Source organism: Podarcis bocagei (genome assembly GCF_964188305.1).
Source record: "Podarcis bocagei genome assembly, chromosome: 6".
Classification (NCBI taxonomy): Eukaryota; Metazoa; Chordata; class Lepidosauria; order Squamata; family Lacertidae; genus Podarcis; species Podarcis bocagei.
The window spans coordinates 4,902,122-4,974,210 of NC_138130.1; the positions used below are offsets into that span (position 1 = coordinate 4,902,122).

At 41.5% G+C, this 72,089-nt stretch overlaps 1 protein-coding gene across 1 annotated transcript; it reads left to right on the plus strand.

Moving 5' to 3' along the window:
- Positions 1–4,505: 4,505 nt before the first annotated feature.
- LOC308588515 (uncharacterized protein) lies at positions 4,506–54,473 on the plus strand (the record flags this gene model as incomplete). The annotated part of the gene is made up of 5 exons (XM_081196924.1): positions 4,506–4,574; positions 14,833–14,948; positions 37,236–37,348; positions 48,056–48,143; positions 54,395–54,473. Exons 2-5 carry the CDS (start codon positions 14,893–14,895, stop codon positions 54,471–54,473), a joined length of 336 nt encoding a protein of 111 aa, XP_081053050.1. The 5' UTR covers positions 4,506–4,574; positions 14,833–14,892.
- Positions 54,474–72,089: the final 17,616 nt, after the last annotated feature.

Here is a 72,089-nt window from a genome sequence, read left to right on the forward strand (position 1 = left end):
GAGCTTCCGTCGTGCTCCGGAGGCTTCAGGCAGCTATCTGGAGAGTGAGAGGGGTCGGTGCGCACCGACCCGTCTCACTCTCCAGATAGCCCCAGGTTCCCTTCGCTTGTGGGGCTGGCGGTGGGGAAATCTGAGCTTCCCTCACTGCCAGCCCTGGGGAGCAGTGGGAAGGCTGTACGCTGCTCCCTGACCTGCTGCCTTCGAAGTGCAGTGCGAGTTCCTTTTTTTTAAATTTCTTTTTATTGAATTTCACTTAAATAACCAAAAGAAAAAACAAATCAACAATTTCAAAAGAAATATCCATACATAACACAAAAATAACATCAGTTTCCATTACAATTCTTTGTCTTCTTCCTTAAATCTTTATATCTTTAAATCTTTCCTCTACATACCTATTGACCTCCTTCCCTCCCGATTTCGGGCTTCTTAATAAAACTTATTTCTTTTTTCTGCAGCTTTAATTGTTAATGGTTTGCGCATCGTAAGATTTATATCAAACCTGCTGTAGTTTTTAGGTTTCTATAGTTTCCTTCAATGTATACCATAAATTTATGCCAGTCAATAATAAACTTAGTATTTTTTTGGCTTCTAATTTTTTGCGTCATTTTTGCTAGTTCAACATATTCAAATAATTTTGTTTGCCAATCTCTGATAGTTGGGGTGTTTGGGTTTTTCCAATTTTGTGCTATTAATATTCTAGCCGCTACTGTTGCATATTGGAATAGTGTCTTATCTTTTTTTTTAATTTAATCCCCAATTATTCCTAGTAAGAAGGCTTCTGGTCTTTTAGGGAAAGTGTATTTAAGTATTTTTTTAAACTTATTATAAATAAGTTCCCAGAACTTCTTCATTTCTTCGCAAGTCCACCACATATGGTAGAAATTGCCTTCTTTGATTTTACACTTCCAGCAAGCCTTATTTCCTGTTTTGTACATTTTCCCTAGTTTTGCCGGTGTGATGTACCACCTATGCATCATTTTTTCCAAATTTTCTCTGAGCGTAACGCATGCTGTGAATTTCATTCCACTGCTCCATAATTTCAACCACTTATCATATTCTATATTGTATCCCAAGTCCGCTGCCCATTTTGTCATTACCTCCTTTATTTCTTCATCTTTAGTGTCCCATTCTAGTAAGACTCTCCTGGCTTCAGTGAAAGGAACCCGAAGCCTGCGGAGCACAGTGGGAACTCGCACTGCACTCTGAAGGCTTCAGGCAGCTATCCCTGAAGCCTGGAGAGTGAGAGGGGTCGGTGTGCACTGACCCCTCTCGCTCTCCAGGCTTCAGCGAAAGCAATGCGAAGCCTCCGGAGCGTGGAGGGAGCGCTCCCTCTGCGCTTTGGAGGCTTCGCATTGCTATCGCTGAAGCCAAGGAGCCTGCATTCGCTCCATAGGATGCACACACATTTCCCCTTAATTTTTGGAGGGGGAAAAGTGCATCCTATAGAGCGAAAAATACGGTAAATGTCAGGCTGCCAGAAAAGCCCCTCCGTCTGTTGGCCAATGCTGTAAGCAGAAGCAGGCACAGCGCTTGCAGTAATTAGGTAAATGCTAAGGACCCCTGGACGGTTAAGTCCAGTCAAAGGTGACTATGGGGTTGCGGTGCTCATCAGGCTGAGGGAGCCGGCATTTGTCCACAGACAGCTTTCTGGGTCATGTGGCCAGCATGAGTAAACCGCTTCTGGCGCAACGGGACACCGTGACGGAAAGCAGAGTGCACAGAAACGCTGTTTATCTTCCCTCCGTAGTGCTAGCTATTTATTTACTTGCACTGGCGTACTTTGAACTGCTAGGTTGGCAGGAGCTGGGACAGAGCAATGTCAGTTACAGCACGTCAGTTACAGAAGCTAAAGTTTTCTTCTCTCTCACCCTTATTTATACCTCCCTCCTTGCATTTTTCTGCTGTGACTCAGCTTTTCTTAATTTTGTTCTAGCCTTTTCTCGACCCTTCGTTCCTCCGCTGAGAGTGGGAGAGGGGAAGGAGCTGGGTCAGGCCTGTATTGCAGAGCAGGAGACACAGTCCCTGCTCCTTGTCTGTCAGTGTCTGTGGAAGCCTCAAGCCTCTCTCCCTCCCCCTCACTCTCTGATGATGATTCCTTCCTGTCCCCCAGCCTGAACCTGGTTCAAAGTCCTCCTTCAGGTGCCTCCTGGACTCCTGGCTGCCACTACCCTTCTTCGTCCAGCCAGGCCCTGACATTAAAACAGCAAAAAAATAAAATCAGGAAATTCTCAAGAAGTCAATACTTGACTTCTCAAGTCTCATGCATGTTTTGATGGTTTTTTTTGGGGGGGGCAATAATTTGATAAAGTACATAGCTTTTCCATACTAAGCTTGGCAGTGGCCTATGCCTGGAAGCCTATGCTAATGGAAGAAAACGGGGGCTATTTTGAGACCTCTATTCTTCTTTACACTTCCTCTGAGTCTGATCTCTGTGAAGTATGTCGTGTCAATGACAGTTCTGAAACATCAGATAATGTGACAGTGAATATGAGCGCTCTCTCATGCTTTGAGACCATCTAGCTTGATAAAAGTCTAGCAGTCTAGCTAGCATATGATCAGATTTTGCTACCACAGATGTAGGCAGTGAAACATTCTGACTATGCTGAAGGCAGTTTTTTTAGTGTATGGTCAGATTCTTCCCTTCTAATTAAGCAGGACTTGAATTTAGCTTTAAAAGCTCCTAAAATTTATGGGTTGCACACATGCACATTTCTGCTTGCGCAATGAGACTTCCCTTTGTTCTCCTCCCTTCTACAGTCCCCATACACCCTCAAAATCACCCTCCAGAAGGTTGAGGGGCTCACTGGATCAGAATTTGGGGGCATGGAAGGGCTGCGAGGGGAAAGAGAGGAAGGGGGAAGGAGAAAAACTCTCCCATGCTGCCTTGAATGCAACCAATGCATAAATACATAAATCAGTCAGCATGAATGACTGCTTCAGTATGCAGTTCAGTCTTGCAATATAACATGATGTGGTATGCAATATAACATGTAATGAGTATGGTGTTGCACTGGCTTCCATTTTTGCAGTACAAAAAAGTATTGATCTAATGTGTAGAAATCTATTTGCTTCAAGATGGTTCTGGAAACTTCTCTGTGTGATACAAGATAGAAGCTTGTATCTAGCACTTTCTAGCTGGTGCAAGCTGCCTTTTTTCCTTCTTCTAACAAATAAGTTTCCTTTGTGCTGAGAGCAGGTGTTGTTTGGGTTTAAGCTGGTTCAAACTGGTCCTGTATCCCTTTCTCCCAAGGTCATGCTGCCAGAATGATCCTGGCTTTCACTTTCTCTTTCCTTCTTGGTTCTGTCTACAGTACAGTGGTGCCTCGCAAGACGAAATTAATCCATTCCACGAGTCTCTTCGTCTTGCGGTTTTTTTCCGTCTTGCGAAGCATGGCTATTAGCGGCTTAGCGGCTATTAACGGCTTAGCGGCTTAAAGAAAAAGGAAACAAACTCGCAAGAACTCGCAAGACGTTTTGTCTTGCAAAGCAAGCCCATAGGGAAATTCGTCTTGTGGAACGACTCAAAAAACGGAAAACTCTTTCGTCTTGCGCGTTTTTCGTCTTGCAAGGCATTTGTCTTGCGAGGTACCACTGTACTTATTTCCAGTGTGGTGATCTGTACGTTGTATGCTTAAGTGTTAAAGGTTTAGTCTTATTGTTAAGTTTTTTTGCTGCAACTGGATTCTTAAGCACTATGCCAATCCTGAAGAGTTTTGCAAACTGTCATGCTTATTTGCCTCCAGCAAATAATACTGGATGAAGTTGGTTGCCTTTGAGTTGCCTCTTGAGTTGTTTTTTGGAACCCTGCATCATGTTTACTTTGATAACTATTCGTTGTGACTTGCTCTGGATTGTAATGGAGCAAAACCACAATAGGTGTAACATATTACTGTATTGGCCTGAATATAAGCCTCACTTTCCCCCCAAATTCCGACCATGAAAAGTTAAAGTGGTGACTATATACGACCTTATGGTATGCAGCCAGGAGCGTGGGGTGAGGGCGGTGAAGCGGCACCTGCCCCTCGTGTAATCCCTCATCCTCTTCCCCAAGGCCAGGAAGGGAGAAGGCAAGGAAGGGGAAATGCGGCAACGTGGCTCCCCACCCCCAGTATGAAGCCAGGAGCAGCGAGGAATGGAGTGGCTTATATTTGAGTATTTTTTCTTTTCCCCGCCTCCAATTTTAAAGGTGCGACTTATATTTGGGTGCGGCTTATATTCAGACCAATACAATATCTGCTTGATTTTGTTTAGACTGAACCATAAACATGAAGAAGAGATATGTGCAGAGAGGCCTATAGGTACTCTATCTATATTTAAGTGTGTGTGTTTGTGTGTCCGCGAATGTCCACCTCGTCTAGCATCCATTCCGGCGAACGTCCACAGCAAACTCGGAAGTACCAGAACAGGTTACTTCCGGGTTTGTCGCTTGTGCATGCGCAGAAGCACTAAACCACGTTTCACGCATGCGCAGAAGCGCAAACCGCTCTGCACGCCTGCGCAGACATGACGCTTTGCCCTGTGTCCTTTTTGGCTAGTGGCCGGGGCTCCAGAACGGATCCTAGCCTCAAAACAAGGTATGACTGTGTATGCAAGGAGTTCTATAGGTACCCTTTCTTTATATTTTGGATTCAGTATAAGCAAATTAGACAAAATCAAGCAAATAAAAGTAGACGATTACAGACCCAGCAAGTGCAGTGTGGCTTGGAACTTCCCTCTAATTGTACAAAGCAGCTAGTGCCGACATGGCTGTAAAACTCAAGGCCTGGAAGGTTTCCAAAATGGAATGTCCAGCTCCCTGCCGTGAGAATCAACCTTCAGTAACCAAATAACCAGAAACTATTTGCTCATGCCATCAAGATCATAGTGTGCCAAAAGTAGTTTGCAGGGCTGGGGAAATTAAAGAATGCCTTAAGAGACGAAGTAAATTAAACTCCAGATACTTAAGCAAGCAAGCGAGCAAACAAACAAAACCCCAAATTCCTGGCAGTCTGATTACAGGGGGGAAATTCCTCCAAATGTAGAAGTGTCCTGCCTTCTGAGCCTTCCCCAGGGGAATGTATTCATAACCTTTCTCTTGGTCATCTTGTTCAGTTTTTTTGGATCAGGTGTTGTTATTGTATGCATGGTTAATAATGCATGCCTTAATAATGGAAAATACTATGGTACTTCTCATTTCCATGTAAGGCTTCTCTGGACGGACCTGTTCCTCCTTTGTTTACTTAAAAGAGTAGTGCTTGCTAGGAGCAAAGACTTTTTCAGCTCTAGAACAAATTCTCTGAGGAGATATAATGCAGGCCAGCAAGCCAGGGCTGAAATTATCTGGGAATGCTCAGGCTGTAAACAACTCATCTTTACTGTTCCAGCTCTTAAATTCTGTTTTAAATAGATTAATTTCAGAATTACATTTAGAATGAAGGATGCGCTTCAGCTATCAAGTCTGCTGAAGTTGTTAATAAGAGTAAGAAGTTGTGCTGCACCATTCACAACCACATAAGCTATTATTATCTGCATAAGTGAGTCCACAAGTGGAGAATTTGAGCAGCAGGGCTCACTCCAGCTTTTAATAGAGGAGGTGAGGACACACTTGCTTGACTATCTTGCCCCCACTCCATGGCAGCCATTTGGTGGTGGACCTTATGAATTTTGAAATGTGACTGCAGGCCAACAGCTAACATAAAGTCATTAGGCCAACCTACGTTGGTGAAGAGAAACTGTTAAATGGACACGTCAGATTTTATGCTGGATCTATAACTAGATAAACAGGGGGGGAATAAGCAGAGGAATATATTGGGGGGGGGGCAATGTGCCGTAGTCACTAGTATTGGAGCCTCACACCGGAACCCTGGGCTGTTGATTGCTGCCATATCTACCTGAATGCCCTGTGCTTTTCAATTAAGCCTCACGTTTAAGAAAAGCAGTAAGCTTATTAATGTTGTAGCACCCTGCTTGTGGTTAACGCTTAGCTGGAATGAAATATTCAACGCAGCAACAGAGAAATTAAAATAATAATTTATTTGTCAGACAAATAAATAAGAGGCACAGTGGTATATGGTTACCAAGCTCTGGCCTGCCTCCTGCCATTATGGCCAGCCCTTATATTTCCTTAATCCACCCCCCTTTGCTCCTCCTGTGGCTGCCTCTGTTCAATCAGCCTGCTTGAATTTCCTATTGGCTGATTGCTATAACCAATTTTAAGATACACTCATATCCTCCTGTCCTTATATGGAACACAAAGAGCTATATATTGTTACATCTATAAATGACAAATAAGTAGTAATATATCTTACATGTGTCTCAACAAAGAATCTTAATTACCAGCTCACCTCTTGCCCTCCTTGCCCTCCAAAACAGATGGTTAATAATTTTAAAATTTTATCTTGAACAGATGTCAGAGACCTTGGGTTCACATAAACATTGAAAGATCTCCTTCATTTGAAGGTTTCTAAACAAATGTCTGACAACTAATATATCAGAACTGCTTAGATGGCGTCTTCTTGTCTAGGAGGAAAACACTGTCAAGGTTCTCTAAAAACAGCTGGCCTGCCTGGCATGAAACATTTGAAAATCTAAGCCCATTTAATTTAGGAACCTGATCAAGATATAAGCCAATATATGCCTTGATTAAAATGCAGTCTATATTCAGATGCCATATTCCCCCCTTTCAAGCTCAAGGACCTTGCTACCAAGCGTCCTTGATAGCTTGATCTGCATTATATTCCTGAGTTAAAGCTCTGTATAGGGCCATGATATGAGGTAGAGTTTCATTCGAAATCATCTTGCTAATTGTACTTCTAAAACATGAAATGATACATGGCATCATACATAAAACCATTACCACTACTGTCAAGAAAAACAAGCAAGACAATAGTATCCCTTTGAGTCCTGTGACATTAGGTAACCATCCCATATCCCATCCTTCCCTTGTTTGTACTGGGACATGTGCTATACTCTCCATCTTTGTGGCCAACACACGGATTGCCTCACCATTATCTGAAATGTTAAAGCAACAGGCATTCCCTGTCAAGTTCAAGACTCCACACAGGCCTCCCTGCCTGGCAAGTACATAATCCATTCCCATTTTCAGCTGCAAAATGGGGCTCTACTTTCATCCAACTGTTGTGCAATAAGTCTCAAACTCTGGGCCGTTACATTGGTTACAAGTTCCACTACTGCTTGCAATCGAATTATTCTGTTTAGATTATAAATAGGATCCCGTGCCCCTTGTATGAGCTCACCAGGATTCCAGGAGGCAGGATCATAATAGGCTATAATGCGCTCTGGTGGCCAATCATCAGTACCGCTCCAACTTTGGGTACTTCCTCCTGCTATATGAGAAATATCAGCGTTTCTTCGTGTTCGCTTAGCTGAACTAGTGGGCATAATCCACATTGGTGGTAATACCCATCCCAGGAAACAAGTCCCACTCCATTTGGAAGGGAGTTTCTTGTATGCCCATTCTCCACATATCCACCACAACCATCGGGTCTGAGGGTTTTGGTATGTGGAGTGCATAAGGCGAAATATCAAAAGAGGTAGAGAGTTCACAGTGCAGTATGTTAGATTGCCTTTCTCTGTCACAGTTATGTTCCATACCACTTTCCATGCATGAATAAAAGGAGGTGCACAGGGCAAGGTATTCCGAGTTCGATAGGTAGTACCGTTTGCCCAGGTATGACTATTCTTAATATAATCCCAAGTATAGTGACAATGAGAAGAGCCTATCATGGTAGAATCAGCTGCATCCGATGATTTATGTACACAGAATTCCCCTTGTACAGGTATAACTCATAATGGTTTAGTTAAGTTCCATCCGAGGAAATTCTGTACTTCTGCTTGGTGTGGCATTTCGCTTACCATACCAATGGCATCTAATGGTATCGGTAATAAGGGCATACCTCCCTCTGAATCATCTGGCCCAAGAGAGCAAACAAGGCAATTGGTCCTATTTGCAACATTGCCTACCATTTCAGCTAAACCTACCCACATATTGTGGTCATAGCGGAATCCATATTTAGCAAATTTGGTCAGATTCAAGGACCCTTCCTCTTCCCAAGGGATCAGAATTAATAATAATATCATGTTGATGTCTAGCATATGCTTTCCTTCCACAAAAGATTACCTTATTGTGATAGCATAAAAATATTAGCCTCAATATAATTCCCCCAGTGACAGAAATGGGGAACCACCAAGACCAAAACATATATCCCAAGGATCCCCAATGTGTAATATCCCTGATAATTGTTCCACAAGGGGGCAGTCAATCAATTGTATAAGAGAATCTTCCCGCTCACAGTCTCTGGTTCAGACGCTCCTCAAGCTTCAGGCGTGCGCAGGTCAGCCAGCTTCCAAGTTGTGGCTGCAGCAGGCCGGTCGTCTAATGTTGCCCGTGACCTAGCCCGTTCCCCGTAGGGCTAGATACAGGGGTTTTTGGAGAGAGTCAGTTTAAGAGGATTAGAGGGGTCACCTTTGCACGTCCAACTGCCTTCGGACTTCTTCAAACGGGAGTGATGAATCCAGGGGGTCACCTCAGCTACCTTCACCGCTGTTGGAGTAGAGAGCAAGACGGTGTAAGGTCCACGCCACTTAGGTGCAAGTGGATCACGTTTCCACTCTTTCACCCATATGCTATGCCAGCCTGGAGCTGATGAATCGGCTTGGCAATGCTGCACGGCGTGCGCTCGAGGGCCCACCTGTTAAGATAAAAACAAACAAACAAACAAACACGGGAGAGAGACAAAAACACGGGAGAGAGACTGCACTTGTCCCTGTGTCGCATGGTCTCCTATTTGTTTGAGGTCAGTTGGAATATCCTGAACAAAGGAGGGCGGCCTCCCATACAGGAGCTCAAAAGGTGACAACTTAAGTCTTTTTGTGGGTGTGCACCGAACACGAAACAGTGTTATGGGTAACACGTCTACCCTCCTGAGACTTTAGACATATTAGTGGGCTTCTGGCATGCCCTGCAGATACCTTGCACAAGCGTCTGGCGGTAGGTAGTAAGCCTGGCCAGGTGAATTGCATTGTTTGGATCCCAATTAGGATCTTCCAAGGGAAAGTTGTCCTGGAGATGACGATCAATATTATAAATATTTCCCACTCTGGCCTGCTCACGCAAATATATCTGTGCCTTTTCAATTATGTCTCTCCTTTCCTCAGTGGTGAAGAGAGTATTCAGGAGCTGGCGACAATCTGTCCAAGTAGGACTATGAGTATTTACTATTGAAGTCACCAAGTCCATCATAGCCTGAGGTTTTTCTGCGAAAGATGGGGTGTTTTCCAATTCATCAGATCCGTAGTTGTGAATGGAATGTACTGGAGGATCGAAGTTCGAGGTGGCCGTGGTCTGGGTTGCCCATTAACCAGCACAGGCTCCTCAAGTGCATCAAATACTCTTCTGAGAGGGGCTACTACGTGATCTTTCTCTTCGCTTTGCTCTAGGGGCCTCAAATCATAGGGGATGGTATTTGTCCCAAGGCGTTCTTTTAGCAGCTTTATACGCCTGGCTGTATTGCTTGCTGACCGATAAAGGTCTCCCTGTAACTTCTGTAATAATTCTCTAGGACTTGGATGTACAGGGGTTTGGGGTGGGCAATTAGTTGTTCCACTAAAGGAGACTGTAGATGGAGTTCTACTGGGACTCACAGGTGGAATAACCACTTCTGCTTGGGCTTCATTATAGGACTCCAATGCCTCCTGAAGATATTTTTCTTAAAATTATTTAACATACATTCAAAAGGTGTACTTCCCCCCTTTGAACCCCCAACTCCCATTGTATGGCCCTGTGAAGTATCCACTCAGTCACTCACACACACACCTTACTGGTAAACGAAGTAGTACTCACTCCACACTTAGGTCAGCTACACATTGTACTTTCTCACACATGCAATGCGCCAGATACTTCACCACACACTACCTCCCATTCTTCCCTTTTCCCCCACCAGACCACCATCTGATATACCCAGCCACCTAGCGTACTCAGTTCCCCTTTACTGAGACGCAGAAGTTTGATCAGGACTTCTCTTCCTCCCAATTAATTGGAGGGCCAAAACCCCTTAGTGCACTTACCCTTAGCTGGTTCCCTGTTTATTTCTCTGGTCCCCCCCGGTCCGTCGCCGTCGGTGGGCAGGGTATCAGACAGACGAGACTGCTGCGTTCCCCTGGAAAAATTTTTCCAGTGCGCGCTTGGGTAGGCAATCAGTTGTCTTCTCTCTTGTACCCCGTCCAGTAAGGCGAAGGCGCTGCGTTCCAGCAGACCACTTATCCGAGTCGCAGGCACCATAAAATGTAGCACCCTGCTTGTGGTTAACGCTTAGCTGGAATGAAATATTCAACGCAGCAACAGAGAAATTAAAATAATAATTTATTTGTCAGACAAATAAATAAGAGGCACAGTGGTATATGGTTACCAAGCTCTGGCCTGCCTCCTGCCATTATGGCCAGCCCTTATATTTCCTTAATCCACCCCCCTTTGCTCCTCCTGTGGCTGCCTCTGTTCAATCAGCCTGCTTGAATTTCCTATTGGCTGATTGCTATAACCAATTTTAAGATACACTCATATCCTCCTGTCCTTATATGGAACACAAAGAGCTATATATTGTTACATCTATAAATGACAAATAAGTAGTAATATATCTTACATGTGTCTCAACAAAGAATCTTAATTACCAGCTCACCTCTTGCCCTCCTTGCCCTCCAAAACAGATGGTTAATAATTTTAAAATTTTATCTTGAACAGATGTCAGAGACCTTGGGTTCACATAAACATTGAAAGATCTCCTTCATTTGAAGGTTTCTAAACAAATGTCTGACAACTAATATATCAGAACTGCTTAGATGGCGTCTTCTTGTCTAGGAGGAAAACACTGTCAAGGTTCTCTAAAAACAGCTGGCCTGCCTGGCATGAAACATTTGAAAATCTAAGCCCATTTAATTTAGGAACCTGATCAAGATATAAGCCAATATATGCCTTGATTAAAATGCAGTCTATATTCAGATGCCATAATGTCTTTCTTGCAATTGGGGCTTGAGGTCAGTACCTGTCAGTTGCCTGATTACTTCAAGCCCACCTGGGATTGCCTACTCTCCAGAGTTTCAGATCAGGAACTCTGGAGTGTAGCTGATCTACGTTGGGTTGGAAGTCACCAGCAATTGACGGAATAGTGGTGACTTCAAGTCCTGTGGGAACATTCCTTTGTGGCATGGCTTGTCTCCCAGTTAATGTTGCAATGGAAAAAAATGGATCATCTGATGTCATGGTGATGTCAGTTGATGTGTACACAACCCCACCTGTCAAATTGGCCTACTGGGGTGGCGGAGCTAAGGATCTGGCCTGCCAGGCTGAAACGTTTCCCCACCCTTGCTCAATAGTCCAGACATAGTGTACTGCACTAAGCTGCAGCTTCCAAACCAGGCTTAAGGTCAGTCCCCCACACAGCACACAACAGTAGTCCAGTCTTGAGGTTACCAACACATAGGTCACTGTAGGCAAGCTATCCCTGCCCAGGAACAGGTATACATGTTTGCAAAGGGGCTGTGGGGCTATACTGTTAGTCCCTACCTCATCACCACTCAATTCATTTAGGCTTCCCACAGTATTAAGCATTATCTTGCAGTGATACTGAAACCCCATGATACCAGGCCAGAAGTTAGCAATCTCCCTCGGCCTACACAAAAGGACCCATTGACCTAAATTCAGCCATGTTTGTACTCTGCTTCTTCAACCCTGCACAAATATTAAGACCCCTTTTGCTTGACACACCTAGCTCCCCGCAAGCTGACACATTTAACCAGCTGCAGTAGACGTTAGAGGAACTTACATTGCTGAGCTTTGTGATTAGCTAGCGTCCCAGAACTGCAGAAGGTACAAAGATGGTAAGGGGGAGAGGGGCACAACACAAGGAGTTGCCTCTAAATCAGAATACTTGCCTGAACTAGATTGACACCCACCTCTAGCCAGGAAGTTGACCACAGAAGTTCTTGTTCTTGTAGTTTTGTCCGCTTGTATTAGACAATTGTTAGAGAAGGCAAATGCTTGCTTGAGAGAAAGCAACACAAGAAGAACATGTCCACACAAGGACAAAGATCCCTTTCTACCAATGGGGCACAGCCGGGATCACAGGGGAGGCGGGAGGGTACATGTAGAGAAAGTACATAACGTGTGTTCCGTATATAACGTGTGTGCTTCGCTGGTTCAGCTTTGGAAAGGAACCCCTGAACCCAAATTCCAGTGCTGAAATAAAACTTGTGAACTTCCACTCAATTGTTTGTCCTTATTGGCTGGGAGCTTCAACGAAAGATTGGACCAGCTGGGGCCCTAAATCGTGCAGCGAGATTTACAACTACAATGGAAGTTGCCTGATGTGCGTAATGATGAGGCACTGGCTAAATGGATGGTCCCACACCCCCTTTGCACCCACACTGCCCTTTAAAGTGAGCAGCATCTGAATAGAGCTAGTGCATTTGGGAGAGCACACCAGAATGCACTAATGTGAATGCACTAGTTTCTCCTCTCAGTGATATGTGCAGGTCCCCTACTTTACCTCCTGTCCCATGTCCAGTCTGGCTCCTAATAAAATCTTGCTGTGTAATCCTGTTAATCCTATTAATTTTGGTGCAAATTGCTCCCAGGTATGTGGGTGTAGAATTGCAATTGTTGCAATCAGTCAGTCACAACCCAGTAATAAGGGTGATGATGAAGACAAAGATCCCTGGTAAGAGGCCAAGGATTTTACAGGTACACAAGATTTCCCCCATTTTTACAATTGAACTATTGCACAATAATCAAAGATGCAAGCAATGTTAACAAATTATTGAAATCCTGCAGCAAAACGGGGGGGGGGAGAGAGAGAGAGAGACGGCTCTTGGACAAGAGAAACAAGAGCAACTGGTTGGAGAAAAGTAAGTAACACAAAGTAGGTCAATTAATAAATTAAGATGCAATGAAATTAAATGCTTTTTTAAGTCTTAAGAGACAGTGCCTTTCTTTCTATTTGCCTTCCATAAGAAAACTAAAGAAAGGTTGTAGCTAACTAATCAGCAAGCTTTTCCTAAAAATGGTCATTGAAAGCAAACTGGGAAATAATTTGAAAATTTGAATCTGTTCTGGTGTAGTAGATAAAACTGTAAAAGATATGAAATAAATTAACAAGCTTCCCTTAGCAAACCACTGACAATTATTTTTGAAAAGCCATGGTAAAATTGACAAAGCTAAGTTTTAGAGCAAAGGCTCTTTCTCATTTTCAAAATGGCAACATTCACTCCCAGCACTAACTTTTATTTCTAGAAACCTCCCCAGTGAACCTTGGGAACCAAACAAGAACGGATGCTGAAAGTGTAATTGCCAGGGGAAACAGCAGGTGTGCATTTCACCCTTGCTGTGTAATGCCTAGAAGAACTTACCTGTATTTTGACACTGCAACATTCTGTGTATCCATGGTGGAATTGTTGCCACATTCCTAGTTGGAGGCTCCCACATGAAATTGCTGGTGCAAAACAAGGCATCTGGGAGGAAAAGCGAAGAGCAGTTGCACTGAGCGGAGTTGACAGGAGCAAACTTGCTCTTCTGCTGTGTGGGTTGCAAAAAGCAGCTGCTGCTAGCAGAGAAACAGCAAGCCCATTCAACACACTTTTAAAGCGCATGGCTCTCCTGAAATAATATTGGGAAGTACACTTGGCCCCTCACATGCATCTAAAATTCCCAGCATCCTTAACAAACTAGTTCCCAGGATTCGGGGGGCAGGGCAGGGGAGCAGTGCGTTTGACAAGTGTCTCCAGTGCTTTGGCCTCCCCATGTAAGCTTGACTCATTTTAAAACAGCACTCTTTAAAGAGCCAGTTTCATCCGTACTGTTGATTCAGTCAATCTTTAAAGCTGTTGTTCATCAAATATGCCAACTTGCTGACAAATATGGACTCCTACTTATTACTGATTTTGCTTCAGAAACTCTGTGCTGCACATCAGGGGTTGGGTGAGGGGAAGCTTGTTGGATCTACTTTGCAGTGAAAACAACAACAGCCTAACAGCTGCCAGCAGGAGCCAAGTGCAAAAATGCACACACAGCCCAGCTGCAGTATCAATTAAAGGGATTATAATACAATGGGATTATAATAATTCAAGTAGAGAGGATTTTAATTTCAAATTAACTTTGTTTGATGCGTTTGCAAAGTTGCTTGATTAAAGGGATGCCGAGTAATGGTGGGAGGCACCAGCTAAGAAACCCCCCCAAGGGAACCCCCAGGGGAAGAAGGCTCAGAGTCAAGGGATTGGTGGGGGTAGGACAATGAGTGGTCAGAGGGAGAAGGAGCAAAGCGGGGGGAGGAGGTGTCAGAAGAGGTGACAGGGTTTAGTGAACAGGAAGAGGCTGTGGCAGAGCATTGTTCAGACTCTGAGGCATAAGCAGAGGTTGGAGGGGAGGGGAGACAGGAGGGGTGCTGAAGAGTTCAGGGAGTCTCCCCCTCCTGCTGCAACCAGCTCCCCTCCCTCCTGGTATCTGAGAACCTATCAAAAATGGAATGAGCAAAGCAGAGGGTGGTTGTGTACAAACGCAGCCTGAGACTGTGAGGGAAAAACCCTGGAGAGGAGGAATCCTAGTGGGCACTGGGAAGGCAGGTACCTTAAGTCCTCACAACTGCTTCATCAGGGCAAGACCTCCTAGAAAGTATTGCTGAGAGCTGTGTTTCCTTGACTAAAAAGTTAACTTCACTAGTCTTGGATGACTTATAGTTTTGTTGCAGACCAACGCCTGACTCCAGCCCTGACAGGCAGATACTCAGATCATAGAAATACAATTGGTAGATAGGGCTCTGTGTGATGTCATTTCCTATCCATTCCTAGAGTGGAAGGAGCACATACTAGTTCCTGTTCCTCTTCCTTTGACCAGCATTGGATGTAGACATGTCCCCGCTTGCTCCAGCTTTGGGCACATGCTTGAAGCCAGTTATACTGCAAATGTAAGTATTTTGCCTGCATAGTTTGTACTGCTGCCTTTGCTGTGAATCAGTGACATTCAACTGCGTGTATGGAAGGCTTCCTATATATACACTGCTGCTGTATGTGCATGGGGTGTTCCATGCAATTAGAAATCTTACTCAAATATAGACTTCTATTACGAGTTTTCTAGTACCCTCCCCCAAGTACTTATTCATGCAGCTCATATTTAAAGGATGGAACTCACTTCCATAGGAGGCGGGGTAACCACAAACCTAGATGGTTTTAAAACAGGATTTGACAAATTCATGGAGGGGCAGAGGGCTCTCAATTATCATAGCTATTAGCTATTAGCTATTAGCTATTAGCTATTAGCTATTAGCTATAGCTATTAGCTACGGAGGTTGTGCTTTGCCTTCTCGGTGGGAGGCTGCAAGGCTTCTGAATGCCAGTTGCTGAAAACCACAGGAGGGGAGACCTTGCCCTCAGGCCTTGCTTATAGGGGCATCTGGCTCGCCACTGTGGAAGGACTTTCTGACAGCAAGAGCTGTTTGACAGTGGAGTGGACTCCCTCAGGAGCTTTTGCTATCCTTCCTTGGAGGCTTTTGAGCATAGATTGGATGGCCATCTGTCCTGGAGGCTTGAGTTTAGATTTCAGCACTGCAGGGGCTGGACTAGTGAGCCTCAAGATACCTCCCAACTCCATGGTCCTATGATCCCATGACTAGATATGCCAATGTCCTGATCCAGGAGGCTCTTCTTATGCCCTTATTTCTATTTCCCCATTGTTAACTGTATTTTGCTTTGTCATTGTTATTCTAAAACAAAAGATGGACTTACACTGCAGCTTGTCTACTGCTTAACAAATATCTGAAAACGGGTCAATTTTCACTGACAGTCGAGCAAAACAGAGTATGTGTGTTGCCTCTCGGCAAAAAAATACTTGCCATTGTTGTAATCTGCTAATGGCTTCCTTACCTTAGTGTAAATTCTCGGGGTCGGCCCTGCAATGCAAAGAATATAAGACCATAAGAAGAGCTCTGCTGGATCAGGCCAGTGGCCCATTTAATCCAGCGTCCTGTTCTGGCAGTGGCTGGGCTGATGCCCAAGGCAGGTCTGCAAGCCAGACCTTAGCGCAACCTCACACTCTCCTGCTGCGGTTTCCAGCAACTGGGATTCAGAATCACACAGCCTCCAATAGTGGAGGCAGAACATAGGTATCATGATTAGCACTGGCAGAGGAAGAGGAGTGTGGGCGATGCACCACGCCCCCGGGACACGCGCCAGCTCCACCCCCCCTACTCTTCGCCCCCCGGTGCCATTCCGGAGCATGAAGCTCCACCACTGATGGTTAGTAGCCACTGATAGCCTTTAAAGCTAATATGGAATGATTAGTGCAGCAGCAGCCCCAGGATACTGAGTGGTTTGGATATTGAGTGGTTCTAGTCATTGCCAACATGCCCTTGCATTCAGCAAGCAGATCTTCATCCTGCCTAGGATATAAAAGACAAATAGGCTAACACTGCTCTTTCTGAATTCTGTTAACTGTCAGATAGTTTGAAGAATATGTTTTTGTCTATATCCTGACAAATAAATCAATCTTGCCTTTTAGTTTGAATGATTGTAGTACTTGGAGATATGAAGACTAGCTTCTTCCTTGCACAAAGACTGTTGGTAGTCAAAGTTAATTGTTCCCTAAATAGTAATAATAATAATAATAATAATAATAATAATAATAATAATAATAATAATACAGACAGACTCTCAAGCCCTTCCATAACATTTTATTTTCAGGATTATATGACATTAAACTTTTAAAACCATGGTTTAGCAAACAGTTACTGGTATGAATACATTTGGGGAGGAAACTAAGGACAATTAATAAGTTTTTTAGTTCCATCTAGTGGGAAAGATGTGTATGTTGTTTTGTAATGAAATTGGCAACAATCATGACAGAAATGCTGAAAAAAGAGAAATGGCAAATGTTCTGTTAAATATAAAACTTCTACAAATGGGGAGATTTAATAATAATCAAGAGGGAGTGCTTATGTTAGTGTTTTTTGTTTACTCGGTTACGTTGGAGAGAAAAATGGGTTTGAATTTTCAAGCTCTGAGAAGTGTATACATTAATGCAGGTTATAGCTTAGATCAGAAGAAACCAAACATGGCTGGGATTTTCCTCAGATACCCAAGTAATTGAGAAGTGAAGGGAACAAAACTTTGCCACAAACCACCATTGTAGGCTCTGGGTTGGCTGAGTAGGTTAGAACTAAGGCCCCATTGAAATCAGTGGGGAAAGATATTCACAGCTTTCAACAATTCTATAAATGAATGGATTTTATCTTAAATAAAGGGACTACAAAGGTCCTCTATTCCAACCCCCTGCAATGTAGGAATATTTTTGCCCAGCGTGGGGCTCAAACCCAGGACTCTGAGATTAAGAGTGCCACGCTCTACCAACTGAATGTTTCTTTATTTCTTTGTTTTTGCACTAATTATACCTACCTTTATATAAATTGCAGTTTTTATATCTTGACATGCCACATCATGATGATATCTCTCCTTTCCTTAACTTTGAGAATAAACAAATAAATAGTAATTGAAAACTTGGATATACAGTACACCAATTCTATCACTCCTCTTTTGATTCTTCTTCCTTTATACCCAAGAGCATAATTACAATCTACAATAATGAATTTATAAAAGCAGATCGTTATGTGTAATGCCAAAGTCCTTCAGTAATTTATTTTTACCGTTGTAACACTGAGCTGCATTATTGTCGACAGAAAATCATGTAAATTCTCTGAAGCCTCTTAAACAGGCCCTCAAGGTAGAGAGTTATAGCATTTTTCTGCTACAGGCTAGTTATACTTTCACTGCCACGGTATAATGTTAGAACATAGGGCATGAAGAGCCAACTCTTCAAAACTGAAGCAGAAAAATAGGTGGAGAATTATTTTCATATAAAAGGTGCATTACTGAGTAGCTCAGTTGATCTGGAAGTCTGCACGTGAGTCAGACCTACCACTAGTACTATTATTATTTAGTGACATTAATGTATTAATGACCTTCTATACATTAAGGCAAGGGGTGTGGGTGGCGCTGTGGGTTAAAACACAGAGCTTAGGACTTGCCGATCAGAAGGTCGGCGGTTCAAATCCCCACGACGGGGTGAGCTCCCGTTGCTCAGTCCCTGCTCCTGCCCACCTAGCAGTTCGAAAGCACATCAAAGTGCAAGTAGAGAAATAGGTACCAGTCCAGCAGGAAGGTAAACGCCGTTTCCGTGCGCTGCTCTGGTTGGCCAGAAGCGGCTTAGTCATACTGGCCACATGACCTGGAAGCTGTATGCTGGCTCCCTCGGCCAGTAAAGCGAGATGAGTGCCGCAAACCCAGAGTCATCCATGACTCGACCTAATGGTCAGGGGTCCCTTTACCTTTACCTTTATACATTAAGGCGATGTACAACAAAAACAGCAGAAGAAAAATTAAAAAATACAAAAAAGGTATTGATACATTTAAAACAGAACTAAAATCATACAAATAGACACATGTGATGACAAAGATCCATATATCCAGTTTGGAAAGCCTGAGACAAAAAATGCCTTTAATTTAATGTCCAATAAATTTCATTATGGTTGGTTTGTGGTTCTGAGCCTCCCTTCTTCCCTTCTTGTGTCACATGAATGCAGGACAGAATGTGGACAACACAAAACAAATGAGGTCAGCTACTAGAGAGAGGACATTCTCAGTGTTGGCACCCACAGAAAGGTCTGCCTAGTATTGATATGATAACCTTTTTAGGTGCCAGGTCAATACTTTTTTCCTTTTTTTTTACTCCTTTTTATATTAGCTGTACTAATATCATTATCTGTTGCTGGTTTTAATTATGTGTTAGATTTTAGTATCATGTTGCATTTTATGTTTTTAATTTTCATTTTTCCCCCAAGGGGCCTTTTGTAATTAGGTGGTATATCATTATTGGGGATAATAAATAAATTCATAAATTTAATTGTTGTATCTTGGCCAGAATGCTGTTCCACGGAACAGGGGTAGCCACACTGAAAGCCCTGCTCTGAGTTATTGTGGAGTGGACTTTTGCAATCTTTGGAACTTGCAGGCTTTTGAAGACTTTGGAAGTGCTGTGCATATAACGGATCTACAGCATATGTGATAAGGTGGTTTCTCTAATGGCTCTGTGTACAACGGGTTGCCAATATAACAGAGCAAGCAAACGTTGGCTCAGGTTGACTACTCTTCTTATGCATGGGACTTGGACATCAGCACCAACTTCAGATGTTAAATACTGCTAAAAATAACGAAGACATATCACTGCTAATACCTAAATAGTCATTGACACGATTTGCCACGTCTAAGGCAATCATATTTATTTATTTATTTATTTATTTATTTACGGCTATTAGCCCATAAAGGCAATCATATGCCTCTATACTAGCATTGGTTAGTTCTGCTAGGATCAAAGATGTAATTCTGACCAACAAGTTCTACTGATAATTGAATCAATGTACTATTAGCATTCCCTGGGAAGCAAACACCACTTGTTTCCTCAAGGGAAACCCTCGATATCTGACTGTTTTCATCGGTTCAGAAAATTGTTGTGACCACCCAATCAATCCTTGACAGGATACCTTCTTTGTTGTACCTGCTGATGACTCAGTATCAGTGCCAGTAGTCATTGAACGTCCCTTTTGTCTAGCTTTGTACTTGATTTAATCATATTTTTTGTCTAGGAAGCTCTGCTCTCTAATTGGTGTCTCTCAAATGACATGTCCTCTAAATGGTTTCCCTGTTTAATTTTAGTTTTTTTATCCCAGACTCTCCACAGTTCAATCTTTGAAATTCCTCTAGGAGAATGGTATATGCTTCTCTCACGCAAGCCTGCTCAACTTCATGAAAGTCCATGGAAATAAATCTTGTAAGCCTTAACTATATCTTATCCCTTTGTCTCCTCTCTGTGTTTCTTTTCTTCAAGTTAGCCAGGACTTCTCAAGGGAACATGTTTTATGTTCTTCCCTTAAGGGGGCTTCCCCCCCTCCCATGTTTAAACCATATTATAAGAGTTCTAAGCAATCCAAGCTTGTGAATCACTAACCACTGAAATATATGTATGCCCCTAGGGTGATTTACAAAAGCTTTCCTACCTTCATCCATCCCATCATCATCTGAGCCTCTTTCCTGAAGTTTTTTTGCCCTTCAGAATCTTACTATCAACCATATTCAGGTGGACAAGCTAAGGCAGACTAAAGAATTTGTGCCTAGTCTTCATCTGGTCCATGGAACCCCACATTCTTCAAATCAAGATGAAATCTGGAGAGTCACCCCCTTTCCTCCTCCATTCCACAGAACAGGCAACTGAGGGTATTTCATTTCACCTTTTGTTCTCTACCTTTACTGTTTCCCACATTGTGCTGCCTTTCTACTATCATGTGACCCAGGGGTAGGCAACCTAAGGACCGGGGGCCAGATGTGTGCTTTTATTTAAAATGCATCTCTGGGTTATTTGTGGGGCATAGGAATCCGTTCATATTTCCCCCCCAAAAAATATAGCCTGGCCCACCACATGATCTGAGGGATGGTGGACCGGCCCACAGCTGAAAAAGGTTGCTGACCCCTGATGTGATCCAAAACAAGGTAATTTGCATTCAATCATTCCCTTGTGTGACTAAGTTTCCACTGCAGCTCTGTCAGATCCCTCTTCCTGCTCCTTCTCTGGCAATCACTGAACTGAGTGCGTCCATCGATCTCTATCATAATAATGCACTTATTCTAAGTCACTGGTTAACTTTGCATACATGCAAACCCAACATTCATCACCTCTTCCCAACTCTTCCTCTCTTCACAAATCACTGCAACCACCAACCACACACTGCACACAAAATCTGGGATTTTAAAATAAGAAAAAAAACTTAGAGTAGTAGGGATAAGTAAGCTGATGAAGTGCTTTGTGAATCAGACTAAAAGCACATCAAATAGAGCACCAATTTTCATATGCTGTCAAACAGTTTTAAAAGAAAGGGGTGTTGCCCTTACCCCGTGTTTTGTGTGCTCATCTCTGAGCTCTGCACTTTCTCTGTGCTCAATAGATCAGTTATACTTTGTTCAAAGTGCTGAAGGGTGATTTGATAGGGTGATGGATGATTATCTTCCAGGTCACTTTCATCCCATGATGCTTGGGGAAAGAGACAGAAAGGTAAATAGATCAATGGAAAGTCTTAAAGAATCCTTGATGTGTTCTTCCTTCTCAAAGCAGCTCAGCTATCTACAGGAGCTGCGGAAAGGGAAGCCATGGGGAATGGCAAATGAAGAATATATTTGCTTTGGAGTGAAGCCCATTTCAGTAGAAGAAGGAAACTGTTCCTGAATCTTCTATTTTCTCTGTTAATTTTTTCACTGAAATATTTTAACTAAATCTAATTGGAACATGATAATAACTTAAACCATAGCTGTCAACTTTTCCCTTTTCTTGCGAGGAATCCTATTCGGAATAAGGGAATTTCTCTTTTAAAAAGGGAAACATTAAGAGCTATGACTTAAACATGCTAGCATTTCACTACAGAAGAAGAACCTTCCTTATTATCCCCCAGATATTAATTGCACATTGGGTTGGATTCAAAGGGTAAATGTAAAGCAAACATATTCTATTTGAGTAACTAACTTCTATTTTATACTTCCATCCAATCTCAATATGTGTTTTTTCTGGAATGCATTGCTTCCACCCTTAACATCCACACCACTCCTTCTTTCAAAGGCCTTTTTCAAATGTGCAATCTAGGTAGAATAAGTAAGCATAAGAGAAGAAGCAGGTTCTGTCCAGAAACATCATGCATTCAATTTCAGCATCTTAAGTGAGCCAACACACGTAACAAGGCAGGGTTCTCATTGCAACAACAGGACCCATAAATGAATGCACAATAGTTGAGGATGGATCCTTCCACCATGATATCCATGAATGTTGATTCAGACTAAAAGACTGAAAAAGGGAGTAGGGCTACATCAACTAACCCCACACCTGACATTGTGCACTCTGACTTGCCCTGCCCGCAGTACAAAACAAACATCTGTACTAGGGAATTGTTGCATGAATTCCAGGGGGATACGACAAACTGGTATGCGTGATATTGGAAAATGGGCTAGTCAGTACTTCTGATGAAGGCTGCTGACTATGCATTATGTAAAGGGAGAATTTGAACTTGGGGAACTGTTTTTGATGGCAGGGGTTCCCATAACATATATAGCTCAATGCACACTTTATGGCCAATGCTGTCTGGAAATGGGCTGTAATTACCTGATGGCCAATTCAAAGGGAAAAAGGAAAAACTTAAATTTTTCAACAAAAGTAAAGTGTTGGTTTTTCCTTTCCTGATTTCACAAGAAAGCAGCATGTGCATATATTTAACAAACATGCACATTTTACCTGCCCACAAACCCACTAGGCATCACACCCCAAGGGGCAGAAGTAGCCTATTCAGTATTCAGTCCGAGTGTATTTATAGCCAAAGAGTCGAACTGTGAGAAGAATTTATCAGGGCAGTGAAAGGAGCATCATGAATTATTTACCCAAAAAATCAAATTTTATAACCCTTCTCAATCTTTCATAAACTGTGTCTTCCCATTTTATTTGAAATTTTACCTGCAATCATAATACAGCATAAGTCAGAGAAATGTCTTTCTGAAAGATTTGTAAGAGCACAGGTAGAAAGCGGGCACACAATAGTGCCTGTACTTGAAAGAATTGCTGGAATGACTAGTTAAGTGTTTAATTTTTAAAGCATGCAGGGGAATGTGACAGATCTCCTTTAAAACTTCCATAACCCCCTTTCTTTCCATTTAGGAGGAAAGAAAGACACAAAGCATCAGTCACACCAGTTCTTCTTTAAAGATCTTCTCCCTCCCGCCCTGTTTCAGAAAGAGCAGAAGGAAGGCAACCGGCAACTCTCCCTCCTGCCAGTTCTTTTTTGTTCCTACTGCAAATTTCTCCTTTTTATCTCTCTCCAAAACCAAAGCAATCCTCTGCACAACCTCCATGGCTGAAACCCAGTTCACTTCTCGCCCTCTCCTACTATCTTGACTCTAGGACGGTTAAATATTCAATTGCCGTTTTATTTTCTCTCTCAATAAAACTGGGTTTTGGGGAAAGCTCTGATGTAGTCTGTGCTGCTCTCTGAGTGGGCATTCTGCTACCTAGGCTAAATGATCTGAAAGTTACCCAGATGTGCTCCTTTGTACTTGGAAAAAGTGTGACTTTCAGCAGCCTGTCTACTGTTCAGCAGAACAAAACCAGGTTCAGAGTGGGAAAGGGTCTCCCTAGCACAGGTTAGCTAAACTCTCCCAGCCATTTGTCTTTCAGAAGAGTTTATTACTTGGCACAAAGTAACATTTCCAGGCATGTATAAAGACATATGGCCAAAGCAAGACAGCAGTATTGTCAAAGGATTCATGGGGAGTATGTAGTAGCAAGTACACCTTGGGTGTTAAATTGTTCTTCTTGTTGTTATTTATTCTCATGATTCTAGATGGCCCCACTCACACCCAATTTACCATATTCTGCTAGCAGTCAACCCCAAGCATGCCCTGGAGGGAGCTTTCTTCCCCCAAAATTATTTTTACTGGTTTTCATGTAAATACATTAACAACACATAACTACCGTAACTTGTCCAGTGATAAATTAAGTTTCATATGCTGTACACAGTATACAAGCAATATGTTTATTTATGCATTATCAATTCAATATGTGTCTATTCTTGAAGTGCCTTTAATTACCCTTCTGTGGCGAGCAAGGTGTTCTGATAGGGCCACATTCCAAATATTATTTATCTAGATTTCAATGGGGATATCTATAGGTTGTTTCCAGTATCGGGCTATTGTTAATCAGGCTGCTGATAAAAAACAATAACTAAACCTCTGAATTTAAGGTAATTGTTTAAATTTGAGTCTAAGGATAACAAGGCAAGAGCCAAATTGGGTGGAAGGGTTGCTGCGTAATTTTGGAAATAACGTGAAACACGTTTTCTCAAAAGGAATATACCAATGTGCAACTCCACCATGCATGAAATAGGAGCCTCACTCTCTGCAGCCTTTCAAACATAGGGAAGAGATGCCAGTGCTTATTTTGACTAGACATGAAGGAGTCCAGTGCTAGTGAAATATAATTTTAACAGAAGTCTCCTGCCAATGAGCAGAGATGGTTCGTAGGGATGGGTTGTCCCAAACTGATTGTCATTTATTATCTGCAATTATGATCCCTAAGTCTTTTCCCCATATTATCCGGAGGCCTCCTGTATCACCCATATCTTGTTCTAGAAGAATGCTATAAATTAAAGATACAACTCCTTTTATTTCATATCTTGATTTGTTAAAGACTCAAATGATGTAAGAGAATGAAGGCCTTCTGCCTTCTGTTCCAAGTATCTTGCAAATGTGCACAACTGAATAGACTGAAACCAGGTTAACTGGGCATCATCCAGTTTCCCCATGAGCTCAGGCTTAGAAATTGCAGAAGGTTTCTTTTCTCCTCACGTTTTTAAATTGTCCATATTTATCCTCCTGTCGGAATAATGGATGGTCTAACTGTGGAGTCAATGGTGAGGGTTTAGGGTCCCAATCCCTTCACACCATCAGCACTGCCTTTAAAAATGGGTTTTGAATCTTTGATGCAATTTAGACACAGGTTTATCATTCTGTGTGAACTAGGCCTAAACATTAGTTGGTCCAGAGCTGCTGTCAAGAACCTACATCATCAGGTACAAAAGGTTTTGCTATCTTTGTTTTCTATTTATTTATTTATTTATTAAATTTGTATACCGCCCTTCATCCACAGGTGCCAGGGCATTTCACAGCGTAAAAATATAAGATAAAAACACAAAATACATAATAAAAAACAAGAACAGAAACATAACAGACGAATAATCCCTCTCCCATAAACACATTTAAAAGGGATATAGAATGTTAATTAACCAAATATGTTATCTAGACATCTTAGAAAAGTAGTTCCAAAACTGCTGGGTTGGGTGACAGTCCCTCAAACTATTGTGGCCAAAAATTGCATCACAAGGCACAAGAATGAAAGAAGCTGCATCTGTTCAGGAATTACCTGCTTAATTTCAGACTCTCCAACCTTGGTCCAGCCCCTCTGGAAAGGCATTGCAGAGCCATAAAGTGTCTGCCGGAAACTGGAGCAGCTGGTAGAAGCCACCCTCTCGTGTGGTAAAATATTCCGTCTGTCTTTTTTATATGGGGCAAATCTCAAATCAGAACATTTACCGTATTTTTTGCACCATAACACTCACTTTTTTCCTCCTAGAAAGTAAGGGGAAATGTCTGTGCGTGTTATGGAGGAAATGCATACGGGTGGCATGCCTACGGATTTTCCTCCTCTAAAAACTACGTGCGTGTTATGGTCGGGTGCGTGTTATAGAGCGAAAAATACGGTAATATAGTCCAAGATAGGAATAGGGTATGAATTTGATTCAGCACACATTTAAAGCTAAATCTATCAAATTCACATCTTTGAAAACATTATGAAACTGAAACACTGCTATCCTTTGAAATCCACACTTATCCACATTTTGTGATGCTATACAGACATGTTTATATTAGCAGAAAGGGTGCAGAAAAACAAATATATTTATCAGGGGGACGTGTGTTATATTGCTTGGAAATATGTGTTTATTAGTAGAAATTCAAACTAAAGTGCTTGGTAATTTTTATAAGGTTTTTTTTGTTGCAAATTGCTGTGGAAATGTGGAGACTGAGTTTCAGATGGTGACACTGAGAACTGAGGGAACAGAAATAGGAAGGTCTTTCCATCCATAATAAATTATTATTATTATTATCCGTAGTCTAAGACATAATCATTTCCATTGTACTAAATTTAAACTATGTTGTTTCTGAAATTAGGAACTATTTTAGGAATAAAATCATTATCTTTGCTTCAGGAGTTGATAGCTTTGCATTTCTTCCACCCAATGTTTTCATAACTGATAAAAAAGAAACATATTGGGTGGTGGTATGTGAGTTAATTTTACTCAAGAGTTGACCCATTGAAACTAATGGGCATGACTAAATTAAGCCCATTCATTTCCGTCCATCTGCTCCCAGTAAAACTTAGGTGAATACTACATACAACCTCCAGAAAGTCCCAACATTAACCCTTTATTTTCCACCCATGCTTCAACCCCAAAGCATCTGTTGGTCTTTTTTCCTTGGAAAAGCAAATTATGTATGTGTGCATGCATGCAGTTGGCAAGCCCTGGGTTACAGTGACAAGAGGAGCAACATTTCGTTTTTATCAGTTTTGTGTTGTTTTCATTGCTCCATCTACCATTACCTGATAGAGTTATCAGCAATTGCTGATAACACCTGGCAGTTTAGGAAGAGGCACACAGTATTTGTAAGATGTCTAGACAGGTGTAGCCTGACCAGTGGAGTAATCGCCTCTTGGAAACAGCGTCTCTGCCTCTTACTGCAGGGAGTGGGAGGCATTGAGCAGTGAGGTGAAGGAAAGTTTGGGGCTGCAGAATAGCACCAGTGGAAGCTCTGGATTGGCTCTGCCAGTCGACTGCACAGCCCTGACCTCACCACTGCCTCAGTGTCATGGTAAGCAGCCATAACACTGCTGGTGGAAGGCTATTGCTAGTTATGCGCTATCAGGCAAGTCACTCCTGGTTATTGGAATAATTTTGGTTTGTTTAAAAGACTCTGGTGCCTCCTTTAATGCAAACTTGAAAATTAGAGTAAAAACTGGAGGGTGGGGAAAATACAGTTGTGATAATCCCAGTCCAGGGCAGTGAAGTCAGTAATTTAACAAGCAAAGGCTTTTTTGAAAATGAAATGCCCTGGCCAAGCAGGATTTGATGTTTAATACGTGGTTTGGTCTGATAAATGTGGCTGGAGCTACGGACAAAGAAGCTCTGCTTCCGACTTGGGATAATTTATCCTCCACGAAGGAGGGAAGTTGCAGCAGGGCTTTCAGGCGAATGCTAATGCCATACCTCTCTGGTCCTTGCTACTGTTTTGCCTCTGCCTGTAGTCCTTGGATGCCTCTCTCTGCATCTGAATCCTAACAGTTATCTTGGCTAAAGTCCTTCATAAATGCTTGACCTTAATGCTTGTTCCCTTGCTACTTACCAATGCCAACCTTAAGTCCTCTGGTTTGATTCTGTTTTGCACCCCCCCCAATGAGCAAAAGGTTCCTGACCTTTGAAAGGCTCCTCTAAAAACCTCCCTGTGTGTGACAACTAAACAAATCCATTTTTGTAATGTAAACTTTGCATGATAGGTGGTTTGCCATTTCAGTTGTCTATAAACATCTATGCATTTTTATGATATTATAATAATGAATCCCAGCTAACTGGTTTAGTTGCTAATTAAGGGCTAATTGACTTCATTGGGAGTTGGCTCAGGCAGTAATTGCATCCAAGTCTCCGGGAAAGGAAAAAAATCTCTCTGGGCAAATCATAATGTGATTGCTAATGTTGTATTTGGCACCTGGATATTAGAATGTGGGTCTGAGATTTCTGCATCGGCAGAAAAACAAATCTTGCAGCAAGAATGTCTTGTTCAGATTGTTTGAATAAATATATACTTGAAAGTTAACTACATACTCTGGGCGGAATCACTTGAGCATTTACTGCATAGCGACTGTTTTAAATCTTGCCCCATGTCCGTTCCTTATATGGAGAGCCAGAGGCTTGAATACTCTGGCCTTCTGGTAGCTGAGCACCATCCATAATCAGATGGAAAAAGAGCATGTGCAGGGATGCCACAGATACCTGCAAGCTTCCTGTTGCAGATACATTTCCTAATGGCTATTACATGTGCAATGGATATTACCATATCAGTGAAAAAAGACCAGCGGTTTAATCTGCAAGCTGTTGTGCAATTAAGGTAATTATACATTCATGGCACAAAATGATTCAGATCTGCATTAATTTATACAGCTTTCTTTCTTACGGAAAGCTTGGCCTATCACGCAATATCCAGAAAACCAAAGTGCTGCGCCAACAAGCACAAAACAACACCCCCCCCCCCGCAGGGCCACAAATCCAACTTAATGGTGTAACATTGGCAAATGTCAATAATTTTTCCTACGTAGGCAGTTATCTTTCCACAAGAGTCAACATTGATGGCAAAATCTAGCATCCCGTGAGCTTTGTGAGTGCAGTTTTCTCTGGATAGAAGCATAGAGTGTTTGAGGACTGGGACATACAGAAACCAAAATGCTTGTTTACAATGCTATTGTACTATCAACTTTACTGTACACTTGTGAAACAAGGACCACTTACGAATGCCATCTCCAACTCCTTGAAAGATTCCATCAATGGTGTCTCCACAAATTTTTACATATCACTTCGGAAGACAGGTGAACTAATGCCAGTGTACTGGAAGAAGCAAAGATCACCAGTGTCAAAGCAATGATTCTTCAACATCAACTTAATTGGACTGGTCATATTGTTTAGATGCCTGATTTTCGTCTTTCAAAGCAACTCCTCTATTCCCAACTTAAGACTGGAAAGCATAATGCCAGTGGAAACAAAAGGGGTTAAAAAAATGTAGTATAAACACCAACAACTTGGAATCACTGGCCTGCGAGTGCTCCAGTTGGGGAATAGCCTCAAGGACTTTGAAGAAACACAAACTCAGAACGAAAGGGAGAAACAAGCTAAGAGGAAGGCATGTTTGGCAAATCCTCACCCTTGATCAACTCCTGCCTGGAAACCTATGTCCCCACTTTGGAAGGATGTGCAGATTCAGAATTGGCCTCCACCGTCACTTATGGGACACTGTTAAGACTATATTCATGGAAGACAATTTTTTTTTTAATAATATTTATTGCAATAATTTAAACACAAAGAAAAAGAGCAAAGAAAAAACAATACATTACATTACAATACAAAGACACTACATAACACTAAAAACTAACAAGACAAAACAAAAACAATTTAAAAACACATCAAAAAAGAAAGAAAAGAAAAGAAAAAGAAAAAAAATCCAATATCTTGTCTTTCACATATTTCCACGACCTCCTCATGCCTCCCTTTTTGTATTCCACTTCTATTAATTATTTCAGCAATTCATTTCCATCTTCCCCTGTTTTCTGTCCTATAATTATCTCAACACATTTTAACCTTATTTTTCCATTAGTACTCTATTAATCTATTTGTACTTAATTCCTTATAACCTTTCTACTGAAGCCATATCACTTCATTCCAACGTTCTTCTAACATTCATTAATTTTACAATATTTCTGTAAATAGTCTTTAAACTTTTTCCAATCTTCTCCCTGGTCTCGGATTCTGCCAGTCATTTCCGCCAGTTCCATATAGTCCATCAACTTCATCTGCCTTTCTTCCCTGGTGGGTAAATCTTGTGTCTTCCAATACTTCGCGATGAGTATTCTTGCTGCTGTTGTTGCATACATAAAAAAAGTTCTATCCTTCTTTAACACCAATTGGCCGACCATGCCCAGGAGAAAGGCCTCTGGTTTCTTCAGAAAGGTATATTTAAATACCTTTTTCATTTCATTATAAATCATCTCCCAGAATGTCTTAATCCTTGGGCATGTCCACCAAAGGTGAAAGAATGTACCTTCAGTCTCCTTACATTTCCAACATTTATTATCGGGCAAATGGTAGATTTTTTCAAGCTTAACTGGTGTCATGTACCACCTATAAATCATTTTCATTAAATTTTATCTTAGAGCATTACATGCCGTAAATTTCATACCTGTGGTCCATAACTGTTCCCAGTCAGCCATCATTATGTTATGTCCAACATCTTGTGCCCATTTAATCATAGCTGATTTCACCGTTTCATCCTGAGTGTTCCATCTCAACAGCAAGTTATACATTCTTGACAAATTCTTAGTTTTTGGATCTAACAATCCTGTTTCCAATTTTGATTTTTCCACCTGGAAACCAACTTTTTTGTCCAATTTATATGCCTCCATTATTTGGTAATAATGGAGCCAATCTCGCACTTTATTTTTCTATTTTTCAAAATTTTTCATATTGCTTTCCTAACAATATGGTTTTTTAATGCTTTATGTACTTTTACCTTATCATACCACAGATATGCATGCCAACCAAATACGTTATTGAAACCTTCTAAATCCAACACTTCAGTGTTTTCAAGAAGAAGCCATTCTCTCAGCCAGCAAAAAGCAGCTGATTCATAATAAAGTTTGAGGTCTGGCAGGGCAAATCCACCTCTTTCTTTAGCATCAGTTAGTATCTTAAATTTTATTCGAGGCTTCTTGCCCTGCCAAACAATTCTGGAAAAATTCTTCTGCCACTTCTTGAAACAATCCATCTTATCCAAAATTTGCAATGTTTGAAACAAAAATAACATCCTTGGCAGCACATTCATTTTTATCACAGCAATTCGGCCTAACAATGATAGCTTCAAATTTGACCATACTGCTAAATCCTTTTTCACTTCAGTCCAACATTTTTCATAGTTATCCTTAAATAAATTCACATTTTTAGCAGTCATATTAACCCCTAAGTATTTTACTTTTTTAACCAATGTTAGTTCTGTCTCCTCCTGAAACTTCTCTCTCTCATTCACAGTTAAATTTTTCTCTAAAACCTTGGTTTTCGTCTTATTCAACTTGAAACCTGCAACCTGTCCAAATTCTTGAATCAGTTCCAGTACCCTTTTAGTACTAGATTCTGGCTCCCATGGAAGACAATCTTACTAAGGTACGAGTGATCGTCAAAGAAGGAATTTAGGCAGCTGTATGGGTTTTTAAATCAGGAATATGGCACAGAAGTACGCCAACTCTGCATGTGACACACACAATAATGATTGTTTGTGCTTTAGAATGAGGAACAGCAGACACTAACAAATATGCAATGCACAAGAATGTGGATACACGTTGCCAGGCCCTGTAGGTTAGTCAGGTTGCACACTGGCTGAGCAGCTTGGAAGGGCCCCCAATGGCCTGACCTGGCCATGCTGCCATTCACCGGCCTCCCTTCAAGACCCCTGGATCATTCTCAGTTGCGGGCAGTGCTGCAGCTTTTGAATGGGGACCATGCTCAGCTCTTATCTCCTTTTTGGAGATGTCCCAGCCTATTGATCTATTGATTGCATAGATCTATGGACTGGGACATTGCATTTTGGCTAACATAAGATGGTGGGCATCCCCATTCAAAGTGCCACTACCCATCCTCCATGAAAGCATATTCAAAAACCTGACGAAGGGTGGCATCAAAGCAGTAGGTGTGAAAGCATGTGGCAGCCACAGGTAGGGTGTCCTGTTTGAGGGGTTGTTGGGGGGGGTGGTAGCCCATCATCAACACCATGTAAAGGGTCCCCTAAAATCTGATGTTGGCCCTCTGTGCTGCAGAGTCACAGATCTGCTTTAGCTTGTAACTGTGCCAAGCATAAGATACTAGCTTTCATCTGGTTTACACAAACACCATTTGGGGAATCCAAGGGGCAAAGTTGGTATGATCATACAGATAAAATTTTGCCACATGAACTTCTAATTCATGCTTAGACTGAAACTTAGACTGAAACTTAACTTTCAGCTAAGCATAAAGTCTTCAGTTTCAGTAGTGTTGGTGAAGCATTTGGAGAAGCTAGTATTGCTAATCGTATGACTTGCGTTAAAAAAGAAAGTTCTAATGTACTTGAGGTGCAAGATTCTTATATACTGGATGAACACATCATATTTCACCCTTGCTGCTTGATTACATTTATCCCAATATATTCCAGTACATGAATTGTGGCAGCAATGCAAAGGTAGCAGTAAATATAATATTTCATTTGGTTGGGTGAGAAATTCTTGGTGTATTATTGAAGGTATTATTCAAGCATTTTGGGAAAGGCCATTTTTTATTAAGAGAGAACTCTTGTTAAAGAATAAATAGCAAAGTTCATTTTAATAAAAGTAGCGTTGACACTGGTGTCTCTTTCATTAAAATATAAACAATATTTTTATTATTGGTCTAGGAAGTTGGTCTAGGAATGTTAGTTATGGTGGGCATAATTCAGCCTCATTTAAACTTGTTTAAGGCTGCACCTTGTTGAATGCAGTAGGACTTACTTGTGAGTGAATATGCATACAATTACTCTTTATGCCTCACTCTTTCTTTGTTTTTCAGTTGAACAGCTCATTATGCATGTTCACCCTAAGCAAATATGTACAGAATTGCACTGTAAATCTTTTCCATTAAAATTATTGGGAATTAAAATGGTTTGGTTTTTGCTGGATCATTCCTCATGTGTTCCAAAATTTCTCACATATTATTTTTGCACAAGGCTTCAAGAACATCAATAAAATAGGACGATCCTTTGCACCAGCCCCATTGAAGCAGTTGGCATGGCACACTATTTCAGTATGCTTTGCACTAGAGCATGTCCCAAAATGAATTTAATCACTATCCAACAGATGGCATAAGATGTTTTCTATGTCTGTATACTGGAATGAAACAGTAAGCTCCAGTCCCCCAATATGAATTAGGTGCAAGAGAAGAAAGATCTGTAATCACAAAACCATTGTATCTAAAAAGGTTGACCATCAACCAACTCTGGTTTTGAAATATTATATTTGTTGGAGCGATCTTGCTTTAAACATCAGCCAGTTCTAAACATAGGAGCCAACTCCTAGGGGGTGAGGTCACTTTAAGGTAAAGGTAAAGGTACCCCTGCCCGAACGGGCCAGTCTTGACAGACTCTGGGGTTTGTGCGCCCATCTCACTCTATAGGCCGGGGGCCAGCGCTGTCCGGAGACACTTCCGGGTCACGTGGCCAGCGTGACAAGCTGCATCTGGCGAGCCAGCGCAGCACACGGAAACGCCGTTTACCTTCCCGCTGGTAAGCGGTACCTATTTATCTACTTGCACCCAGGGGTGCTTTCGAACTGCTAGGTTGGCAGGCACTGGGACCGAACGACGGGAGCGCACCCCGCCGCGGGGATTCGAACCGCCGACCTTTCGATCGGCAAGTCCTAGGCGCTGAGGCTTTAACCCACAGCGCCACCCGCGTCCTCTGAGGTCACTTTACCCCCCCCCCAAAAAAATAATTGACGAGGCTGGCCCTCCAAAGTTGATGGGCATTGCCAGTCAAATAGTGTGTGCACACCACATCTTGTGATTATGTGGGATGGGGCTTACCTGCCCCCCAATATTTCATTCAAGTTGGCACCCCTGGTTCTAAAGCTTGTTGAAATAAATAGACCCCACGCCTGTATGCTAAAGTTTCATACAAACAGGATTGCTTCTTAATGCGAGTTGCCTACAGAACTTTAGGATATTTAAGCCACTTCCTCAAACTACTTACACAATCAAGGATTCATCTAAGGAAAGGCATTTCAGTCCCATTGCTTCTAGCGGTAGAAGGTTCTTAACTCTCCCACTGACATCAGTGAGACCCCACCATGTTTCTGTATGTCTTGATCGTGCCTTAAAGCTGTGTGTGAAGCATTCACTTTTTTGAAGAATATGACAACCTTGAACAAAAAAGTAAGGTCATGCAGAATTGTTAAGGACTACTGGGAAATTATTTATAATGAAATGAAAAAAATGTTTAAAACAGCACCCCCCCAAAAAAAAACAGAGGCTTTCCTTTTAGGAAAGATAGAGACAGAGGTACCCAGGGGTCAGAAAAGGTTATTTATGTATGCAACGACAGGAGCTCACATTTTGTTACCCAGAAATGGAAGGTGTGAGATGTCCCAAAGTAGGAGGAAGGTCAGCTGAAAATGATGGAATATGCAGAGCTAACAGCCAGCAGGGTAAGAGAACAAGAAGGAGTGGAGGAAGATGAATGGAAATTATTTGTGGAGCATTTGGAAAATAACTGTAAGCAAGTGAAAATGCTGGCAGGATTAATATATATTCAACAGTATAACTGAAATTAAGATTATATGAAAAGGGGAGGGATAGACGGCAGAAATAGAATATGCGGTATGTTTTGGAAGTATAAAGGAACCATGGAAGGAGACGAATGGAAGTTGTTAGATGTAATGCTTTATATTTTATTGTGGGAAATGTATATCTGAAAATTTGACAACTTCATCACTTTTACATCTCCCCCTGCCCCCAGAATGTGGAGAACTTGGTGGACTAGGGCCTGGGAGATCAGGGTTAAGATTCAAATAAAACTCATCATGTGATCTTGGGCAACACACTCTTTCAGCCTAAACTATTTCACAGAGTTGTGAGTAGAGTGGTACCTCGAGTTACAAACCCCTCAGGTTACAAACGCTTCAGGTTACAAACTTTGCTAACCTGGAAGAGTTACCTTGAGTTGAGAACTTTGCCCCAGGATGAGAACGGAAATTGTGTGCTGGCGGCGCAGTACGCCTCTAGTTAAGAACAGTTTCAGGTTAAGAACAGACCTCTGGAATGAATTAAGTTCACAGCTAGAGGTACCACTGTATAACATGGGGAAATGGAGAACCATGAGTGACAGCTTGAATGACAGCTTGTAGGAACGGAGAGAGGATATAAATAGCGATGAGGAATAAGAAAATATGCAGCCTGTATGATCCTGAAGCAGGTGTGCTAGGTTTGGAATAATACAAACAAACCCACATATGAAAGGAAAAAAAGAATCTAGAGCACAGTGGGAAGTGACTATTCTGGTGAAGCTCCCTGATCCACTTGACCCAAGGCTGAGCTACCTTTGCTTTATGTACCCTATAGAAAACCCTTCCCCATCAAATGATCAACACGCTGTACCCTTGTTTCACCCACACTCATGAGCACAGGCTTTTTTCAAACTTTTGTGTGGGTGCCTCCCTTTAGAGCACACAGAGTGCCTCACTTTCAGGCCCAAAATCGCCTTTTGATAAACGTGTCTCCTCGTGACTTTGCAATAGATTCATCACTTTGCTCCAGATTCAAGACAAAATTCTGTTGCACTGATATCTTGAATTCCAGTGCAAAAATCAAACCTGTGAAGATTTTGCTCAGCTCTAGTCGCTAGTAAAAAATAAAAAAGGAATTAATTCCAAATGAATTTAGAAATAAGCATTTAAACTATTGAAATGTGCTACAAAACATCTGACCCTCTAAATGGGTTCAAGCGTAACTTACTGTTACCAATCACAAGGTCATTGCTGTAATTTAAGTGCCTCGTCCGGTGCGAAGGTGGGGGGGAGCATTTATAATTGATCGAGCTGTTCCAAATGCTTTGCTCATCTCTCCAGACCACTTTTTCAGCTGCCTGAGGTTAATCACCAAGTCCACCACATGCTAATGCCCTCTGTTACATCATAATTAGGATGAGACTGACGGAGCTGGGGAAGGCTGATGAAATTATTCATTTTTTCCCCCTGAGAAGCCAGATGTTGCCAGATAGATTTCACTTAATTCTCTGACAGCTGCAATAATAGGCGAAATATGCAGCGGAGACTATAGTGACACTGATAATGGCATAAGGAAAGGAATGAGAGGCGTGCTGCGTGGCTACTTCATTATGATTATTCATTACGGTGGATCACCTCGTTTTATGTGGCAATTAGAGAAGACTGGGGAGGGATTTAGTGGCCAAAAATGTGGAGTTATTTTAAATCTGCAAATAGAGGCATGTGTTAAGGCTATGATGGTATATTCCCAATCAGCAATTCACCATGGTTCTGTGGTACTTTGTAATAATAATAAAGAGTTCCACAGTACTGAGCTGGCATTCTTAGAGCAATGGATTATTAGGGGACATGGAATCTCCCAACATTCCTACCTACCCATTTCACTGTCAGTGTATCTTTATTGATCATTGAAACTGTTCAGTGGTCAAGATCCAAAGATCCCACAGTGTAGGCCCATAAAGGTGAACACAGCGCAGCTCACCAAGGCCTTGGTAGAATTCCTAGTTTTATTAGCTGCCCAGACTAGGGGAGAAAATAGAAAGTTGCTGAGTACTATGTTAGTCTACAAATGGGATTAGCAGACTTCAGGTGGCTGGTGAACAAAAGTTCTACATAATGATACCTCTTGTAGGTGCATACTAGCCTAACAGTAAGGTAGAAGAATAAAATAAACACAACAATTATACTTGGAATATAGCAGAACTACATTCACTAGCAATGAATAATGACTAAACAAACAACATTGGAGAAAACATATTAATCAGCCCCTGTGGTACTTAATTTTAGAAACTCTTTATAGAGAGGTCCATTTTCTCACTCCTCAATGACTTTTAAAACAATCAATCAGTTGGTCAGTCATCAGGTAGAGACTTCTATCCTCAGAAACAAGCCACTGCAAAAGCATTGGGGGAACTGAATTTTGGGTCAACTTGTAAGGGTTTTTGCAACATTGCTTTGTATGTTACCTTGAATATAAATGTGGAAAAGTAAAGGGCTTTTGGGAGATGATTTACAATGAATTGAAGAAAATGTTGAAATATACATTTGTTAAGAAACCAGAAGCATTTTTACTAGGAATAATAGGTAATGAGATTAATAAGAAAGAAAGGAAATTGTTTCTATATGCGGTGACAGCAGCAAGAATATTGATGCCCCAGAAATGGAAACAAGAAGAACTACCCACGATAGAAGAATGGAGAATGAAAATGATGGACTATGCTGAACTTGATAAATTAACAGGAAGAATCCGGAATCGACGCCACCATAGATTCACAGAAGACTGGAGTAAATTTACAGAATATATGCAAAAATTAAGTGATAATCAGATAATGTTTGTAAGTTTTAAAGAAGTTTTGTGAAAATATTAATTAGAAATATTGTTAAAAATAAGGTAAAATATAAAATAACATTGTAGTACAATATTAATTCGAGAAATGTGAAAAAAGTGAGTAAAATGGGGGATTATCAGGCAAGCTGAGGGAAGTCAAAAAGGAGAAATTGGTGATGAAGAGAAAAGATGTTTTGACTGTATAATTTTGTATTGGAAAATGAATAAAAAATTTATATATATAAAAAAATATAAATGTGGAACGGCATTTTTAAAAAATAAATAAAATAAGATATTGAGAGCAATTCAGTGTCACACTATTTTGATTGTTTCATCAGGACAAATATTTCAGCTTGCTGGCAGAACCATACCCCCTCCCCTCACCCTCCATGCTGTTCCGGGGGTTATTCTGACATACACCCCCCTAACCAATTTGAGGGACATCGGGGGAAGAGAGGTGAGGGAAGTCCCATTGCACCAGCAGGACTCATTTCACTAGTTTCCACTAGCAACTCAACTGTTTAGTTCAGCCCAGGCCTTTACAACTGTTTACATTGCCTCATCAGAGATATCGGAACTACAGACATTCAGTTAGCAACTGATTGTTACTTTAATTTATTGCCTCTTGCTCTTCTGTTTCCATAGAATAAGCTGCTATTCTGTGACTTTTCAACTTGGCTTCTACGTCAGCAGATGTATGCTGTTTTTATCCATGAGAATACAAATCAGATCAAAAATATCTTTGCACCAACACGTTGGTAAGCAATTTGTGGTAAAACTTTTAACCAAGTACGTCAAAGATAGTTAATTTTTGCAAATCTCAAATATGTGTATTGTTATATGTGGTGACATAAAATAATTTTAAGAAATGGGGCGGGGGGTGCTTTACATTTCAAGGAATGTAAATGAAATGACCCAGATTTGCATTTTGTGTGCATGTTTAATTTTCTTTTGAATTCAGCTGTATTTTCTTTCTTTCTTCTTGCATTAAATCATAATAAAAAAAGATAGTTAACTTACTTGAGGTAGAAAAATATTTATCTTCCAGGGTATTTCTGTTTTTCTGTTTAGGGATAGAAAAGCTCTTTCTTTTGAGTTCTCCCCACTCCCAATTGATCCTTGCTATGAACAAATACAGTTCACATTTGAGTATGTTAAATATGCAATGACTTTCAGAAATCTCGCCTGTTAGAGTAGAAATCACTATCTCTGTCACAAATGTTTGGACAGCTGTCCATTGTCTGTATAAATTAGAAAACTGTAACAACGACTGTCTCTGAAGAATAACATTTGATAGAACAATGATCTGAAAACAGCAAGAAATGAACCTGTTGTGTTTGGCCAGTAATACATTTTTATTGAACTATTTGGAACCAAAAAGGGGGAAGTTAATCCTAGGTCTTTGGTCATTTTACAGAAACTAAATGGCAGGGGTGGATCCTGTAGTCCCCAGGGGCCCAGCCCATCTGGATTTTAATCAAGTTGAGGTACATACTGAGCTTCTCCTCCGTTTACTCATACTGTGCTGCAAGATGGCAGACCAGTGGCAGTGGTTGAGGATACACTGAGGTGGGTGTCACAGTGTCCCATTCAATTTAGTGGACCAGCCTTGAGTGTTTATTTGGTTCCAACATATTCTAATCCCGTTTTGGTAACTTTGGTGGCCATTCCAAAATTTCTACACAATATTGATTTGCCTCAGGGCCATAGAAAATGTGCAAAAACAAGTAATCTATTGAGTATTTTATTCTCTCTCTGTGTCTCTTTCACTCTCTCTTACACACACCTTATCCACAAATCTTTTTTCCCCATGAAAAAAAATCCTAGTCCAATTATTTCTTTCTAGGTAGGGCTGTCACAACTCAATGCTAGACAGCAGTTAAAAGCAGAAGAATTCCAAGGGGAAATCCCATAGGAGAAACAGAATTTTCTCTCAGCCTCAGCACAGTAGGATTTGTGGTATGGTAGCAATAGTTTCTCCATCAAATTTCCAAATTGTAGCCCTACTCTTTTCCATTTTCATCTATATGAATGAGTGGGGGGGGGAGTGTCCATCCATTTGGATGAAGTGCAGAACAAGAACAAACATCAGGAAAATGGCTAGGGGGGAATCGCTAAATCAGATGATGGGAAGGATGCATTTATTTTTGCCTAGGGAAGAAAAATAGCTTCTGCAGATAAATTAGTATGTTCTGCAGTTGAGAAGCTTTACTTAGCAGACATGAAGTTTCTCCCCTTTCAGAAGAAAGGTCAAAGAAAGCCTAGAAGAATGGAGCCCAGATGATCATTTTGGATATTGATTTATGTCGCACTTACTAAGACACATGTACCATAATGTCTGAAGACTCAGTAGCTAGAGACTCCTTTTACATTTGAGATGCTGGAGGCAGACACAAGAAAAATGATACCTACATACCAAGTAAGTTCCATCTCCAGAAGGCAAACACTAGCATGAAACTAGCTAAAAGAGTGTAATGAGATAATGAAACACTTTGCTTTCACAGTCACTTGCTGCCTGGACATATTTATTTAATCCTGGAGCCGGCCATTGAATTCACTAAAGCTAGAAATATACTGAAGACCAGTGAAATGTAGTGATAGAGCAGGACCTGCGTTCCAGTCACTGTCCAGCTCTGAAGCAGGTTACCTTTATATATTATTATGTAGCTGAATATATTTGCATAGCTGTCAACTTGCAGATTTGAAAATAAGGGACCAGCAGCCAAAATAAGGGACCTGTGGCCTCACCTGTTCCAGGCACTCCAGTCTTCCTGTCCTCCTGCAGTCTGGTCAAACTCATGCTGGTAGCTTCGAGAACACTGTCCAACCAACTTTGTAACCAGAGGTTCAACTGAATAGAATCTGAAACACATGCACCACAAGGCCTATGAAGCCTCAACTTAAGATGGCTCCCCGGTCTGGCTTTGCACTGCAAAGTTTGCAGCAGCACGTGCAACAAAATGGCGTCCAGCATTCAAAAAACCCCTCAGCTTGCATTAACTAGCCACACACAAGGCATGCAAGCTCCACCCCCCAGTCGTTCTTAGACTTCTTATTGGGTGAGCAACACAGCCAAGCAACACAGTTGGAGCCTCCCTCCTCTCTGGCCGGCAGGGAGGGAGGGAGAGGAGCTGCTTCCTTTGAAATTTAAGGGACATTTAAGGGACATCATCTAAGGGACATTTAAGGGACATCCATCAATAAGGGACAGCAGCGGGACATGGTGCTGGAATAAGGGACTGTCCCTTCAAATAAGGGACACTTGACAGCTATGCATTTTGGATAGAGGACGGTGTCACTGAGAGCAGATAATGCCAATAGATAAAGTGTGTGAGCATAAGAAAAGATAATAGAAATCAACTGGAACAGAGAGGAATCAGATGGATTTTTTTCACATTGGCAAATATGTGCATAAAAAATTCAAAGTAGCTTAGCGGTAATATAAACAGAGAGAGAGAACAAAGCAGTCAGTGACACAGACTAACAAATTCTTCGCATTCCTTTGGGGCAGCCTATGCAATGAAGGCCCTGTTACTAGTGATAAATATTTTTTGCCAATTATTTTTTAAATTATTAAAAATCGTTACCGAATTAATACAATTTAATACAATTTTCCAAAACTGGTTTCCCACTCCCCTTACAATATATGTCCAAGATAGACTCCCATTGCTGCATTAGTTCTTCATTAGTCTCTAGTTGACATAGAATCGTAGAGTTGGAAGGGTCTAGTCCAAATGGCGATCCAACCTCTGCTTAAAAACCTCCAAGGAAGGAGAGTCCACAAACTCCTAAGGGAGACTGTTTCACTGCTGAACAGCTCTTACTGGCAGAATTTTTTTCCTGAAAGTTTAGTAGGAATCTCCTTTCTTGCAACCTGAAGCCATTGGTTTGAGTCCTACCCTCCAGAGCAGAGAAAACAAGCTTGTTCCCTCTTCCAGCCTTTAAGATACTTGTAAATGGTTATAATATCTCCTCTAAGTCTCCTCTTTTCCAAGCTAAACATACAGTACCCGGCTCCTTCAAGCGCTCCTCATAAGGCTTAGTTTCCAGACTCATTATAATCTTTGATGCCCTCCTCTGCACACGTTCAAGCTTGTCAACATCCTTCTTAAATTGTGGTGCCCAGAATTGGACACAGTATCACTGGTGTGTTCTGACCAAAGCAGAATAGAGTTGTACTATTACTTCCCTTTACCTGGAGACTATACTTCTGTTGATACAGCCTAGAATAGCATTAGCTTTTTTGCTGCTGCATCACACTGTTGACTCGTGTTAAGCTTGTGGTCCACCAAGACCCCTAGATCCTTTCCACATGTATACTGTCAATAAGCCAAATGTCCCCCATCTTATATTCGTGCATCCGGTTCTTCCCGCCTAAGTGCAGAATCTTACATTTATCCCTATTGAAATTCATTATTGTTAGTTTGGGTCCAGTTCTCCAATCTGTTAAGGTCATTTTGAATTCTGATTCTATCTTCTGCGGGATTAGTTACCCCTCCCAGTTTGGTGTCATCTGCAAATTTGATGAGCATCCCCTCAATTCCTTCATCCAAGTAGTTTATGAAGACGTTGACCAGCAAGTGGCCCAGGACAGCATACTGTGGCATCCCACTTGTCACTTTTTCCCAAGATGATGAGGAACCACTAATGAATACTCTTTGCGTCAGTCAACCAGCTACAAATCCACCTAACAGTTACCTCATTCAACCCAGGTTCCTTGCAATAATATCATGGGGGACTTTGTCAAAAACCTTACTGAAATCAAGATACACTATGTCCGCAGCATCCCTTTGATCCACCAAATTTCTATTTTTATTTTTAAAAAACCTTAGTAAATTGAAAATTACAGAATATGCAGAATTGGCTAGTTTGACTTGTAAAATTAGAGATAAAAAAGAGATTGTCTTTAAGGAGAACTGGAAAATATTTTTAGATTTAAAAACTCAGTGTAAATATGTTAAGACACAAATAGGATTTGACTGAGAACAGCAGTGGAAAGGTCAGTGGAAGTTTTTTGTTTTTTTGTTTTTTGTTGAAGCAAAGGCATGGAGTAACTAAAATATGCAGCATGAATCCAAACTTTGGGGAAACCTTGGAGGAGGCGGAAGTTCAAGGTTGAATCATTGATTGTAAAACCTGAAATGTTGTTAGATTATTTTGTGTGTGTGTGTGTGTGTGTGTACACAAACAAACAAACAAAAAACCAGTAAAAAGTTATCAGGATTTTCTTTCTCTCTGGATTCTATCTGCATTATTTAAGTGACTTTTCTAACAGATTATTCGTATAGCCAGAAGTCATTGTTCTCATTTATGTCAGAAGCAGGCCAGTGGTGTTTTTTTGGTTTTGTTTGTTTGTTTGAAAAAAGGAGGAAACCTAAAGATTAAACATTTTTAGCTGAGCATTTTAAATGAGACCCACAGGTGTTTAAAACTGTGCAGCATATCAGTAGTGGCATTATCAGACAGCCAGGATTGGTTGTGTTTCTCTGTTGCAAATATACTAGTGGCAATTCTAGGGCTGTTGCAGTGAAACATGTGTACTGACTAAACATGATGGGTTTTGGCATAAAATATTTTAAAAACACAATGAAATCTGTTAGCATCTCTTGTGTTGGCTCAGAGTTGATTTTGCCAAAGAGATTTAGACGTTTCCATCCTGTCACCCCCACTCTGGCAACTGAGTTAATTTGGCAATGGAGATTCTCAATATTGGTAAACCTACAAGTGTTGAATGTCGCTGATAATGAAAGCTTACTTAGTCCACTGAGTGCACACACTTCCTCTCTCTTTCCCCACTTTTGCATATCCTTTGTTGTTGGGTGTGTGTTTTTTAACACAGATGCTGTATACAAGAAAGTTTAATGATGCTGCCTTGTCAGAGAACTGGGTCACCATATTGCTGCTGATTAGCAAGCTGTTTCTGAAGCAACCTTTGCTTATGCATTTTTTGAAAGTTACTTTCATACTGTCATAACTTCTGGAGGGCACAGATGTTCCCTTCCAATTACTCTTAAGGAGATTTTAAATCTGAACTGCTTTGGTTGACAACTGCACTGTGACGATGCATACTGAAATCAATCCCCAAATTAGCTACCTTTTTTGTTCAGAATGGCAAAGAAAGTTTCTCTCAGTTGTATATAGAAACAATGAATGATATCCAGCAACCATCAAGAGCTGCCAGGACTTACATGGTCACTTTTTTTTGCTAAAGCTGCTTAAATGAATGCCAAGGGCAGACAGGCATGATGGATACTAATAAGACTATGGAAGATTTTGTTTACCAAATCCTGATTTGATTGCACTCTACATTAGTCAACTCAGATGAAATGCAGCTTCATATACTACGTTATGCTCTTAGGAAGGGATATCAAAACACAAACTACATGCACTGTATGCCTATGCAACACAAAGGGTGCAAACATATGACATACAATTATTTTTCAGTAGTCATTTTCAAATGTGGACCACATTTTATAGATACACTCTGAACATTTATAGAACTAATACATGCATGTGTGTCCTCTGATTCCCTATTCTAGTATACTTCAACTTATTTTACAACTGGAATGGGAGTTTATTTATCACATCTGCATCCTGATGTTTATATGAGTTCAGAGTGGCATGAACTTCACAACAAACTTGTTTAAGGTTGAGAGATGCTGTGACTCACTAGGCCTGTGTTATTAGTTGTATAAATCACCAGGATTACTAGGTAGCCTTGTGCAGTGAGGCTTACCTTTTCAATGAGGGAATGATACTCAGCTATTTCTCTCATCGTAACATGCTGTGCAGCTTCACCTTAACCCCACATGCCCAAACCAGTCAACAAGCTTCATAATAATTTCCCCTTCTTCAACTCTGACTCTCTAACCAGCACACACACAGTGGTTGCTCATTCTTCCAGTGTCAGCAATTCCCAAGTGACCTCTCTAACTAATAAAAAGGCATATTTTTTATTTTTAAAAAAATCTCCATCCATGCTTTCACAAAGTATTTCTCATTAAGTTGGTCAGATAAATGGACTGAGGCATCGTTAGTGGGTGGTTTCCTAGACCAGATGGATGGGAAGTTGCCTGCTCTTGATGGGGTTACAGTCCCTCTGAAGCAGCAGGTATGTAGCTTGGGGTACGCCTAGAACCATTGCTGTCGCTTGAGGCTCAGGTGGCCTCAGTGGCAAGGAGTGCTTTCCATCAGGGCTAATTCAAAGTGCTGGTTTTGACCTGTTAGTCCTTAAATGGCTCGGGGCCAGAATACCTCAATGCCTCTCCTCATATGAACTATCCTGGACCCTGAATTCATAACCTGAGACCCTTCTCCATGTGCCTCCTCCATGAGAGGTTCAAAGGGCTGCAACACAATAATGGGCTTTTCCTTCGGTGGCTCTACATTTGTGGAATGCTCTTCCCAGAGAGGCTCACATTGGGTGTAGATTTGATAGATTTAGCTTTAAACACAAGCTGAATAAAATTTCTCCCCCAGCCCTACTTTGGAGTAAGTACCACTTAATGCTGTGGGCCCTGCTTCTAAGTAGACATGTATTTGTAAGATTCTCATCCTTTTGCTGGTACAGATGTGTGATGTTTGAGTTAGAACGGCATTTAAGGTAATCACCACTTTCCTATAACGACTTCCAAAATGTGTATTTTGGGTTGCATGGTTCTTACTAGCCACATGTAGATGAGCAATATGGCCATTTAGGAAATTAAAACTGTACTAATGAAAATGCAAGTCTTGCTTCTGCCTAAATATTCTTGAACAATAAAGAAAATTCCATTAAGGAAATTAGAAAGGACTTTCCTTTATTGCCTCTTTTTGTAAAATCAGATCAAGCAGTATTCCCACATATGCTATTTGGTACATTAATTTGCTGCTTCAAACAGTGTGCAAAGAATTGCTAAAAGTTACACAACATTGCATTATTTTAAATGGACTACCTACATTGCCCTAAAGATATTCTCCAAGATAACTTATCTGCTTCAGACACACTATTGAAGGCATACATTTTCTAAAATGAAGTTCTAAAAGTTGACTGTACAATGGCAGTGCAATGGCATCATGGTGTGTTTAGAAGAATTGTTTAATTCCTCAGCTTACCAGGACAAAGCAGCTGAGACATCCCAAAATAAAGAACAAATCAAAGTAGCTATACCTTATTTTTATGAATATTGTTATGAATACAGTGGTGCCTCACAAGACGAAATTAATCCGTTCCGCGAGTCTCTTCGTCTAGCGGTTTTTTCGTCTTGCGAAGCAACCCTATTAGCGGATTTGCGCGTTTAGCGGTTTAGTGGCTATTAAAGGCTTAGCGGCTTAGCGGCTAAAAGGCTATTAGCAGCTTAGAAAAAGGGGGGGAAAGGGGGGGAAATCGCAAGACTCGCAAGACTTTTTCGTTTTGCGAAGCAAGCCCATAGGGAAATTCGTCTTGCGAAGCGCATCGAAAAACGGAAAACCCTTTCATCTAGCAGGTTTTTCGTCTTGGGAGGCATTTGTCTTGCGGGGCACCACTGTAGAAGCAGGTGGTGATATTTGTGTGCATAGTTACTTAATAAACTAGATGTAACATTTACTTCATTACAGTTACCTTAATTTTTTAAAAAATTGTTAGCACTATATGGTTCCTCTCAGTGTGAATGATCTGCCACTTTAAGAGGATATGTAAGAGAGTCAGTTCCTCCCATAGCCAAACCTAAGCCAAATTCCCTATAACACTCTTATCCAGTTAAGATTCAGCAAGCTAGGCACTGAGGACTATATTTGCAATCTTCAGTTAAGACTTCAACCTCTTCCATGTGGAGTCTCTCAGGTCTTTTGCTTCCCCCCTTTTCTGTTTGGTTTAGTGGGTCCTGCACCGCGGCGCCTGCCCAGCAGCGGGCAGCAAAGCCTACAGCTAGGGGTGCTTTGCTGCCGCTTTGCCACTCACTGTAGGCTTGGGAGTCACAGCAGCTGCATGAGGAGCAGCTGCCCCACTTCCGCTCGTGGGAAAAAGGGGCGGCAACGCGCATGCTGGCTGGCTGGGCTCTGCTCAGCTCCCTGCAATACAGTGGTACCTCAGGTTACAGATGCTTCAGGTTACAGACTCCATCTAACCCAGAAATAGTACCGTGGGTTAAGAATTTTGCTTCAGGATGAGAACAGAAATCACGCAGCAGTGGCGTGGTGGCAGCGGGAGGCCCCATTAGCTAAAGTGGTGCTTCAGGTTAAGAACAGTTTCAGGTTAAGAACGGACCTCCAGAACGAATTAAGTTCTCAAACCGAGGTACCACTGTATACAGAAGAAGCCCTGGCTGGGGATCCGGCAGCAGAGGCGATCTGGCGTTCGCTCCAGCTCCTGCTTCCTTTGCTGTGGGATCAACTTCCCCCTGCCAGTTCCCCGAGGGAGCAGCTACTCTTGCAAAGTGTCCTGTCAGGTGGATCCTGCAACCAGTATGTCTCCATCCTTGGCGCCCTTTCTCCAGACTTTGCTGCCTGGCTGCAGCGGCTCCGGAGGGCAAGACCAAACTGACTTGAGATCGCCCCTTTCTTTTTAGTGCATGTGCTCATCCCCTGCTGAATTTTTTTTGGTGTGTGTGTGTTGTGTGGTGAGTTTTCCCCTGCGTTACTGGTTTGGGTTCTAATGAGCTGCCTGCCTCTTTAAGAAGCTTCCACTCTGCAGCCAAGGCTTTGGATTTTTGCGGGCTCTCTTCCCTTTCCCCCTGTTGCCTGCTTTCAGTTTTCCCATCTCCGTTTACAGAGCATGGAAAATATATGCTCCTTTAAGGAGTCAGCATTGATACCTCCCCCCCCCCACCGCCGCTTTTACTGAGCAGGTATGTGAAATGGGGCAAATCTCCGCCCTCTGGGAAAAGTTTGCAACTCAAAACTTCCCCCTCCAAAGCTGATTTTGTTAAGAGCTCCTCCTGCTTGGCACCACTTTGGGCGATCCCTGCTTCTTGATGGGGGCAAGTTCTCTTTCAGAAGAGCAAGTCTGGGCTGGTGGAAGGAATCCTGCAAATATCCGATGGTGCCACTTTGCGAGGTGTGGTTTTGTGTGTGTTATCTCTCCCCTCCCAACTTTTTTTTCATTGGGAAGTTCTAGGACTGGTGGGAAAGGAAGTATGTAGGACAGCTCCCAGACTTTTGCAGGTGCAAATAATATTGATGCATGTCCAATGACAAGGAACTTCAGAAGCACCTAATGTTCCCTGGACTTTTGTTTTACACATAAAAATCTGGTTGCTCCCAAAGACTTGTCTTTCTGTCTCTGCACCAAAACACTGCTTTGGAGCAACTTCTTTCTGATTGGCGGTTAAAATGACTGTTGGTTGGTGCTGGTGCTTGAGGATGATGAAAGGTGCTTAACAAAAAAAAGTTTTTAATAAATAAATAAATAAATAAATAAATAAATAAATAAATAAAATTCTTGAAAAAGATTATTTCAAAAACTCTTCCAAAAAAAATTCCTTTAAAAGAATCAAGTCCTTTAAAAAAATTTCTTTCTAAAGAAGTCGTTAAAAGAATCCTTCCAAAAATTGTCCAGTAGCACTTCAGAGACCAACTGTTTGTTATGGTATGAGCTTTAGTGTCCATGCACACTTCTTCAGATATCTGATATCAGGTATCTGAAGAAGTGTGCATGCACACCAAAGCTCATACCCATAACAAACTTAGTTGGTCTTTAAGGTGCTACTGGACAATTTTTGGAAGGATTCTTTTTGCACTGGATACCACCTGACCTTACTACGCCTCTGGTTATTGCCCCCTGCATCACGGGAGTCCTGGGCCCACGTTATGCCACCCCGCCAGCCAAAAGGTTGGCAACTCTGGGAAACAGCGGGGAGGGGGTGCTGGAGGGATCTTTGCACCACGGCACCGGATATGCTTAAGACGGCCCTGGGTCCAGCAACCACTGTTCCCTCAGCTTCTCAGCAATCTTGCTGACTCTTGACTGAAGACTATTTCTTGGGCCAAAAGCTCTTCCTTGCAACCTTCTCAGCTCTGGTCTAGTGCTAAGCCACTTCTTAAGTCACTCAGTGTCTACTAGCTGGCTCAAATTTCTAGTGCTTCCTTCAGGTGATCAAGCAACTACTCTGCTCTCCTGCCCTCTCCTTGCTTTTTACTCTCTCCAGCCAGGCCCCTGCCCCACCAATCATTTCATTCCTGCTCATTGGCCTACAGTACAGTATAAGCTATGATCCAACAGGATAAACCAGAATGTCCATGAACTGATAGAACAACAACAGCAACAATTTTATTATTTGCCGCCCAGAGTGGCTGGGGAAACTCAGCCAGATGGGTGGGGTACAAATAATAAATTATATTATTATTATTATTATTATTATTATTATTATTATTATTATTATTATTACCCCATCCATCTAACTGGATTGCCCCCGCCACTCTGGGAGTTTACCAGTTTCTGATACATTGGCTCCTTCATATAAAGGGAGAAACATCACTAACAGTACCATCTTTGAATTGATTTGTAGTGATTGCCCCATTCCCTAAAGAAGTGGATGTTCTGCTGGTAACATGGAGTTTGATCACCCTCAGCTTTTCACTTTCCTGCCACTACAGGTAAGTTACTGGTCTCTTGTAGAAAAAGGAAAGAAAGAAGCTTGGGCTACAGAGAAAGCAGAGGTAGGCACAAGTTTGGAGTCAGCCAGGCCCTGTTTGACTCAACCTAAGTCATTAGGAGGGGAGTTGGGGGATGGTGGGGGACATGCCATGCTACTTCTGGAGGAGTTTGCCCATGTTTGGTCACCAACCTGCACTCATCTTTTAGGAGCCACAGCTGAGAGCTATCAGCATGCAACAGAGGTCATACCCAGGAATGGCTTTGAGTAGCCAGCTAAAGCAGGTGAGAGTAGTTGATGAGTCTCAAACTCTCAGTAAGTTAGGGACTTACCCTGCATATGAAAACAGGCTCTGGTGGATTGAGTGGACAAGACTAATAGTATGTTCGACATTCAAGAAGAGGGTTTCTGAAAATTCTGTAGAGGGAGATGGGCAGATATGGCTCATCAGCCTGAGAAGGAGAAGGAAAACTCTGATCCTAAATCTTCACTGCCTTGCAGGATATCTTCAAGAGAAGAAAAGAGAAGAAAAGGTTAAGGCGTATACCATACACATATCCAGAGTTAAGGCCCTAAGGTGGTTAGATGGAGCCTTGTATGGCGCCTTCCTGCAACTCCTGCAGCCAAGCTGGTGCCAAACATGTTGCTCTGCTTTCCTTTGGACCACATCAGCAAGGCCAAGATTATCATCTTGGCAACACAGGACCTCTATGCACACTGCCTAGGGTTGCTCACCAGGGAGGTCACTTCTGTGCTGCAAATGCAGTAGTTTGACTTCATCCCCGGAGGCACACTCCATTGCCTCTTGAGACAGATGCCAACAGCTCATCAGGAATCAACTTTTGTGAACATAACTTTTTGATTTTTCACAACATCCCTATATAGAGAGGTTAAACAATGAATGAAGTACTTACTTTTGAAAGACTTTATAATCTTGCATGGAGGATGGTTGATTTGTCCTATGTGCACAGAGGGAAGTTTGATTGCTACATTAGTGAGGTCAGGAAGAAGGGTGTTTAATCCCCCCCCCTTGAAACAGGCTAATTGGTAGGAGACCATCTGCCACATCCTGAAGCATAGCTGCTTGAGTCCTCTGGAGAGATCACACTAAACCTTCTCCATTCACTGTAAAAACATTTATTGCCTAATATCTAATCTGATCTCAGTGTGTAGCACTCATTTTCAATTGAAGTCTTTTATTGATTACTATTTGACTTATTTATGTGCCTTTAATTAAAGCCATAGCACAATGGTTCACAATAGGATAAATTCATTGATCTATCTAACAGTGACATCCATGAAGCGGTAAAACTGACATTAAAATAACTGTGGCCCAGGGATGCCTGGCCAAATTAGTAACCACCACAGTTAGTACCTTCCAGATATTTGACAGGTGATCATTCCACAAAACAGGTCATACCACCAAGAAGGCCCTCTTTAATATGGTCATGTGATGCATTTCCACACAGCACAGAATGACCAGGAGGGCCACCTCTGAGTATCAATGTGGTCAGGCTGAGCAATATGGGGGAAGGCATTTCCTCAGATAGCCTGGTTGCATGCTGTTTATAAATCAACATCAACACCTTAAACTTGGACTTGGTAGCAAATTGGCAGCCAGTGCAATTTCTTTAGCATATGCTCTATGCTTCAGCTTTTGAACCAAGTTGTGGGGCAGCATCACATAGGGAGCATTGTAAAAATCCTGTCTTGATGTTACCAATGTCAGCATTAATAAGCTATTGGACCTTCCAGTGATCCCAAGCATACCTCAAATTCCAGCAAGGCTTGGTTGCAGAAGTCCTGGGAAGTTCTACAGTGGCCACCACAGTCACCTGACTTGAACCCCATAGAAAATCTCTGGTGGGATCTGAAGGTGGTTGCACCATGCAAACTCAAGAATATTGATGAACTGGAGGCCATTGCTCTGTAAAAATGTTACATGGAAAAAATACGAGAGACATTACACATACTTCTGTAAAACAAGAAAATCTTTAATAAAAAGAAAAGAAACGAAACGGGGCCAAGAGCTGCTGTCTGGTTTGCATCTCGTTTGCAGCAGCTCATAGCAGCAAAAGGCTGCTCTAGTAAGTACTAAAGATGCTTGCCATGAAGGGGTTGAATAGTAGTGAGACTGGAGAAGCCAGTATTAGTAGCAATTTCAGCTGAATTTGGGGAAAACACTTGAAGCATCCATTGTGTTGAGCTATTTCAATTGCTTTTGTTTGATTTGCTCATTGTAAACATCTGATAGTCTAAATTTTGATAATAAACCTGATTTATAATGGGGGCTGAATAATTTCGATTGCAACTGTGTATGTGTCACAGCATGATGGAAGGCAAAAACATACAGGGTCACTTTTCCACTGCAAGGGAGATGAGGGAAAGATGCATTAGTCACATTTCCAACAACCCTGTAAGGTAATACAAAGGAGCACTTGCTCTTAACTCCAACATTCACTGACTGGAGGAACACAAGTGTAAGTTAGGGCTGTAAATTAGGGCACTTTCCTCAATTTGGGCACAATCCACCATTAGTGTGGAAAGGAAAACTCCACATTCACTGTCTGTTAACAGTGACATGTGACCAAAGACACAGACCATCAGCTACAAAGTCATTTGAAATAACATTGGATCAAACAGCAATTGCATCACTAATAATGACATGCGCTGGAAGACCCTAAAAATGAAACGTGAGATGAACCTGATGATTTTGCAATACATATATATATGAAAGGTAAAGGTAAAGGATCCCTGGACTCCAGTCAAACGACTCCAGTCAAAGGTAACTATGGGGTTGTGGTGCTCATCTCGCTTTCAAACCGGCATTTGTCCACAGACAGCTTTCCAGGTCATGTGTCCAGCATGACTAAACTGCTTCTGGTGCAACGGGACACTGTGACGGAAGCCAGACCGCACAGAAATGCCGTTTACCTTCCTACCACTGTGGTACCTATTTATCTACTTGCACGGGTATACTTTCAAACTGCTAGGTTGGCAGAAGCTGGGACAGAGCTCACTCGGTTGAAAGGATTCGAACCGCTGACCTTCCGATCAGCAAGTCCAAGAGGCTCAGTGGTTTAGGCCACAGCGCCAACTGCGTCCCTATACATGTAATACATGTAGGTCCCGCTTTGTAGCTACAATACATTCCTGGGTTTCTGCCCAAAATGGCTGCTACCAACCAGCAAAACACAAATAAATAAGCAAGTGGGCAAACTGGCTTTTCAGATTTCTGAATTTGCTCTTAGTGTTGTGAGGTTTGGGTATAATTCTTGGTGTTTGGATAACTGAAATTTCTGATAATGACCATTCCAGCAGTGGGACCTGCATGTACTGACATTTGAGATGTTGAAACCCACCTTTTAAATGCTAAAATCCACAGCTGACCTTTGCCTTGGTGACAAATTTCAATCAATGAATCTATTGTTCATCATAAATTTCAAATGCTGTGTTGCAGATTTGAAAACATTTTTGTATAAACTCAGTATAGTTTTAATCCTGGGTGCAACAAAAATATAAAGAGATGAATTCCAGTCTAGTTCACATTTCTTGTAAAAGTTAAGATCTAATAGCTATAGCTAGCAAGTACTGAAAACCAGAGTATGATTTGACTTTTTGCTAATAAGCATGTGCCTTGGGATAATATTAATGTTAAACATTCTGAAATGTTTGCATGTGTTCGAAAGGTCAAAGCGTTGGAAAGTTATTTTGTTTGGGGGCTTAGATTGACACTTCGAGCAATCAGTGCTGTTTTGCTCTCTGTGTTGTTTAACAAACCTCCTGAGCCTTCCGTTTCTTAAATCAAAAAGGGCCAGAGGCGGGAAACCTCCATAAATGCGCTTTGGAAAAAAGAGTGTGCTAATTTCTTGCTTGCCTATCTCACATTTGCTGCACTAAATTCATATGAAACACCAATTAATCAGCTTTGGGTGTTTTTTTTTAGTATTATGCGCATTTGACTTATTCTGATTTGACTTCAGGAGTGCATGAGCCGCCATAACCTCTATGTCTTCCCCTTTTGCTTGAAATAATCCACCCTTTCTTTTAATCTCATCATTACTTTCCATTTGTTTTGCAACCAGTAAATGCTAGGAGAGTTCATGAAGCACCTTATTAGGTTTTGTGACATCTGGATGAGTAGTTGTGATTCAGGCAGCCAATCATTTATGCACTTTGTCTTTTGGAATAAAACCCTGATACCCATTGAGTCAGTTTATGTTGAAGTAAGGGTAGCAGAAACGCAGCTAAGAAGGTCAAATAATATATATGACTGATAACCTCATTTGGAAATTAGACTAGTGTCTGGACTTTAACATTCAAAAACTTTACTTGCAGCAACTTATAGATGAATTAAAACACAATATTTACAGACACATGCTTCTCCAAGCATGGGCTTACAGTTCTTCTAATTTCCAAACAACTGTATTTTTCTCTCTTTCTAGAACTCAGCACTCAGCCTTCTGTATCTCACTTAGGCCATGTCTTGCAGGTCCTATGAGACATTTCCACTTTTACCTTCTTCTGCAGCTTTGCTTTCTTTTTTTCAAGCAGAGAAGTAGCACTCGAACACTCTATTCTATTTAGCAGTGTTCACAGTGGACTCTAAAACACAGTAATCTTGCTTCACATAAAATGGAGTCTCTCCTTCACTAGATATCTCCCATGTGACCAACATTAGCCAATCACATGAGAATTCAGTTACCAACCAATCAAATTTAAACACATAGTAATGAACAGTGTTTTTTTCTGGGGCAGGGGTCTGCAACCTTTAAGACAAAAAGAGCCACTTGGACCCGTTTCCAAAGGAAAAAAAACTGGGAGCCGCAAAACCACTGCATGCGCGCCGCTGCCCTCTGATCTGACAGCGGGCGGGAAGGTGACGTCGGGACGGTGCGTGACTAATGCACGCACCGTCCCCATGCAACGTCACAGCCAGTACAGTGCCCGCCACAGTGGGGAGTGTCGGGGCGCACAATGCGCCTCCTCCCCTCGCTAGTATCCGCCCCGGAGCCGCGGCAAAGATGTAAATGAGCCACATGCGGCTCCGGAGCCGTGGGTTGCTGACCCCTGTTCTGAGGGAATGCAGGGGTATGTATACCCCTAAACATTTTGTGAATCTAAGTTTGGCCTCATTGAGGGGCAGTATTTCAATATGAGTAGGAAAATGAGACTACCCCTAAACTTTTTTTAAAAACAAAAAAAGCACTGGTAATGCATACAAGCACTTACAATTTCAGTGAATTAAATTAGTATACTTAATAGTTTAGGACTGAGGTGTTTCACATAACCCCCCGAGTTTGGGTCTAAAACTCTAATACTAATAAGAAAGTAAAATCTACACAAATCTGGAGTTCCTAAGACAACCTTGTAAGCCTCATTCCAGCAACTCTTGCCTCCAAGCTGGTGACAAACATTTTTCTCTGCTTTCAGTGAAGCTAAGAGTGTGGCCTTGTCATCTGGACAGCCCAGGGTCTTCATACACAAAGCCCAGGCTTGCACCTTGGGGAGGTCATTTCAGTGCGGCAAAAACAGTGGCTTGACTTTACCCCCACAGGCATACTCCATAGTCTCTTGGAACAGATGGATGCCAATAACAAACTGCTATATAATATGAAGACCTGAGCTCAATACTGGAAAAATCAAAGAACCAAGAGAAACCGAAATTGACATTCACTCATCCCTTGTTGTCACCAACGCACCCAATACAAGAGGTGTTGCACATGTAGCTTTGAATGGCAAAAGGTATCACTACCTCTACTATCAAGATGAATATATAATATCACATGTTGTACCTGTCAGTTGCTATAACGCTCAGCCTTTGGTTAATAAAAATGTTAAGTCCTTTTGCTATTAGGATATGGCTTTTGAAATATTGGAAAGAGACTCATTTTGCATTCTAATTTTTCAACCTGCCTGCTTGAAGAAAATGCCACAGCCACATTACAAAGTGCGTAGGCACCAAAGGTCAAATTTACAATTCATATTCTGACACAGTAAGTTTAATTAAAAGATAATAAAAGGCAATCATTTATTGATAGTTTTAACATTAATGAATGACTTTGACCTCAGGCATAGCTGCTGTTCCCTAGTTAAAGCAAAATATGACTGCTTGTCATTACAAGATTTTTATTAGTATTAATGGTTTTAACTTTCCTCCCATGTATATGTCACAATATGTCAACAGTTCATTGAAAAAAACTATCGATATGTTTCCAATTTGTAAACAACCCTAAAACCCTGTCTCTACAGATTCCTTGTGTTATACCCCAAACAACGTTTCACAGATGAAAATACATGCACTCTTGTATCACCGTTATCTTCATACTAAGAAGCAGCGCCTGAACACCACATGCACCTCAGAACATAAGCAGAACCTGCTGGATCAGCTCCATCTAGTCCAGCATCCTGTTCTCACAGTGGCCAACTAAATGCACTTGCAGAATTCCAAAACCTGAACTTTTCTGTTCTCTCATTTATTGTACAATACATTTAAAATCAGATGGGAATTTGTTGTTTAAGTCACTGATTGAGAGTACAACAAAGCCAAACAAAAATAATTGTCCTGGAATAAGTTATCGAAGTGCCAAATGCAATATATTTACTATGAAATCCTTGTTTGGGTTCATCGTGGGGCTCAAGCTACACATAGTTTAAACCACATCAGTTGAGGTGTAATTATTACATTATGCTTCTTGTTTAAAAGAGAAATAGCACACTGGCCACCTTCCAGGATTGGGAGCATGGTGTAAATAGATAGAGGGCATTCCTCCCCTGCCACTGTTTGGATGAAAATTGCTCCCTCCTCCCAGCTTGAAGATCCCACTGGCATCAAAGTGAACTTTCATCATAGGATTAATGGCATCAGGGATGGGGAGGGGACTTCCTCCTAGGGACTGTGATGGGGAGAACAGAGTAAACCTGATCCCTAATCTTCATTAATACATAAATGGCAAGCGGGGGGGGGGGGAGATCCCTCTCCCCTTCCTGTGGTCCAAATGAAAAGCATCCTCCCTCACACTACCCTGGGCTATTTGACAGGAAGTTGAAAGTTGAATTTAATTCTGCTATCTGTATTTTCCTGCAATGTCACAGACCTAAATAATTGGCTGTATAGCCTTTGGAGTATAAGCATGCACACAAAAATAAAAGTCCTGTCTAGTTGTGGTCACATTTGCTGCTCATGGAAGCAGTAGCACAATGTGGAGATCCCGCCCCCCCCCCATTGTTAGAGAGAAGTGTTTCACACGTTAGTGTTTCTTACTCAGCTGTGATGCTTTACTTACTTTTTAACCCTTTTACCTCTGCCACCATATAACTAAATAGCTCAGCTTCCTGAGGTTGTGAATAAGTGTGGGACAAAGCAGCACAGGTTCAACTTTAAATTGAAAACAAAGTAAATTTTATTGTATTTTAAATAAGCAGGTGGTGGTGTTAATTTGTATGGTTACTATTAGGGATTTCTTCAGGTTCAGTTTTATCCTTTCTTGAATTCAATTCTCCACATTTCCAAATTGGTTTGCAGTTTTTTTATTTTTTAAAATAAGTTCTCATGAAAATTCACCAGCATTTTACTGCAGAATTATTCCAATATACTGTATATTAGGAGAATTTAAAAATACATGCACTTTATGTGCTATTTTCACAATATACTTTCCCTCAAAACTTCACTTTGGCATAGGCATCTTTGCACACATCACTTCACTGAAAAACCGCATTGCAAAATTCAAAGAGGTGAGAATTTCGAAAGATGGCTGTGTTTCAGTTCACATACTGTTTTGGGAAGTGCAAAATAAGGAAGACTGCATTTAAATGCAAACGGAATATAGTTTCTTCCCCCACCCCTAATTGGTATGTGTTGATCTTGGTTGGCTACTGCTTCTTCAGTGCAAAATAGTTGCACTGTGTGGTTGCTGCTTCTTTAAGAGGCTCTTCCACCTAATCAAAGTCAATTCCCTAAATCACTCCTGCTCAGTTACCGTCACACCCATTCATTTGGCACTCGTGACTATACTTGCCATAAGGCTCATGAACTCTTCATTCTGGAGTCTCTCAGGTTTTTATCAGGACTTCTGCCACAGTCTTCACAATGGTCTCCAGCTTGCAGCTGACCTCCTCCTCTTGTTTTCTTTTTCACCCGTCATCTGACTGACCTTGGCCTCAGATTAGACTTTTATTTCAAAACAGAGTCAATCTCTAGCCAGTCATTTTGAATCTGTGTGAAATTCTCCCACCAGTTCTGTTCCATTGTGAAGAGGCAGAATATTTCCTATCAGTTTTTAGTTCACAAAAAAGGGTTATGAGCCTGTATTTCCAGGCTTGAGATCCCCTTTGCTATAAGCACAGCTTTTTTCTTTTGCTTGAATTTATTAAGTAAGGGAACCATGTCATACAATATGCATAGTGCTTTGGGGGCAGGGGATGTGGAAGCCGTGTCACTGTTCCAGCAGTGTCACTGTTCCATGTCACTGTTCCAGGCCTTTGGAGTTCTGCTCCTGGAGATCAGTTCCACAACGGAGGGTGTCCACAGCCACATTTCAACAGACAGGCTCTGCTATAGGATTTCTTCTTGCACAATGATTTCACTAAGAGTAACTGAGAGTAGCCTGCTCTGCTGTTTATTAGTTTTGTAGTTTTAATATTGTATGTTTGCTACTTTAATTGGAAACCTGATGAATAGGGTTCTTTATCTGCTTTTTTGCTGTTGTAATTTTTTTTAAAGTTTGTGCATTGTAACCTACCCTTAGATCTATCACAGTGAAGGATGGGCTATAAATATCCTGAATAAATAAATAATGTTTATAAAAGAACTGCAATTTCATCTCCATCCTAGTAGAAACACACTGAATATTAATTTTGCTAGCCCCAAAATTCTTTTGAAGGACTAGACTATAGGAGGTATCTATTATTGAAGGTCTGTTGCCCATCCTTTAATTTAAGCAGTTTGTGTTCTCTTATCAGGTCCTGGGAGGAACTGATTAAAAGAAATATCATCCTGGATGGTGGCAATGAACAAAATGAAATCTTCCTTCCATTGTTAGTGTATCTCATACTAGATAAGACACAGGGTGGTGGTAGGTGATCTAACCACTGTTGTTTTCCAGAAGTGAATATGCTTTTTAATTGATGCCCTCCAAAAGAGTTGTTGGTGTGCCATTGCTATTAAGACCCTTGAACCAGAAAGAATCAGTTCAAATTTTACCACAGCCATGAATGTAATGGATGACCTTAGGAGCACCATTCTCTCCAAGCCTCTCCCAATCACAAGAATGTTCTTATTTGAAATATGTACATCTCTCACCTTTCAAGGCAGCTGTTGAGAATAATGAAATATAAGAAGAAATGCAATATGCAAAAAGAAGTGGCAATAGAAGCTTGCAATGTAGCAATGTAATAAGAGAGCCAGTATGAAACATATTAAAAAGTTGGAGGAAGGAAAAATCCAGAAGGATGGCATGTGATTATGGCAGGCAAGCAATGACATTCAGCCTTCCTAAATAGGTAGGTCTTAACACCACATGGAAGAACAACAAGATAGAGGCAAGATGAACCTCCTGTGATAATACTGTGATAATAATTCAAGCCAGCCTTATAGCATTGTTGTAAGGACCACTGGTGTAATATATATTCACGTAAATTATTTATTCGTCTTTAGGGAAGCAGAATCCATTTCACTCACATAGCCTGAAGAGTCCAGATTGCAGTTCTTCCTGCTTGCTTCACCTTTAAAAATATTTGTGCTCCACTTGGCTTCTTTTGCTCTGACAAGATTTGCAGAAGCTAATGTGGATCCGGGAAGAATGCCAAGAAACGGCTTGCTAAAGTTGCTAAAGTTTTGACATGAAAGTCTGACACACACACCCGTCCCGCTTCTAGTAGGAACCTGTTCCTGCATCGTGACCATTTGATCCATTTTCTACAACAGGTTTTTTAACATAGGTCAGTGATCCTAAATTCAAGTTTTTAGCAACTTTCATTTTCACTAGTTTCAGTGTCTTGGGGAAAATCCAAGGAAAATTTGTTCATCCATGATCGGTACTGGTGGATACATAACTTCTATAGTAACAATTTTCTAATTAGTTGCCTCAGTGACAAATGAGAGTACTAATTATCTCTATAGGGAAAAAACTTCAGCTGAGGAAGTCCTGTTTTGGTGGCCAGCAAAGTTTATACAAATCATAAATTTGTGGCTGCATTATATATTATTATATATTATATCTTATTAGTTTCTCACTCTCACAAAGCCCTGTTAACACTACGCACATGCAATATTCTTATTCCCCATTCAAATATAGCTCTTGTTGATGATACATGAAGCATTTATAGACATTTATATCAGATGGCCAACAATGTAGAATCATAGAATCATAGAGTTGGAAGAGACCACAAGGGCCATTGAGTCCAACCCCCTGCCAAGCAGGAAACACCATCAGAGCACTCCTGACATATGGTTGTCAAGCCTCTGCTTAAAGACCTCCAAAGTAGGAGACTCCACCACACTCCTTGGCAGCAAATTCCACTGTCGAACAGCTCTTACTGTCAGGAAGTTCTTCCTAATGTTTAGGTGGAATCTTCTTTCTTGTAGTTTGGATCCATTGTTCCGTGTCCGCTTCTCTGGAGCAGCAGAAAACAACCTTTCTCCCTCCTCTATGTGACATCCTTTTATATATTTGAACAAGGCTATCATATCACCCCTTAACCTCCTCTTCTCCAGGCTAAACATGCCCAGCTCCCTTAACCGTTCCTCATAAGGCATCGTTTCCAGGCTTTTGACCATTTTGGTTGCCCTCCTCTGGACACATTCCAGTTTGTCAGTGTCCTTCTTGAATTGTGGTGCCCAGAACTGGACACAGTACTCCAGGTGAGGTCTGACCAGAGCAGAATACAGTGGCACTATTACTTCCCTTGATCTAGATGCTATACTCCTATTGATGCAGCCCAGAATTGCATTGGCTTTTTTAGCTGCCGCGTCACACTGTTGGCTCATGTCAAGTTTGTGGTCAACCAAGACTCCTAGATCCTTTTCACATGTACTGCTCTCAAGCCAGGTGTCACCCATCTTGTATTTGTGCCTCTCATTTTTTTTGCCCAAGTGCAATACTTTACATTTCTCCCTGTTAAAATTCATCTTGTTTGTTTTGGCCCAGTTCTCTAATCTGTCAAGGTCGTTTTGAAGTGTGATCCTGTCCTCTGGGGTATTAGCCACCCCTCCCAGTTTGGTGTCATCTGCAAATTTGATCAGGATGCCCTTGAGTCCATCATCCAAGTCGTTGATAAAGATGTTGAATAAGACCGGGCCCAAGACAGAACCCTGTGGCACCCCACTAGTCACTCTTCTCCAGGATGAAGAGGAACCATTGATGAGCACCCTTTGGGTTTGGTCAGTCAGCCACTTACAAATCCACTGAGTGGTAGCATAGTCAAGACCGCATTTTACCAGCTTCTTTACAAGAATATCATGGGGCACCTTGTCAAATGCCTTGCGGAAATCAAGGTAGGCTACATCCACTGCGTTCCCTTCATCTACCAGGCTTGTAATTCTGTCAAAAAACGAGATCAGGTTAGTCTGACATGACTTATTTTTCAGAAATCCATGCTGACTATTGGTGATCACAGCATTCCTTTCTAGGTGCTCACAGACTGTTTGCTTAATGATCTGCTCCAGAATCTTCCCTGGTATTGATGTCAGACTGACTGGGTATTGATGTCAGACTGACTGGGCGGTAATTATTTGGGTCCTCTCTTTTCCCCTTTTTGAAAATAGGGACAACATTTGCCCTCCTCCAGTCTGCCGGGACTTCGCCTGTTCTCCAGGAATTCTCAAAGATGACTGCCAGTGGTTCTGAGATCACATCTGCCAGTTCTTTTAATACTCTTGGATGCAGTTCATCTGGCCCTGGAGACTTGAATACATCTAAACTAGCCAAGTATTCTTGTACTATCTCCTTAGTTATTCTGGGCTGTGTATGTGACTGGAACAAAAGCAGCTTCTTGGGTGACGAGACCCATGGTTTCAAATAAACATCTCCTGGGCTTCTGCAATACCATTAGTAGGCCATTGGATGCGCTTTACCCTGCCTGGAAGCGAGGCAGTGTTGAAGGAAGGAGATGAAGCAGGAGCTGGATACAAGCCCTACTGACTCCTCAGCAGGATGCCTGGTGAACACTGCCTTCCTCTCAAGTTGGGTAAAAGGCATCCAATGGCCTACAAATGGTATCACTGCCATTCTTTTTCCTCCGAGCCACATGCTACTATATGCACACCTGGCTACATTTTCTCATTTTTATGTTTATTTACCCGTTCTCCCAGGACGCGGGTGGCGCTGTGGGCTAAACCACAGAGCCTAGGACTTGCCGATCAGAAGGTTGGCAGTTTGAATCCCCATGACGGGGTGAGCTCCCATTGCTCGGTCCCTGCTCCTGCCAACCTAGCAGTTCGAAAGCACGTCAAAGTGCAGGTAGATAAATAGATACCACTCTGGCAGGAAGGTAAACAGCATTTCCGTGTTCTGCTTTGGTTCGCCAGAAGCAGCTTAGTCATGCTGGTCACATGACCCGGAAGCTGTACGCTGGCTCCATCAGCCAATAAAGCGAGATGACCGCCGCAACTCCAGAGTCGGCCACAACTGGACTTAATGGTCAGGGGGCCCTTTACCTTTACCTTTTACCAGTTCTCCCTAAACCTGTATTCTCACCCCCACCCCGAAAATCTTCACTTTCTTACTCCATGATACCCCTGAATGTCCAAATGTTGCATCTCAGGCCCCCATGAATTTAATATACATATATAAATCCACTATTTGGAAGGGCATAAGACATTATTCTGTGTACTTGTCAGTGCATGTCTCTTCTATTGATAGCTCTTTACAGCAGTCCATTTTCCTTAGAAATGAGCTATTCGTATCTTTCAAAATGAATTTGTACCAGCTCAGGAACTCATTTGATTATGTTGGCTGCTCAGAAGGTGGTTACAACACCTCAAAACTGTAGTAATCCATTGTCTGATTGTGAATTTGAGGAATCTGTGCTGTGTTTGGAGCATAGTGTTTCTTCTGTTCCTATCTGATCTTTAACAAAGCAGTTTACATGTCCTTGGTCATTACGTACTCTTCATTTAGGCATCTGCTGGTGTTGGGATTACGGGGATTACAATATCTGTGTCCTCCTCTGATCTTTATGGCTCTGACTGGCTTGTGGTTTTTCTATGCTTTTCTTTAATTGGGATGATGCACATTTAAAGCAGCTCCTTGTGGACTACTGTGTTATAGTTTCCATTTACATAATACAATAATTTGCATCCAAGATTTTAACTTTATGGGTTTACTGCTAGTGTACCTTAAATTTTTTACAGTGGTCCACCTCTAATTTTACACTAATAATGTTGCATTCCGAAACCATAAATGAAATATAGTCTAGCTGAAAAAGAACGTAATGGTGCAAAAGTGACAAAGAAGATGAGGCAGCAAAACTCTAAAACGAGGCTTCCCAGGTAAAGTTAACTGTTGAACAAAGGCAGTAAAAGAGAGAAGAGGACATAAATCTGATGGCTTGTAAACAAAGGCAGCATGATATGTATCTAATTTAAACTGCCTTTTCCTTTGTCAGCATTTTCTGTGTCCTCATTCTGGAGACTTCTCACACCACTCATTACAAAACAAAAACAATGGGAATCCAGTATAGTTTCCCATCAGGTAAATATTTTATTAAAATTAGGACAAAAAGCCTATATTAGGGGTGCTTGAGCCGCACTGTAGCTAGCCTTGCTTGTTAGGTGGGGTAACCACGTTTGTAGGTGGGGCATTTTTTTTTGGGGGGGGGGTGCCTTGTCATTGCTCATACTCAACAAACAGTGCTTGGAAAGACCATTTCTGGCCATCCCTCATAGTACAGCTTTTACAATGCACTGTAACGTTCGACGAAGAACTAATTGATGATGGTTCTCAGAGAAGGTAATTGGAATTAGAATTTATTTGGTAAATTAGGAACAGAAATAAAGCTAATTGTAAGGAAAGAAATCTGTGGATAACACATGAAGACATTTAGCTAATAACTGCAATTTGCAAAATATACTTAAATACTAATGTAACTGTTTAAGATTTCATAGCTTTAAAATAAAACCCAGAAGTTTGCTTTTTACATGCTATTATTTAGCACAATTTACTTGCACATAAATTGGGTTCTTTCCCTATGAAAAACAACAACCATGCTTCTGGCTGTTGGAGTATTTAAACAGAAGTTATCTTTCAGAAAAGCACAAGATAGGAATTAAGTTTCAGTGTTACATATGCAGGCAGCCCTGAAAAGGGAAGCCAGAGTGGCAGGGACAACCCGGTCAGATGAGTGGGGTACAACATTATTATTATTATTATTATTATTATTATTATTATTATTATTACAGAAAGAATAATTAGGGCATAACTAGAAACAAGGGACAATAATGATTCTCAAGATAGGGGATGTAAAGCATATAGCAAGACTCAGAAGATTTGTTGTTGATGGTAATTTTAATTTAATACCCAGCCTTCATCCTGAGGTCCCAGAAGGGGTTACAACAATTTAAAAGACAACATTAAAACCAGAATTAAACATTAAAATACAGAATTCCATCATACTGCAAAGGATTTCTGGTGTGTGTTCCAGCATGCACAGTCAATTCACCCATGACATACTGCTAGGCTTGTATTACCAATACCAAAGAACAAGGAAGCCCAAAGGTACTGAGGATTAGGTGGAAATCAACAACACTCGGGATCACAATGTCTCACCTTAACTTATTCTGAGCAAAAGTCTCTCTTCCTCATTGACAAATTTGCGCTTTCTCCCCATCTTGCACGTATCAGTGCAAGCTAGTCATTTTCTTCTCAGGAAAACTACTTGTGCCACTTGTGAAATGTGTAGGTGTAACTAGGTAATCTGGAGTGGATTTTTAAAAGAAAGAATGAAACTTCATTCTCAGCACCTTTGGGAATCATCTTGGTTTTTGGATTTGCACTGCCTTCTCTTTCAGTATTTTTGCTTTAACCAGCACCCCAAACAATTAACACTGTCTCTAGAACATGCTCAACACACCCTGCAGGAAGCTGTGCAATTCTTTCAGCAAATGTCTGATTATCTATCACGGATGAATTCTTGAAGCCCATCCCAGGACACTCCATGATTCCTGGTCACATGCAAAGGCAGCATGGCAGTTCCTGAGCTCTCCTTATCCCAAGGGCAGGCAGTAATCTACACCAGCCCCAAGGACAGCAAGTGCAAGAGGCTCTTTACCCGTCTTCTCCAACTTGCTGCTTCTCCTCCCAAGAACTGAAGGTCCCTTTGCCAGGATAGCAAAGCATAGGTGGCACATGGAGGCAATCTGTGTCCCCTCCCTCCTCTGTGCTTCTATCTAAATCTGAAGAGGTTGCAATTCTTGGCTATTTGACATATGGTGTCTAATGAAATTAGATAGCTAATTTATTGAAGGCTGTTCTGGTGATTTATGTGGTCATCACCTCATCAAAAGAATGAAGTTGGTTTCTTTTAACAAGGTGACAGTTAGAGGGCAGAAGAGAAGTACAATTTCACTGTAAACACAGTTTGGGTGGTTTATTTTCAGGCCCAAAATTATTTAAAGTCTAAGCATGTGCCCTGGGATTTATTTGTCCTACAAACATTGAATTCCTAGGGCTGCAATCCTAGGAGTGAGTCCTATTGTTCTCAACGGGACTTACTTTTGAGTAGGTATGTGTAGGATTACTTACACTTACTTAATTAGAAATGCTTAATTAGAAATAAATCCTGAGGAAATAAATTGACCCTTACAGTAAACATGACTATATATAATCTGAGTTATAAATAATGTGAGAGGTGGATGGGGAAACATGTAGATGGGCAGAATGTTTATTCAACTTCTATCCCCTTGTATATATATTTAGTCTTCAGGATTGTAAGCTTGGACCAATACTTTTATTTTGATTTATATACAGAACCTAGTTAATTTAGGCTTTATAGGAACTGACTTCCTAATAACTGAAGTGCTTTTAAACTGGATATTATTTTAAAGCTATAAACTAATTCAGTGGCTGATATATACCTAAGTCATACTCAGCGTAGCTCCATTGAAATCAATGGATTTACAGTTCCACTCTGGAAATCATCCAGTCATTTCACTCTGGGGATGTAGAAAGAATTGCGTGCGCGCACACACACACACACACATACACACACACACACATCTGCCCAACCAAGCTTTAAAAACCTCATATAGATGATACCCTTGGTCCCCCCCTCCTCTCAGTATGGTGACACACCCAATGATTTCTACTGTTGTGTCACATCACACCCATGGGTATGAATGAAACTTTGTGTGATATGGTGGTATATTGATCAAGAAGCCATAGTTCCATAACAGAACAGGTAACATAACAGTATAAAGTGAATATTAGAAATTGGGACACTAGCATTATAGCCAGGAAAATTTATGCAATAATCCCTGCATCTAAATGCACCCTGTCAGTCTACTGAGCATTCCAGTCCTCACTGGGCTGTGTTTTTAAAGCAGTTTTTCTTTTTGCACCCTTGATTGTATTTTTGAGAAATGTTGGCACTGTATGCACTGTGAAAAAGACTGAAAAAGCAAGGCAGCCTCTTCCCACAGATTTACATTCTGATAAATGCAACACAACAGTGGAAAGAGGGATGTGGAGAGAAAAGGAAAACAAGGAAACTGCTACCAGTTCTTATAAATATGAGCTGGAATGAAGACAGTTCGGAAAGAGAAGTCAAATGGCAGCTGGTCTGTCAGATGAGTCAATGGAGTGGGACCAGTTACCCATTTTCTCCCTCTCCTGCAGTGAGTTGTAATGAATGCTGATGTACGGCTGTTTGGGGAAGAAAGGCACCAAAATCTGGTTAGTTCCATCCAGGTGTATAGTGTCTTTCTCTCTGCTGAAGCCAGGTAGGATGAAATGGGCATCTAGCCCCTGGTCATGAACCAGCACATGGGTGGTGGATACAGATTCAGTCGCTCTGACTCAAGGAATGAGGCAGTTGAGCAGCTTGGCAGCTGTATCCATGACTGAGCAGTCCTATTTAGGATCCACTCTGCTCACCCCGAAAAGGGCGAGGGGCTAGAAAAGGTGCTCTAAACATAGCCTCCCTTTCCCCCTGACTGGATGACCATGCCCAGTGGGGTCGTAAAATACAATTGAACTTTGGGACATGGAATATACAGAATTTGTCGGATAACACAAATAATGAGCGTCCCAAACGCAGTACTGCCATAATTGCAAGAGAGTTGTGATGTTTTAACATTGATATTGCAGCACTTCAAAAAACTTGAATCTCAGGAGAAGGACAACCGAAGGAAGAAAAAAGAGGCTACACATTCTTTTGTAAAGGTCTACCTGAACAAGAACATGGAATACATGAAATAGGCTTTGCTCTCAGAAACGATCATGTGAAGCACTTGACGGAAGTCCCTACCAGCATTAATGAGCAGCTTTCAACCCTTCAAATAAAACTCACCAAAAACCAACAGGCTACTATTCTAAGTACTTGTGCAACAACACTGGATGCCGGTGAAGACAGTAAAGAAAGTTTTTATTCTCAGCTGTATGCCAGCCTGTCAGAGATGCTTAAGGAGGATAAAATTATCCTCCTGAGTGATTTTAATGCAAGAGTTGGGCAAGATTTCAATCTGTGGCCTGGAACTATTGGAAAATAAGGAATTGGCAACAACAACCAGAACCGAATCTTACTTTTGATGATATGTGCAACGCACAACCTTGTTGTTACCGACACACTCTTTCAACAACAACAACAACATTTAAAACATCTTGATCAAACCACTGGCACCTCTTAGACTATGTAATTGTCTGAGCTGAAGATCGCCATGATGTGCTCCTTACCAGAGCAATGATGAGTGCCAATGACTACTGGACAGATCACCAATTAATGTGTTCCACAATGCCTAACAAGATTATACCTCAACACAGGCTTCAAGGAAGGAAACAAGGGTGCAAAATGAACACTCAAGCCCTTCAAGATCCTATTAAGCAGGATTGCTTCCAAACAACTCTTAAGAACCATCTGCTTTTGGAGTTCCCTGACAACATTGAGGAACACTGGACCAATGTAAAAACGTCCATTATTGCAGCCTATGAACAAATGATTAGATACCAAACCAAGAAACACCAGGACAGGTTTGATGAGAATGACAGTGAGATTGAATGCATTATTGACAAGAAAAGTAAGGCCTTTCAGATCTGGCAAAGAGATAGAAACTGTGTCACTAAGAAAAAACCTATGCCAATGCTAAGGCTGAGGTTCAAAGAAAAACCAGAGAACTAAAGATCACCTGGTGGATTAAAAAAATCTCAAGAGATTCAGCACTTAGCCGACACCCATGATGCACAGCTTCTTTAAAGCCAGGAAGACCATCTATGGGCCAATAAATCATGGCATATGCCTCCTATGCTCAACAGATGGTACCACACTTTTAAAAGATAAAGAAGCTTTTGCAGTGCACTGGAAAGAATATTACCAACATCTCCTTAACCGCAACTCCCCCGTAGCTGCTGAGGTCCTCTCAAAAATTCCACAAAAACAAATTAGAGATGAGCTTTCAGTATCTCTAAATCTGGGACAGTTGTGTACAGCTATTAACCAAATTAAAAACAACAAAGCCAGCAGACCTGCCAAAGGCTTCAAAGTGAGCGGAACAACAACTTCATGCTTGAACTGGGGATGAAAGAGAGAAACATGCTAAGACAAAGGCATGTTTGGCAAACCCTCACCATGATCAACTCCCACCCGGAAACCTATGTCCCCACTATGGAAGGGTGTGCAGATCCAGAATTGGCCTCCACAGTCACTTATGGACTCACTGTTAAGGCCATATTCATGGAAGACAATCTTACCTGGCTACGAGGGATCGCCAGAGAAGAAGAAGTCTTTGTCCTTATCTCTGCTGCAGTCAGGTAGGATGAAATGGGCATGTTTTGCTTTGGATAAAATTGGAATTGAAACATTATGTGCACTATTTAAAATAAACATGTTGAAGGAGGAACTCCAAATTAATTGCATAATGCAATTCAGGAATCCACGACCTACCACCAACACACCACCCACCAGTTTATGTTTGTTTGTGCACAAAATTGCCACTTTTAAATCATTATCTCTAAGATGTAGAGCTAGATATTTAGCATCTGTTTTCTATTTACCAGTTTCATGAGTGAGGCATTTATTCACTGTGGGAAACCTTAATAGTGTTTATGAAGGATCCCATGAATGCAGCATGCTCTTATTTTCTGCTCCATGGCGTGTGAATTAGGACTATAAAAAATAAAAGTAATTATCATTCATGAATTACTGTCAGCTAAAATTCCTTTGAAGCATCATATATTCTTGTTTCTCCAGAACATATGAAGAGGTAGGAGGGAAAGAGTCTAGATTGTAAACTATTTCATGAGGGAAATTAGTTGATATTAGAGATGGAGAATTTATTTTTGTCCACATTTTTAAGTGAACTGACTTTACTTGAACCTCCCAGACTAATGCACAGATCAGAACATCATTATCCTTCTGATTTTGCATGTGTCTGAATTTCACAACGCAGTTCCTGCCTCAAAATCCATATCAAAATGAGTAAGAAAGATAGTGTACTTTGAGATAAAATATGTTTAGAAATGCATACAGTGAAAAAGAGTATGTACTGAAATATGTACTTTTTGTGATAAAATACTCTTTTAGTATGCATTTAAATGCAGTTTTTTGTGACCGCTTTTTAAGATTAATGAAGAAATGCACTTATGAATAAACATATATGAAATTGACATGAACTGGGAATGGTCTCATTAGTCTATCCTTAGTTAATATACATATTTAAATATGAGAAATGGAAAAACAACTGTTCTTCATAATGACAGAGGAAAAAACAAGGGGGGGGGAAACACTAAACAGATGCATTATAAATTTAACCATGTTACTTCCATAGATATATCCACTATTCCATGCCTTTGCGTTGTGTATTGAGAATATGGAACTAAAACAGAAGGTATGCAGTTTTCACAGTACAGCTCTTAATCACTGCACACATATTACTTGCAATTCACGAAGAACCCTGGAAGTCGTGCAAGGCATATCTAAATTATTTTTGCATACCATGTATGCATATTGTTGGCAAAATTACCTTCCAAACACAGTTGTAACTATGAGAAGTTAGCTATGGTATTTTCCAGAGGTGTGTTCAGGTCACAGCAGTTGTCTTGTTTATTTGTCTTTTTCTGAGTCACTCTGTGCTCTCTCCACATGGATCTGTGTTTGGGCTCTGAGTTGTGTCAAATGAAGCCCTGTGTTTCCTAATTCACTATAATGGGGTATCTGAACATGGTGGTAACTTTCCCCCCCTTTTGGTCAATGTGGGTAGGAGCAGGCACAGGCGTCTCTCCAGAGTAGATTAACAATGCCTGTCAAATGCAGACAAATAGGGCTGGGGGTCTTTTGTGGGGGAAGCAACTCTCTTTTCTTCATATTCACTTATGGGGGTAGGTGAACAGTAGCTTGTTTCTCAGTTTTTCACACCTTATGAATTATGAGGTGGCTGACTTGCATACCCTTCAACATTTCTCCAATGAAAATGGGGATGTCCTATTCCATAATGATAATTTTACGATTTATGCCCCACACATCTTACTGGGTTGCTTCAGCACTCTTCGTAGCTTCCAACATATATTTAAAAAAAAATTAAAAAAATAAACTTCCCTATATAGGATTGCCTTCAGATGGCTCGGGGGTTGGATAACTCCATACCCTCCAACATTTCTCCAGTGAAAGTAGGGACATCCTAAGGAAAAGTGGGACCTTCCAGGATAAAATCAGAAACTGGGATGGCTTCTCTAAATCAGGGACATCCCTGGAAAATAGGGACACTTGGAGGGTCTGGACTTGTAGAGCTCTGGGTTTGTCTGTTTTTGTTAAAGCAGAACAACACAGGATTCCCCCCCCCCCTTTAAGTTTTTAATTCTCTTTTTTTTAAAAAAAAAAATTATTGGTTTTTCACATTTTATAAAGACATAACACACACGAAAAAGACAAAGACAAAAACATGCATAGTTTCAAAGTTCTTACATTCTTAACCTTGTTCCTTGACTTCCCCCCACCCCCCTTCATGCATCCCAATTCCCATAATTATGTCAGCAAGTTATTATTTCTCCTCTTTACCATCTTAATATTACATCTTTTATGAAAAATTAAGTTCTTTCCTAAGTTGGACTCAGATTCCCTTCCATCGATTTCCCATTTTATATTAGATAAAAATCATATTAACTAAACCCAAAAGTCATAAGTGTTTTTGAAGTTCTGTTTTCCCCCTCCCTCCCATCCCCGGTTTCCATCCCTTCCCAAATACGTGTCCATAATAACAGTTCTTAGCCTGGATTCCTCACATCCGAGGCCTTCAAATCTCTTTCAGTCCCTCTCCGCCGGTCTTGTTGGTAGTCCTTTATGTTGGTCATCGAATCTCGAAGGAGTTCTGTCCCAATCAAACCAAGTTTTCTTCCCACAAGAGTCCTTAAAAACAACTGCTGCAAAAGTTCCACAAATCCTTCCTCTTCAAAGTGGAGGCCCCAGTCATATTTCTTCTTTGTTTTAAGTTCCTGTATTCCAAATACTCCAGGGGCCCCCTCCTTCATCTTTCGCATCTTTCGCAGATTTGTAATCCATGTGATCCAAAGGTCTTCTTGCTTATACTCCACTAATGTAAGCTTCTGGTTGGAACTTTCCATCTGTACTTTCTCCTTTCCTTGTTTAGTCTCCTTCAGTTCTTGAGATATCTCTTCCAATTCAGCTGCAGATTCTTTCTCATTCAAATCCTCAATACATTCAGCAGAGCTGCTTATTCCAGAGGTCAAGGTCGTGAGTTGTTTGTTCATAGCCAGACTCTGCTCTTGTAAAATTCCCACAAGGTAAAACATTCTTTCTATCTCAGCTAGTAACTTTCCGTCCGCAGCCATTGTAATGTCTCAGAATTCCCCCTAGAGGGAATCTGGTTACTTAGTAATCTTTTTCCAACAGTCCTCTGCCTCGTTGTTTGTTTCTTTGTTTCCAACAACTTTAATTCAATTGTATCTCGTTTAATCCAGAGAGATCTTAAATAACAAGTTTTTAGCTTTAAACTGCCCGTTTGACAGCTTTGACAGCTGTCAAACTCCGTATTCCTCTTCAACAGACTCAAACACAGGACGCTCCCGGGCCCGGGAGGGGGGGTTGCACACAACAAGGAGAAAATTTCTAAAATTCCACTCTTACACTCCAGCTCAAAACTTCTTTTTACCAAATCGTGGAAGTTAATATCTTTTTTTGACTCACCCCGCAAAGGGTAGGCTCTCCAACTTAGTTCTTCTATTGTTGCTTTAGATCGTCTGCAGGAGGGGGGGTGCGGACTTCCCTTTAACACACACCCCGGTCGTACCGAATTCACAAGTAAATATTTTAAAGTCCGAATTCCGTTCTACTCACGGGTTATTTCTTTTCAAGTCTGAATTCAGGGGAAAAAGTCAGCGCTCTTCAGCCATGGCACACGGCTTCGCTCCACTGGGGTAGCGGTCTACTCCCAGCACCGCGCCGCTCTCCGTACCCTCTCCGGAGCCTTTAAAAAGGCTCTTCGTGGGTCAGAGGGGGCGTTTAAGGTGCCCACCGAGTCACCAGGTCCGCAGGCATCCGCGCCTGCGGTTTTTAAGGGTCTCCGCGTCGCCGTCGCGGCAAGACCCGTCTCCAGCGGAGCCGATTCCCTCCGGAGCTCGGAGGGAATCCGCCATTAGCTGTTCGCGCCAACCCGGAAGTGGTCTTAAGTTTTTAATTCTCACCCATCCCCCAAAATCCTACTGTTGTGCATTACCATAAAAGTCTAGAGTTCTTCCATTATCTGCAAGCAACATTTTGAAGCTCTTTACTTGTTATTACAACACCTATGGACGTAAAGAAGCACTGAGATATAGGAAGACATACAGAAACAGCAGATCTCTGGAGTGGCAGCTTTGTGGGGTGTTACTGACATCATGCTTTGACTAATCAGGGGAGTAAAACCAGATCAACTGATGGGATGGGGTGGAGTGAGCCACACAGGTTCAAAGACAGCCTAGAAGAAGCATGGACAAGCTGGTGTGGCCAGGTAGGCCTACTAACAAAGACACACTAGGCCTAGTGGCAGTGCAGACATGAGTGACCCAAAATCAGAACCCAAACCTCTCCACAAGACAGCAGCAGGGAGACCTGGGTTCAAATACCCACTCAGTCATGAAGCTCACTGAGTGACCTTGGCCAGTCACCATATTTTAGCCTAACCTACTTCACAGGGTTGTAGTGAGGATGAAATGGGGAGGAGGAGAACCATGTACACCTTTCTGAACACCTTGGAAGATGAAGGTAGTATATAAATTAAATATTTAATTAAATTAAATAATACAGAGCTGTGCTCCTGTTGATGGGGAGAACATAGTTGAGCAAACAAGATAGAAGCAGCAAAGAGAAAGGAACAGCAGTGGCCTCTGCTTAACCATGCCACTGCCAATGTGAGGAGTGCAATCCACCCTGTGGCAATTTGTGAAGCAGAAGGACAATGTGAGCTTATCAAGGCTGCAGCAGCAAATGGAAGGGAGAGAGGAGGCAGAGCAGCCCTAAATATAGGCTTCTTTGCCCCCTCCAGCTGGGCACTCATCTACCAACCCTCTTCGCCTGGGAGACAACAGCTTGTGACTCTTTCAAGACAAAGGAGGTGAGGAAAATCCACCCCCAATGAAGTTGGGGACATGGTTCTCTAAGAAGGTGAAGTGCACATACCCGGTGAAGTAGGTTGCTCTCAGAAGTAGTAATTGACCAAAGATCACTTAATGATCTGGTCCTCAGATCACAATGCCACACTGTCTTTCTGGTTGTTGCTTCATTTCCCATAAAGCAAATTCAAATGGTT